General features: G+C 41.0%; 1 protein-coding gene and 1 pseudogene across 1 annotated transcript; both read left to right on the top strand.

The window, feature by feature from the left end:
- The first annotated feature begins 1,575 nt into the window (after positions 1-1,575).
- On the top strand, positions 1,576-46,880 carry Dipk2b (divergent protein kinase domain 2B). The gene is made up of 5 exons (XM_070040579.1): positions 1,576-1,870; positions 11,105-11,369; positions 40,722-40,895; positions 42,334-42,622; positions 44,120-46,880. Exons 1-5 carry the CDS (start codon positions 1,638-1,640, stop codon positions 44,461-44,463), a joined length of 1,305 nt encoding a protein of 434 aa, XP_069896680.1. The 5' UTR covers positions 1,576-1,637; the 3' UTR covers positions 44,464-46,880.
- Positions 46,881-67,876: 20,996 nt separating this feature from the next.
- On the top strand, positions 67,877-68,334 carry LOC138839639 (small ribosomal subunit protein uS13-like; annotated as a pseudogene).
- The last annotated feature ends 3,755 nt before the right edge of the window (positions 68,335-72,089 follow it).

Raw genomic sequence — 72,089 nt, forward strand, 5'->3', positions numbered from 1 at the left:
AAGATAGATGATACATGACAGAGATAGGTGATAGATAACACATAGACAATAGATGATAGATGATATATAATAGATAGGTGATTCGATGGCAGACAGAGATAAATGGTAGGTAATAAACAAATAGATAAATAGATTCACTATAATGCATAGATGATAGATAGTAAACAGGGAGACAAATGATAGATTGATAGATAGATAAATAGATAGATAGATAGATAGATAGATAGATAGATAGATAGATAGATAGATAGATAGATAGATATTCAATAATTTTAAAAACAACCCAATCCAGATATTTCTCCACCCATCTTCCTGGATGCTCTCATATTCTCAATCTGGCCAGCTGCTGGCAAATGACTCTCAACCTCTGTAGGAAGTCCGGCACTCTCACTGCCTTTCCTGATTTGGTCCTCACAAACTTTTCCCAAATCAGCACTCCCATCTAGTCCATGCTGTGAGCCTTAGTTGGTATTGAGAGGCCTGAAACTGGGGGACAGTTAAAGCCTCCCAAATCAAGCCTACAGCTGAGACCTGAAGAAGAGTGGTTAAAAAAAATAGAGCTTTTTCAAAAAATACATTGTTTATTGTGAAAATACTGTACAGAGGGTTACAGTTATATAAGCAAGGTAATGAGTACATTTCCTAGCAAGCACTGTTACCTCCTCTGTTTTTCCCCTACCCTCCCTTTCCTCCACACATCCTCAACTACGCTCCCGGCCCTCTACCCCTCCCTCCTCCCTCCCCGCCTAAATTGTAAAAATAGGGCTTTTAGGCTTGAGGTTTGAAAAGGACAGACACTGCAGGATATGGGCAGGGGCTCTTTCTGTTCCCCTCATCAAGTCATAGAGGCCACTAAAATTTTCCCCTTCTCTTTTTCTCAGAGCAAATGGACTAACATGGAGTTTTTGACTACCTAAGCTGCAGAAAAAAGCCTTGACCTTTCCAATCAGTGTTAAATGTGCCACTTAATGGCCAGCACACTAATCTCTAGTAATATTGAAGCACAAAAGTGGGGGAGGTATGGTTGGTTAAGTGACAGGGCAGATTATCCAGACTGGGGGGGAGGAGAGAAAGAGGAGAGAGAGAGAGAGAGAGAGAGAGAGAGAGAGAGAGAGAGAGAGAGAGAGAGAGAGAGAGAGAGAGAGAGAGAGAGTGTTCCAAAGGGGCAAATATTCACAAAATGAAAACAGAAGAGGGCAGAGGCCTTCAGGATTCTTTGAAACTCCCAGGTGGAACCTAGGTCAGACACACATCCTGCATAAACCTTTCCTGTGCAGCTGGGATATCCTGTGTTTGTTGAAAGAACCACTCTGGGAAGCTGTGGCCATTGTCCTTCCCGAAATCTGCCATTGAGCCCCTCCCCAAGCTGTGGCAGCCACCCCAGGCAAAGGAAGAGGGACTCTGGGAAGGTCTTTATCAGCATCCTCCATGGACTTCCTTACCTCCCGTCCAGCCTCATTAGCCCTAAGGTCCTCAGCATCCTCAGATAGAAACCTGGGAGGGTGGGATGGGCGCAGAGGCCTGAAACCAACTGCCTCTGACAGATTCCTCTCCTGCCAAACCCTGCCCCTTGTGTAGCCCTGAGTGAGCGGCTGGAGGCCGCAGCTGGAGGCCATAGCCACAGCACAGAGCCCAGGATGGACCCACAGCTGGGGCCTGAGGCGGCTGCTCTCCATCCAGGTTGGCAAGCTCTGCTGCTGTTGGTGGTGTCAGTCTTGAGCTGTTTTTCCTCGCCAGCATCTCCCCCTCCTTCTCTGGTATCCCGAGTCAGAACCAGCTACAATTTGGGAAGGACTTTCCTCTGTCTTGATAAATGCAATGCCTGCATCGGGACATCTATTTGCAAGAAGTTCTTTAAAGAAGAAATAAGGTCAGAATCTCCATCAAACAATGCTAAGGGGCAAACTTCTGTACCTTTCATGTGAAGATGTCCAGGAATTTGTTGAAAATGCAATGAAATGTAATTGCTTGGGTGGGAGAGAAAACAAAACCAGTTAATGGCAGTGATGGTTTGACTTTACAATGGGTAGTTGAACAAGGGCTGATTCCAACTTCTAGCCCTAAATGCTAAATTCAAAGTTCCATCTGAAATGAAAACTTGAAAGTTTTCTTTTTTTATGAATAGAGTAATCTGGGGCTGTTTTTCAAGTTTACTCTTCATGGTGAGGTGGGGGAGAGGTTAAAATTTCTAGAAATCCTACTGCTTGACAAACCTCTGTAGTCATCCTTGGTGCTAGTAATTTGTACCTCTTGCTTTAGCAAGAGGAAAGGATTTGCCCAAGGGCAAGTGGCAGGTCTGGGATACAAACTAGGACAGTTTGTGTGTGTGTGTGTGTGTGTGTGTGTGTGTGTGTGTGTGTGTGTGTGTGTGTGTGTGTGTGTGTGTGTGTGTGTGTGTGTGTGTGTGTGCCAGTCCTGGGGCTTGAACCCAGAGCCTGGACACTGTCCCTGAGCTCTTTTGCTCAAGGTTAATGTTTTACCACTTGAGCCACCGCTCTACCTCTGACCTTTTTTTTTTTTTTTTGGTAAATAATTGGAGATAAGAGTCTCAGTTTTTCTTGCAAACCTAGAACAGTTTTATCCAAACTCCAAAGTCTCAGAACAAGTTTTCTGCTGGGTGATGTTGATCAGAGGGAAATCAGAGGTTAGTAGATTGCAATACACATGGCTGTCACTCAAGGATGCCACCACACTCTGCAAAACCTTCTCAACATACAGTCACTGAGCTTTTACCAAAGCCAGACCAAGAATATGCTGTGATGATGCTCACTATAATTGTGGTCACTGACCTGTAGTGCATCAGAAGGAGGAAGCCATGTTGCAAATAAAGAGAAAAGGCTTGGTCTGATGCAGGTCAGGGCAAAGGACCTCCAGGATCCCCAGGGACGGGGCATTAATTCCAAATGGGTCAGGAAAGGATTTTTCTTCAGGGGAGGAATTCTGAACAAGACCGTAAAAGAGAAACAATTTCATGAGAGGGGTTAGAGATCAGGCAGAAGTGGCTTAAGCAAAGGTACAAAAGTATGGAAAGACATGATAAGAGGTTGGTATACAGAGCACTGGATAGCTATGGAGGTGTGACTGAGGACCTTGAAAGCCATGCCAAGGAATTGAGACACTAACCTGTGGGCCAAGGGTTTCTAGCTTTTTTGGTACCAAAGCCCCTTTTTCTTACAACCTGTCATTATTTGAAAATATCTTTCCTTACCTTTAAGTAGTTGTACAAAGGAGTTACCCTCTAACAAAGCAGTTTATGAATACAATTCATCTTGATTAATGTCATCTCTTTCAACATTCTCATCTGTCCCTCCCCTACCCACCCATTCCTCACTCTTCTTAATTTTGTAGGATAGACATTAAATTTTTATTGCATTCTACCCCCTCCTCTTCTTCTCTTCATATACAATCCTTTCTTCCACCCTTCCCTAACAACCTACCTCATGCTTGTAAAGTTCCGTGATCAAGCTAAAAGCATCAACAATGATTTTATAACCAATCTTTATTAACCAGGCATCTATGATTAACTAAACTAAATTAATTCAGCAGAAAAAAATAGAAAATATCAATTGAAAAATGCTAATTTTTTAGAGAATACGTTATGCAGGTGATAAGAATTTTTCTCCTCCTAAACCCTTTGTAAGGCACTTTTTACAGGGTGCTGGTGGCTCACATCTGTAATCTTAGCTACTCAAGAGGCTGAGATCTGAGGATCACAGTTCAAAGCCACCTAGACAAAAATAAATCCATGAGACTTTGATCTCCAATTAAGCACCAAAAAACAAGGGCTGGAAATAGAGTGTAGCTCAAGTGATAGACTGTTAGCGTATATATGTATATATATATATATATATATATATATATATATATATATATATGTATATATATATGCAGTTTTGAATGAGGAAAAGTAGGAAGGGTCCCCCACTGGAATAGCTCTATGGCACGCAAAGGGTGAAGCTGAGGTAGGGAAAATGAAGCCTGGGTTTCTGGAAGATCTTATAGAAAGCAGTGTGCAGGTGGGACAAGATTGTGGGACTAGTTCTCATTGTCTTAAAGAGGTCATTGAGGATGAAGTGGAGCAGGAAAGATATGAGTCCTTGTTGACTAATTTGATGTAAGAGGAAATAAAGGTGGAGATGTTGAATGTGAACTCCAAGTTTCCTATCTAGGAAATGAGAAGAGAACCAAGTAGGATGGTAACTCCCGCAGGAAGGAAAGCAATGGGAATATGGCTGTGTTTTAAGCTAGGAGGAGAGAGATAAATTTATTGAACTGAAAACGATGTCTGATTTTCCATCCTCCTTCACCAAGTAGCAGCTAAGGAGGGTTTTCTCTTCAGGCAGATTACTAAACAAATTCAGAAACTAGTTCTCTAAATAGATTTGTGTTCCATAGAATTCAGGATATTACTTCACCTCCCTTGTAATTTATTTCCCATGTGTGCCTGAAAGAAATGTGCAGATACATACAGGAAAACACTAGACAGGAAAACACTAGGCAGGAAGGCTCAGGGCTGCAGCTGTCCATGTTGAGTGTTCATCCCCAGCACAAAGAGGGAGACAGAAGCAGGGAGTAAATCTCACAGGACTTGATTGTCATCCTGCTTGATAGATTGTAAAATAATTCTTTTTTGTGTGCCAGTCCTGGGGCTTGAACTTGGGGCCTAAGCACTGTCCCTGAGCTTCTTTGCTCAAGGCTAACACTCTACTACTTTGAGTCATGGCTCCACTTCTGGTTTTCTGGTGGTTAATTGGAGATAAGAGCTTCACAGACTTTCCTGCCTGTGCTGGCTTTGAACTGCAATCTTCAGATATCAGTCTTGAGTAGCCAGGACTCACTGTGAAAACTCCTCCAAGTAGGATATTTGGGTCAAAAATGTAAAATAGTTTGGATGTATATCCATCTTCAGATGCATAATTCTACCAATAAAATTCACTTCTTGCATACGCACAAACTCATCTATTAGAAATTTGTAAAGAAATAGGAAGACCTGGTAAAATTATGCTAAGTGAAGTGAATCAGGCCAAGAGAGACAAAGGATGCATGTTTTCACTTATGTGTAGAAGCTGGGTTTAGCTTATAAACTTAAGTAAGTAAATACGTTGGGTAATATATAAGTATATACAAATGTATTAACTGAAATATAGTAGATTCAAAGGAGATCTTAAATAGTGTAATTCCTTAGAAAGGCAAAGTGAAAGCCCAACAAAATATACACCAGGAATTGGGTACTTGAAAGGGTGGAGTAGGATCAAGGGGAGAGGGGTATACAAACAATGAGAGGGAGAAGCAGTTACAAATTCAATACACATCCTACAAAATTAAGAAAAGTGGTGGGTAGGGGAGGGATGAGTGAGAATATTGAAAGGGGTGACAGTCAAATGCATTGTGTTCATAAACTGCTTGTTAAATGACAACTTTGTACAACTACTTACAGACAATAAAAAAGGAAATAAAAATAATCATATATTAAATTATATCTATTGAATTAATAAAATTAGTAAATTTTAAAGACATTAAATAAAATAATAGTATGTATGTATTTCCTATAGTAATTGTATTAATATTTCATGTTATCTTTATAATGTGTTAAATGTATTAATAGTAATAACTTAAACTGATATTTAATATTAATTTTTTTTAGTTTTCATTTCATTTCTTCTAAGTTTTGAGCATTTTTTTCAGGTTTATCAGCCATTTGTTCTTCTTCTTTGCTAAATTGTCTCACTGTGCTTCTTTGTCTCTTTTCTGCGGAGGAGGGCTACTGAAGATGGAATTCCAGAGCCTCATGCATTCTAAGCAGGCACTCTATCACTGAGCTATGCCCAGCCACCCTTTTGCTTTTCTTTCTAATGTTGTATGTATTCTTGTTCTTGCTGATCTCCTCTCTGAACTGCTTACACACTCTTAAGATCGATTCTCATTATACTTCAGGGAAAAAAAAAAAAAAGTCCATCCCAAAGTTTCCGTCGTTTGGCTACAATGTTCTAACTCAATCTGATTGAGCATTTCCACCCCGATCTCATTAAGGACTATACAATGCTGGAATGCAAACAGCAGAGGGCCTTTCTGGACTGGCAGGGTATGCTGAATATGCTGGTAGATGAGCGTGGCTTTGTCTTCTTTCCTTTACCTCTTCTTTGGTGAGAATGCTAGTAATATATCAGAGTCTTCTCCATCCCATACTCAGCCACTAAACACTGAAAATTGGAATGCTTTCTGTAACAATTCTCGCATGCATTCCCTGTTGACTTTTACATCCTGAATGAAAACATTAAAGGAAGCCAGAAAATTGAATATGCCTTATCGGAATACTCTTCCTATTGAAAATATACATATATATATAAAATCCTGAAAGGCCATATTGGGAGCATCTACCAGGATTTGATTGATTAGCATTTTTATAGGGGAGAGCACTTTGAGGCACCATTTTAGAAATATTTAAGAAGGACCAAAAGAATACAACTTATCTAGTAATTAGTCAATGGCATGATAGGACACCAAACTTGTAAGTACAACAAAAGGTAATGGAGCATAGAAGGAACATGGTAAACTATGCTAAGTGGTATGAGTCCTGAGGCTTTCAAAAGATACTGGGTGCTGTCAGCTTTCCATGCAAAGCTAAGGAATGAAGAAGAGAGGAGAGGCAGGAAATACATAGGAAGGCCTGTGTATCCACAAGGGAAAAGAACATTTCATTCAAAATCCAATTCTGTCTCCTTTCCCACAATAACCACCCCACTCTCCATGTTGAGAAAGTTAGGGAATTGACTGGGAGACTTCCTTCCTACTCTGAGAAATTGTGATCCTCCTTTGTTGTTGAATGCAGTGAGGAATTTAACCAGCCTTACTTCAGTCATACTAATTATCTCAATTCAAAAGGATGATCTAGAGAGGTACAACTGGCTGAGGGCTAGTGGCTCACTCCTATAATCCTAGCTCTTGAAAGGCTGAGATCTGAGAACCACTGTTTGAAACCAGCCCAGTCAGAAAAGTCTATTTATTTCCAATTAACCAGCAAAAAGCTGAAAGTGGAAGTGTGGTTCAAGTTGTGCCAGCCATGAAGATGAAGAGCTGAGTAAGAGCATGAGGCCCTAAATTCAAGCTCCTGCATCATTTTTTTAAAAAAAGAAAGAAGGAAGGAAGGAAGGAAGGAAGGAAGGAAGGAAGGAAGGAAGGAAGGAAGGAAAGAAAGAAAGAAAGAAAGAAAGAAAGAAAGAAAGAAAGAAAGAAAGAAAGAAAGAAAGAAAGAAAGAAAGAAAGAAAGAAAGAAAGGAAAGAAAGGAAGGAAGGAAGGAAGGAAGGAAGGAAGGAAGGAAGGAAGAAAGAAAGAAAGAAAGAAAACGGAAGAAAGAAAGAAAGAAAAGCTACCTCTGCTTTGTGGTTTTCAACATTTCAGTGAATTTTTAAAAAGCTCATTTTTCATCAACATTCTCCTATTCAATAATGTAGGTGACCAATGTTATAAAAGTATACATTTTCCATTTGATGAAATAATTGCATTACCATGTTCAATGTGGCAAACCTATTTGCCTCAGTTAGTCCTTATGGAATGCCTTGATCACTGAACCTGTGGGTCACCTACCAAATCGGTGTTATTACTTTGGAGCCTCCTGAGGAGATAGGGACTGAAGAAAGCTTGTCCCATGGAGCAGGAAGTCTACCTCTGCAAGCCAATTGAGCAAGCAGGAGCCTTGAAATTTGCATTCCTCCACCAATAATTGTGATTGCTTAGACATATCAAATTTGTTTTACCTTTAATATTCTCATCCTCTAAACAAGATGGGAATGGGGCAAAGAAAAAACGAACTCTCAGCTGGGAGAAAGCAAAAGAAGGGGTGACATTATCTGAAAACAAATGTACTCATTATATGACATAAAATGGTAACCCCTCTGTACATCATCTTTAACAATAAAAAAGCAAAAGTATAAAAAGTAAGCTTTCAGGACCTTGTCAACTCTTAATCTTAATAATATTATCAATCTATTCCCAAGTACTAATTCAGGAAATGGCTGATGGGTTAAAAAGCAATATCACAGTAATTTACCTTGAATGCTGCTTCTCCAATTCCCAGTTGTATTTCCTTGGGCAAAGAACGCATCCAATTTTATGACTCAATTGTATAACTAATAATAGTATTAAACTCACAGATCCATTGAAAAGCTTAAATAAAGATCAGGCATGATGACACATACCTATAATCCCAACTACTTGGGAGACTGAGGTTGGGATGATCAAAGACAGCCTCAGCAAGGAGCTAGCAAGACTATCTCAATCAAATAAGAGTAAACTGGTGACATGCTTGTAATCTCAGCTACACCAAAGGCATGAGTAAGAAGGTAAAGGTCAGTGGCTGGCTCTGAACAAAACCACAAAACACTACTTGAAAAATATTTTTTTTAATAGGGGCAGAAAAAAAAAAGAGAGTTAGAGGGCACAGCTCAAGTGGTTGAGTCCCTGCCTAGCAAGTGCAAAGCTTTGAATTAAAAAAAAAAAGGGACTAAAGAATTAAATCAATTAATACACATAAACTATTTAGCAAAGTGACTGGCACACATAAATGCTTCATAAATATGTGGTTCTGTTATTATTATTTTTTTTGTCAGTCATGGGGCTTGAACTCTGGGCCTGGGCGCTGTCCCCCAGCTTTTCAGCTCAAGGCAAGCGCTCTATCACTTGAGCCACAGCACTACTTCTAATTTTCTGGTGGTTTATTGGAGATAAGAGTCTCATGGACTTTCTGCTTTGAACTGTGATCCTCAGATCTCAGCCTCCTGAGTTGCTAGGATTACAGGCTTGAGCCACCGGTGCCCGGCTGTTATCATTATTTTAAAAAGCCACCTAGTTGTAAGACTTAGCCCCAGGACCTTTGTGAGGTTGAATCTGCATAAGCAAAAGCAGCCATGAGAAAAGGAGAGAGAGGCCTTCCTCTGGGCCTTGGCACTTTTCTGATCCTCCAAGAAGGAAGAATCACATCCCAGAGTTGTCCCAAATCTGAGTAAACTGGATGTCTTATAAGTTTACTGTATTTCATCATTTTTAATGTTTTGTGACAAAATTCTTGACTAGGAGTTTTACTGCCTACATCCATAACAATTTGCCTTGTTGCATTGTAGAAGTTGCTGTCTGGCAAACTGAAGCATACTTCCAAACGTGGGAGGACAATGTTCTAGTACATTCCTCAAGGACTCAGAGGTTTGGGCTCTCCAGCTCCCTGGACAAGTCTCTTGACCCTTTTGTCCTTGTAAGTTTTAGAATGGCTTACTTTATCATCAAAACAAGAGGAAAGGTTGGGATGGTAGCTCAATAGCACAGGCAAGGTCCTGCTGCTATCTCCAGTGTCATAAATTAAACAAATAAATAATCCATAGGAGAGAAATTGTGGTGTCTTTGGGTAAAGCTATACCATGTTAAGGGAGAAAGCAAAACAATAAGATTTGTGACTCCTCAAAAATCTTAATTCTTCCAAAACACACTCACTAAAATCTTTTATCATGGGGTTACCTAATAGTTCACAATAATAAGAATTTCAACATTCTCATTGAAATTAAATACATTATATATGTCAGCTTTATATATATATATATATATATTTATGTATGTATGTATGACTGTATATATTATATATATGTCGGTTGTAGAGCTTGAACTCAGAACCTGGGTCTTGTCCCTGAGCTCTTTTGCTCAAGGCTACCACTCTACCACTTTGAGCCACAGCTCCACTTCTGGGTTTTGAGTGGTTAACTGGAGATAAGAGTCTCATGGAGACTTTTCTGCCTGGGCTGGCTTTGAACCATGATCCTCAGATCTCAGCTTCCTGAGTAGCTAGGACTACAGGCATGAGCCACTGGCGCCCAGCTACATACTACATTATATAGCCTGATATAGCCTGATTTTCACTTGCAATATAACTCTTAATAATCATGAAGGTAAAACATTTTCTGAGTAAATTTTCATACATAAATCCAAAAAATATTGAACATTCATTCTTCCCTAATGAAAATGTCAGTATACAGCTGGAGAAATGTCTTTAGAATAAAGGGTAACCAGAAGGCTTTGGAAACTGGCAGATGATAATAGGTCTGTGCCCTGAGGAGAAATAAAACCTGGCCAGGCCCTTGTGGGTAATTTGCAGACCTCCTAAAGCTCAAAGATCTTCAAATCTGGTGACCATTTAGCAGCCATGATTGCCTGAGACTTCAGGTTCTGATTACTTAAATCTTTAAACTGAAAACCAAAGTGATAGGGCTTCTTAGGGGGTTGGCTTTCAAGTGTCTTTTGGAAAACTATGGTTCTAAGACCTAAGCAGTAGTAAGCTGATGATAGTTTGGGGCACCTAAAATATTTACCTGTAGCACAAGTTCGTAAGGGCGAAGTGACCTATGCCTGTAATCCTGGCTGCTTTGGAAGCTGAAGGCCATGATTTGAAGACAGCTAGAACAAGATAGTACATAATACTCTTATCTCCAATTAACTGCCCAAAATAAAACGCCAGAAGTTGAACTGTGGCCCAAAGTGGTAGACTGCCTGCCTTGAGCAAAAAAGCTAAAACCACACGAGACTTCAAACCCCAGTACCTGTAGACAAAAAAAGAGGGGGAGAACAACTCAGAAGGCCATAACTAGTCCTTCTCTACATGTTGAGTGAAGAGAGTAGTTTCTCTCTGACCCATACCTTTTCTGATATCACATATAAATGTACCTAAATCTGGGGAAAGAAAAATTACCTTTCCAGGCCAGCCACCGGTGGTTCACATCTGTAATCCTAGCTACTCAGAAAGCTGAGGATCATAGCTTAAAGCCAGCCTTAGGTAGGAAAGTTCTCAAGACTCTATATCCTATTAATCACTAAAATAGCTAGAAATGGAGTTGTGGCTCAAGTTGTAGAGTGCTAGCCTTGAACAAAAAAAGCTCAGGGCCAATGCCCAGACCCTGAGTTCAAGTCCCAGGACCAGCAAAAAAGAAAAATGGCCTTCCCATTAAAATGTTTCAAACACTTCAGTCTGAAAAAAAAAAAGTAGATCAAATAGGCTGCTGTCCCATCTCTCGGCTCAACTGACCTGCAGCTCACAAATCAATTATAAAAAGGCTATTCCTCCAACAGGTTTGACAACTCGCTGGCTTCTGACCTTGAACTGGCCTCTGACTACCTGCCTTCTTACTCTGCAAATTACTCAGATGATTCCAAAACCTGGCGGCCTGTGGAGATCTTCAGGCTAGTGAGCAAAGAGCAAAATGAGATCTCAGACAGGAGAATCTGTGCCTTTGCATCGGCCCCAAAGACCTGCAGCATTGAGCGCATCCTGCGGAAAACAGGAAGATTCCAGAAATGGCTGCAGGCCAAACGCCTCACACCAGACCTGGTACAGGTGAGTGTTTAGGCTTTGGGCAGAGGGGGTTAGGGAGAGGAGAAAAGAGAAAGGAAGGAGGGAGGGAGGGAGGAAAAGAAGAAGTCAGGGAGGGAGGAAGGGAAGAAGGGAAGAAGGGGAGGGAGAATGATAATGGATCCACCATCATCTCAGTCTAACAAAATGAAGTTGTAGTCCAAAATATCCGAAATATGGCTGTCATAAAAAGTGGCTGTGACAAGACCTAATCAAGAGTTACTTATAATGAGCTCCATCACATTTTCATCCACCATTCTTTTTGATGTGACCCTTGGTGATTATTTAAGGAATATTCAAACCCCACATCTTGTCTGAAGACCTGATAGGATGGCCCTTACAAGCCACTCCCTGACAAGGTTTAGCTCACCTGGCAGTCTTCACCAAACCCTAGGCCAGCTGAGCATCCTGCTGTAGAAGTTCCATATGCATTCTTTTTCACCATATAGAAATCAGCTTCTTTTCTGTCTCCCACTATAAAAAAAGAACCTGCCGGGCACTGGTGGCTCATGCTTATAATCCTAGCTACTCAGGAGGCTGAGATTTGGGGATCATGGTTCAAAGCCAGCCTGGGCAAGAAAGTCTGTGAGGTTCTTATTTCCAAGTAACCATCAGAAAACTGGAAATGGAGCTGAGGCTCAACCTGATAGAATGCTAGCCTTAAGCACAAAAGCTCAGGGACGGTGTCAGGCCCTGAGTTCAAGCCCCACAACCAACAAAAGAAGAAGAAGAAGAAGAAGAAGAAGAAGAAGAAGAAGAAGAAGAAGAAGAAGAAGAAGAAGAAGAAGAAGAAGAAGAAGAAGAAGAAGAAGAAGAAGAAGAAGAAGAAGAAGAAGAAGAAGAAGAAGAAGAAGAAAGAAGAAGAGGAAGAAGAGGAAGAAGAGGAAGAAGAGGAAGAAGAGGAAGAGGAAGAAGAGGAAGAAGAGGAAGAAGAGGAAGAAGAGGAAGAAGAGGAAGAAGAGGAAGAAGAGGAAGAAGAAGAAGAAGAAGAAGAAGAAGAAGAAGAAGAAGAAGAAGAAGAAGAAGAAGAAGAAAAGAAGGAGAAGAAGGAGAAGAAGGAGAAGGAGAAGGAGAAGGAGAAGGAGAAGGAGAAGGAGAAGGAGAAGGAGAAGGAGAAGGAGAAGGAGAAGGAGAAGGAGAAGAAGAAGAAGAAGAAGAAGAAGAAGAAGAAGAAGAAGAAGAAGAAGAAGAAGAAGAAGAAGAAGAAGAAGAAGAAGAAGAAGAAGAAAAAGAAGAACTACTAGACCTCAATCACTGCAGCAGACTAATAATACAGCACCCTGCCCCAGTTGAGGGTGCTGCACCCACTCTCATAAAGACCCTCCCAGTTTTTATGCTCTTTAACTTGCGATGTGTCTGCTTCATTTATTTAACTCATTCTAACTGAATACCTACTTTCACCAGGTACCAAGCTGCGCTTGGATTTTCTTGTGTCTCAAATGGCAGCAAAAGGTCCCTACTCTGTCTCCCTCACTTATCCTAATGAGTCTATAAATATGAAAATATTTTAGTGACAATCCATAACTATAGAAACACTTAGCAGCATTCTTATAAGTAAAGCCCCTTTATTTATTATACTAGATCTTTCTTTTGCCATGTTGCATTTGACATGCGCTGAAACAAGTTTAGCTTCTTTCTGCCTGAACAATATCCATTAACAACATTCTGACAACACAGCTTAAACCATAACCATTTTCACTTTACTTTGGTCTTTCTCTAGCCTATCTTCTCACTTTCACCAGATTTTTCCCCTTCCTTGTAAAAACCAGGAAAATATCAACAATCACTTATAAATTCTGGGAAAACTCCATCCATTTTTTCTTTTCTTTTCTTTCCTTTCGTTTTCTTTTCTTTCTTTTTTTTGGTGCCAGTCCTAAGGCTTGAACTCAGGGCCTAAGCGCTGTCCCGGAACTTTTTCTCTCAAAGCTAGTGTTCTACTATTTGAGCCACAACTCTACTTCCAGCTTTTTGGTGGTTAATTGGAGATAAGAGACTCATGGACTTTTTTTCCCAGGCTAGCTTTGACCTGTGATCCTCAGATCTCAGTAGAGAAAAGTACTAGAATTAGAGGCATCTGGCTTCCATTTCTCTTTCATCTACCAAGATGAAGGTTGTTACTAGTCCTTTCTGGCACCATCTCCTCCTTTTCCTGCCCTCTTCTCCTCCTAGAGATTTTTAGCCATTGGGACTTCACAGCCTGAGCAGGGTGATCTTAGGCCTCATCTGGGTAGCACTTTGAATGCTTGTTATTTTCTTCTTAGTAAAACTCATACACTGAACAGTTTCAAAAAACTCACCCCTCCATGTTAGAGAATTAAAAACAAGAGTTTAAAGAAAAACTTGTATTACTTATAGTATATCTATAACAGACAGAAGGTAGAAACAGCCTAAATGTCCATCAACTGATGAATGGATAAACAAAATGTGCTTTATCTATACCAGTAAATATTATTCAACCACAAAAAGGAAAGATGTACTAATTCATGCTATAACATGAACATTGGAAATATTCTCAGCAAAATAAGCCCGATCCAAAAGGCTGCACATAATTCTATTGATAGGAAATAGCCAAAATCCATGCAGACAAATGACAGACTAGTTGTTGCCAGGAGCATGGGGAAGGGAGAATTAGGAGCAACTGCTTAGCAGGTACAGAGATTCCTTTGGGGAGAATGAAAAGGGTAGTTGTACTAGCTGCACAATGAATGAAAATGGAGAGTTGTACTAGTTGCACAACCTTGTGAATGACTAAAACCCACTGAGATATACATTTTTAAATGGTTAAAGGGGTGACTTTTGTTATATGATCAATTTTTAAAAGGAAGAATAACATTAAAAAATAAATTTGCCTGGCAGTCATGGGAGTGCACAACTGTAATCCCTGATACTCAAGAGGTTGAAATAGGAAGATTGAGGTTCAAGGTCAGCCTGGGCAAAAGGTTAGTGAGACTCTTATCTCAAAAACAAGTCAATCTAGAAATCCAATGCAATACCTATCAGTATTCCAACCTCATTCTTCAATGAAATAGAAGCAGCAATCCAAAAATTCATATGGAATAATAAAAGATCCCGAGTAGCAAAAGCAAGCCTTAGAAGAAAGAACAGTGCTGGAGGAATATCAACACCAAATTTCAAACTCTACCACAAAGCCATAGTAATCAAAACAGCTTGGTACTGGCACAAGAACAGACCTCAGGACCAATGGAATAGAACTGAAGACGCAGAAATGAATCCACAGACCTATAGCCACCTAATCTTCAATAAGGGAGCTTAAAAAAGTAGAATGGAAGAAAGACAGCCTCTTCAGTAAACCGTGCTGGCAAAACTGGTTTAACACCTGTAGAAAACTAAAGCTAGATCCTTATGTATCATCCTGCACCAGAATCAACTCCAAATGGACCAAAGACCTCAGAGTCAAAGCAGACACCCTGAAAACATTATAGGACGGAATAGGAGAAACTCTAGGGCTCCTTGGCACAGGCTGAAATTTTCTTAATAGAGACCCAGAAACACAACAAATCAAAGAAAGGTTGGACAAATGGGATAGCATGAAACTGCAGAGCTTCTGCATGGCCAAAGACATATCAAGCAAGATCAATAGAAAGCCCACGGATTGGGAGATCTTCACTAGCCATACAGCCGACAAGGGTCTCATATCTAAAATATACTGGAACTCAAAAAATTAAATCCCCCAACAACAAATCCTCAGAGAAACAATTGCCCAATTAATAAGTGGGCTAAAGACTTAAAGAGAAACTTCTCTGAAGAGGAAATAAGAATGGCCAATAGACACATGAAGAAATGCTCAACTTCTCTGGCCATAAAGGAAATGCAAATCAAAACAACACTGAGATACCCTCTCACCCCAGTTAGAATGGCTATAATCAAGAACTCTAATAACAACAGATGCTGGAGGGGATATGGACAGAAAGGAACCCTAGTGCATTGTTGGTGGGAGTGTAAACTTGTTCAACCACTTTGGAAAGCATTATGGAGATTTTTCAGAAGACTCCACATAGAGCTCCCCTATGACCCAGCAGTCCCACTTTAGGGCATTTACCCAAACAATCATAAACAGGGGTACACTAAAGCTACCAGCAACTATGTTTTTTGCAGCATTATTCACCATAGCTAAGATATGGAACCAACCCAGATGCCCCTCAGTAGATGAATGGATCAAGAAAATACAAGAAAATGTGATATATATACATACATATATATGTATATATAATTGAATTCTATGCCTCCATCAGAAAGAATGACATTGCCCCTTGTTAGGACATGGAAAGACTTGGAACAAATTATATTAAGTAAGTAAGCCAGGCCCAAAGAAACATAGGTCCCATGGTTTCCCTTATCTGCAATAACTAGTATAAGTCTAGGACAAGCAGAAAAGGTCAAAAGCTATATACATATGACCATATAAGATGATGTTAAGAAATGGGAAAGAGGGAACAGCTGATGCTATGCAAAACAATGTGGAAGAAATAACTGTATCGCAAAGCTCATAGAACTCATAAATGTTATAGACTGTGATAGACAATTTGCTCCAGGAAAGTTAGAATGTGTTTGTTACTTTAACTGAGCATCACTATCCCACAGTACTGTGAAATTTGGGAAATTATGTAATCACTTAATCACAATAAAGAAATAATAAAGGTTGCTCCTTTGCTAGGTTGCTCCTAGCTACTCAGGAGGCTAAGATCTGAGAATCACGGTTTAAAGCCATGGAATGAAGGAAAGAAAGCCATGAGACTCTTCTCCAATTAACCACGAGAAAATTGGAAGTGGATCTGTGGCTCAAAGTGGTAGAGCCAAAAGAGTTCAGAGATACCACCCAGACCTTGAGTTCAAGCCCCACAACCAACAACAACAACAACAAAAGGCCAGACATGGTAACTGATTGCTACTCAGGAGGCAATTAGGAGGAACTACAGCTCAAGATCAGACTGAGCAAAAGTAAGAGACCCTATATGAAAAACAAGCTAAAGCAAAAAGGGGTGGGGGTGAGGCCCAAGTGGTATAACAAGCACAAAGCTCTAAATTTGAACCCCAATACTTTTCCCAAATAAACAAATAGATATGCAAACAAGCAAACAAAAAAAACCTAACCTGTTCAGTAACTCCATTCTCTTCGATCCTTGTGATGGGCAACTAATCTAAAAATTTGATCCATACAAAATACCAAACTGTTAATATGTAGTAGCATTTCACTGTTAGCCCTCCAAGAATTCCTTGAGCTCGGGAGTTCAAGATCAAGCTTGGGCGACACAGTGAGATCCTGCCTCATCAAAAACAAAAAATACCCCCAAAGTGCCTCTACTAAACATGTGCAAACCTTTTGCCTTATCATTATTCCCTGAACAACACAGTTTAACAACAATATGCATAGTGTTTAGGCTATTTTAAGTAATCTAGAGATGATCTAATGCATGTCAGTGGATGTATATAGGCCCTATGTAAATATTATGCCATTTTATATAAGGAATTTGAGCATCTTCAGATTCTGGCATCCCTGCATCTTGCCTTATTAAATCCAGATGTGGCCTCGGAATCTGTCCCACTAGTGTTCCAAAAAAGCACCCCTCTATCTTTGATCTCATTTGGAACAAGATGAAATCTCTGTGTGGTTATTCATCCCAGATTTGGCTACACAGCTCTGCCCTATTTTCTGACAATTTGCCAGACATAAGTTCTAGTTTCTGGTTTGGAGACCATGATCTTTTTATACTTAAATGGGGGTTCCAAACATCAAATGGGGAATAGTTACAGCATGGACAGGAGATATGTCTCATCCTTCAACTTGTATCAAATGGCTCAGCGCTCATTTAGCCTATATTCTCTTAATGCTGCTATATTCTCTTAATGCTTGACTTAAATGGTTTCCCTTGATTTTCCTCAAGGGCCACTTTCTAACAAGAACCTATGCCAGAACCCTCGTGTGTGTGTGTGTGTGTGTGTGTGTGTGTGTGTGTGTGTGTGTGTGTGTGTGTGTGTGTTGGTGTTTAAGGGAGGAAAAAAGAAGACACAAGGGACTAACAGACTTTGTTCATAGAAGTGCAAGGCAGTGGTGAGAAAAAAAAAATCAAAGAAAGTAAAAAAGGGATCTGATTGGCTCATGGGACCTTGGTTATTTATGAATAAAGTCAACTTGGATGAGAAGTTAGCTATGTCTAAGAGTCTCGGGTCCCTCTCCTGCATGGGCCAGTGTGGCCTGATCTTAAGCACACTATCTCTGGAGCCACAGACAGGATGCTGACAGCAAAGAGGCTCCCAAGGAAGGCCACAGGACCAAGTATCCAAAAGGAGATCAGTGTTCTTATATGTGTTGTCTCTGCATGTGTAATGTTTATGCTAATAAAACCAAGACTTTTCACATGCAAAAATGGCATTGTTCAGATGGGACAATCCCACAGGCTAAATTACTAGCCCACAGACAGAACCACAGCCAAGAATACTACTCAGAGCTTTTCATGAAGTGTTTGTTCGCAAACCCACAAAGAAGGCTTCCTCGGCTTTTGTGCCAAATGCCAAAGAAGCAAACGTCTAGGCAGCCCATGGCTAATGAGAGTAAAATACACTGTGCTGGCTTCCCATTCCCTCAAGAACCAGCCCATCCTCTGCTGCTGTTTTGTCCAACGGTTATTCCCTTTACCCTGAATGGACTAGATGGCCGCAGAACATTTTCTCCCACCAGATGGCAATAGAGAGTTCTCAAGCAGCTTTGTTTAAACAAGGATGGCTGGTAATTTTACTTCCTTGTCTCCATTATTTCCTTAAATAGATTGGGTCCAGGAAATTAACCAAAATGCACTTTAATCATTCAATCAAAACACAGGTTTACATGTAACTGCCACCAAGGGAAAGTAATTTTTGCTTATTTAACTCAGAAGTATTTAAGGGACTTCACAGGACCTGCATTAGGCACTGAGAGGGTTTTTGTTTATAGGTATCTAGAAGCTATTTCTGCACTCTGGGAAATGACACCCCAGTGGGGAGATAGATTATACTAGAATCAACTGATACAAAACAGACTGTTATGAAATGTTTCAATGTAGATGAAAATCTTATATTGGATGCATAGCTACTTCTCAAATTAGAATTTTTTTCCTTTTTTTTTCTTTGTCTTTGTTCTTTTTTTTTTTTTTTTTTTTTGGTGCCGATCCTGGGCCTTGAACTCAGGCACTGTCACTGAACTTTTGTGCTCAAGGCTGACACTTTACCACTTGAGCCACAGCTCCACTTCCAGTTTTCTGGTTGCTAATTGAAGATAAGAATCTCATAGTCAAGAAAAAAAAAAAAAAGAATTTCATAGTCCTTCCTGCCTGGGCTGGCTTTGAACCACGATCCTCAGATCTCAGCCTCTTCAATACCTAGGAGTACAGGTGTGAACCACAGGCACTCGGCTAGAAATCATTTTTAAACTTTTTTATTGTTAAGTAGTTGAACAAAGAGATTACAATTCCTTAAGTCAGGTTAACTACAATGCATGTTGATCAATGTCACCCCTTCCATCATTCTTCCCCATCATTCCTCCTCCCATCCCATTCAAATTTTTGCATAGTGTATATTGAGTAATAATGATTGCATTTTTTCACCCTTCCTCCTTCCATTCATGTGCTCCCTCTTTTTTCCTCCCCCACAAACATATTTCTGCTTTCTGGTATTCATTGTTATAAACTGTTAATTATTAGAAAGTTAAATAATATATTACTTATTAGAAAATTTTAATCTGTCATAGGCTACCAGATCAAGGACCTTCCAAAGAATGTTGCAGTGCTTTTTGTTGCTATTTTTTGTTTTGTTTTTTGTTTAGAAAGTGACATGACTACACTGATGTTGAAACAAAAAAGAGCTGTATCATTTTCATGATTATCTAACTCAGGAATAAAACATGAAATGACTTGGTCGGAAAGGAAATTCAAGCAACCCAAAGTCTTTTGCCAGTACACCTGTCTGCCCCCTCGTGTAAAGTCTTCCAGATCAGAGCCCCAACAAAAGTGATTAGAAAATCATAAGACTTGCCCTACGTATAACTCTCAGGAAGGAGATCTTGTACTGTGTGTTGCTCGTAGAGTTTCAAGAGATATTATGGGCTAGGTACATGTGTACCCACACTGCACTTTCTCTTTCCTATCACAGAATGATTAGAGGTAGGAACAACTAATATATTGAAGAATGGGATTTGTTTAGGGTTAGAGTTACTGAGACCTTGCATTGTGGCAAAGAGTTATTTGGAATGGAGACTTGACCTATTAGTTTCCAGGCCTCTGTTGTATTAAAGACTTCTATAAAAGAAATAAATAGATCACTCAGTCTGTCCATTAAATGAATCCTAAATTATTCTTGCTGTAGCTGTGAATGAAAGGAGATAGTAAAAGGCTTCCCCACTTTTGACATAAGTTGAAAAAGAAAAGGAAAGCAAGGTAAGACTAGGAGAAATGTTGCCAAAGGATAAGCCCCCACAAACCACTTCCAGATGAAGCTCAGGTGCGGAACAAAGGCGTATCTCCCCTCCTGCTCCCAACCATAATAGAAGTGAAACCTGAACAATCTTGAAGACAGACCATCCAAGGCAGGCTTTGTCTTTAAAAGGCTTTCTGCTTTCCTTGAGCTTAAATGTGAGTCAGTCAAGGCTGTTTTTACAGAGTTTAAGGCATCCTTTCCACTTACTATGTAATTCTTCCTTCGATATCTCACTTTCCCTATTCTGATGAATAGTAATCCTCCTGCCCATCTTGTCTCAGTTTTACTTGCTAGTTCCAGTTATCTGCAGTCAACAACAGTCCAGGAAATAGTACATCGAATGTTCCAGGAAGAAACAATTTGTGAATGTTTTTTAATTGTGAAAATACCATACAGAGGGGTTACAATTACATAAGCAAGGTAATAAGTACATTTCTTATCAAGCATTGTTGCCTCCTCCTTTGTTTCCCCTTAGATGGCTTCACATCTCTCCCTCCTCCGCCCTCCATCCCCCACCCTCCCCCTGCACCAAAGGTGTAAAGTATATTTTTTGACATAACATCTTGTACATCTCATTGTTACAATGGGTCCACCTGTATCCCTATTTAAACCATTTGTTTTTTCCCTTCCCCTCCACAAATTATATCAACATCAAATACAATGAAAACAGGAGTTATACCATGAGGGAGGGACATAAAAAGCAACAAAGAAATAATTTCATAAATATGTTAGAAACAATAGCAAGAAAGAAAAAAACATTTGAGTCCTTATCTTTGGGTTCATTTCACCTAACATCAACTTATCTGACCGTTTCTGCTTGTCTCAGACTTATACCAGTTATTGCAAATAAGAGAAACCATGTGACCTATGTTTCTTTGGGCCTGGCTTACTTCACTTAATATAATTTTTTCCAAGTCTTTCCATTTCCTAACAAATGGGGCAATGTCGTTCTTCCTGATGGAGGCATAGAATTCCATTGTGTATATATACCACATTTTCTTGATCCATTCATCTACTGAGGGGCATCTGGGTTGGTTCCATATCTTAGCTATGGTAAATAATGCTGCAATAAACATAGTCATGCTGGTAGCTTTAGTGTGGTCTTGTTTGTGATCATTTGGGTAAATGCCCAAAAGTGGGATTGCTGGGTCATAGGGAAGCTCTATGTGGAGTCTTTTGAGGAACCTCCATACTGCTCTCCAAAGTGGTTGAACAAGTTTACACTCCCATCAACAATGCAGTAAGGTTCCCTTCTGTCCACATCCCCTCCAACATCTGTTGTTATTAGAGTTCTTGATTATAGCCATTCTAACTGGAGTTTTGATTTGCATTTCTTTTATGGCCAGAGAGGTTGAGCATTTCTTCATATTGGCCATTCTTATTTCCTCTTCAGAGAAGTTTCTCTTTAACCCACTTAGTAATTGGGCAGTTGGTTCTCTGAGGATTTTTGTTGGGGGATTTAATTTTTTGAGTTCCAGGTATATTTTAGATATGAGACCCTTGTCCATTGTATGGCTAGTGAAGGTATTCTCCCAATCCATGGGCTTTCTATTGATCTTGCTACCTATGTCCTTTGCCATGCAGAACCTCTGAAATTTCATGCAATCCCATTTGTCCAACTTTTCTTTGATTTGTTGTGTTTCTGGGTCTCTATTAAGAAAATTTCGGGCTGTGCCAAACAGACCTAGGGTTTCTCCTATTCCATCCTGTAGTGTTTAAAGGGTGTCTGCTTTGACTCCGAGGTCTTTGATCCATTTGGAGTTGATTCTGGTGTAGGGTGATATTTAAGGCTCTAGCTTTAGTTTTCTACAAGTGATTAACAAATTTTTCCAGCACCATTTGCTGAAGAGGTTGTCTTTCTTACATTTTATTTTTTTAGCTCCCTTATTGAAGATTAGATGGCTATAGGTCTGTGGGGTCATTTCTGGGTTTTCAATTCTATTCCATTGGTCCTGAGGTCTGTTCTTGTGCCAGCACCAAGCTGTTTTGATTACTATGGCTTTATAGTAGAGTTTGAATTTTGGTATTGATATTCTTCCAGCACTGTTCTTTCTGTTAAGGATCGTTTTTGCTATTCAGGGTCTGTTAATTGTTCCATATGAATTTTTGGATTGCCTCTTCTATTTCATTGAAGAATGAGGTTGGAATATTGATAGGTATCACATTGAATTTGTAAATAGCCTTGGGAAGTATAGCCGTTTTCATGATGTTGATCCTTCCAATCCAGGAGCATGGGAGGTTTTCCACTTTCTAAGTTCGGTTTTGATTTCCTTTTTCAGGTTTTTAAAGTTTTCATCATAGAGGTCCTTCACTTCTTTGGTTAAGTGAATTCCTAGGTATTTTATTTTTTGTGGGGCTGTTACCAATTGAGTTGCTTTCCTGATTTCAGCCATGCTTTTCTTATTGTTGGCATACAGAAAAGCCATTGATTTTTGAGGGTTAATTTTATACCCTGCTACTTTGCCAAAGTTTTGAATCAGCTTGATTAGTTTGGGAGTGGAGTCTGTGGGATTCTTTAAGTACAAGATCATGTTATCTGCAAAGAGGGAGAGTTTTACTTTATCTTTCCCTATTTCGATCCCTTTTATGTTTGCATCTTGTCTTATTGATGTAGCTAGGCATTCTAATACTAAATGGAAGAGAAATGGAGAGAATGGACATCCTTGTCTCATTCCTAAGTTAAATGGAAATGGCTTTACTTTTTCACCATTAAGTATAATTCTGGCTGTAAGTTTGTCATATGCAGCCTTTACTGTATTGAGGAATGTTCCCTGGATTCCTAGTTTTTCCAGAGCCTTCATCATAAAGGGTTGTTAGATCTTGTCAAATACTTTTTCTGCATCTATTGAGATAACCATGTGGTTCTTATCTTCGCTCTTGTTGATGTGATGAATTATATTAATTGATTTGCATATATTGAACCAGCTTTGCATCCCTGAAATGAATCCTGTTTGATCATGGTGTATGATTTTTTGGATGAATTGTTGACGTCGATTGGCCAAAATTTTGTTGAGAAGTTTTGTATCAATGTTCATCATAGAAATGAGTCGCTGCCTGGTTTTGGGATGAGGGTTATGATGGCTTCATAGAAAGAGTTTGGTAGTGAACTTTCTCTTTCAGTTTCATTGAAGAGTTGGAGGAGTATTGGTGTGAACTCTGCTTTTGGGGCCTTGTAAAATTCTGCTGTAAATCCATCTGGTCCTGGGCTTTTCTTAGATGGGAGGTCTGGTATTGCTGTTTCTATTTCAGTGTTTGATATGATCCTGTTTAACTCATCTTGGTTTAATTTTGGCATGTCGATATTTGCTAGGAAAAGGTCCATTTCTGCCAGTTTCTCAAACTTATTAGCATAAAGGTTTGAGAAGTATTCCCTTATAATGTTCTGAATCTTGGTTGTTTCTGTGGTGATGTTTCCATTCTCATCTCCAAGTTTGTTTATTTGGGTGTGTTCTCTTATTTTTCTGATAAGATTTGCTAAGGGTCTGTCGATTTTGTTAATTTTTTCAAAGAACCGACTCTTTCTTTTGTTGATTCTTTCTATAGATTTTGGATTCTAATTCATTTAATTCTGATTTAATTTTTTATTTTTTCCATCTATTGGATTGGGGTTTATCTTGCTGCTCTTTTTCAAGGAGGTTCAGATGACCCATTAAATTGTTGGTTTCAGATCTCTACAATTTGTTGATATAAGAACTCAGAGCTATAAACTTTCCTCTGAGTACTGCCTTTGCTGTGTCCTTGAGGAGCTGGTAATTTGTGTGTTCATTTTTGTTGAATATCATGAACATTTGAATTTCCTTTCTAATCCCTGCCGTGACCCACTCATGATTCAACAGTGTGTTGTTCAGCCTCCATGTGTTACAGGACTTTCTTTGGTGGCTTTTGGTGTTGAGTTCTAATTTTATTCCCTTGTGGTTAGAGAAAATGCAAGGTATAACTTTAATGTTTCTGAATTTGGACAAGTTTGCTTTGTGACCTAAAATGTGGTCTATTTTGGAAAATCTTCCGTGTGCTGCTGAGAAGAATGTGTATTCTGATACTGCTGGGCGAAGTATTCAGTAGATGTCTGTTAAATCTAGTTGATCTATGCAGTTGTTTAGATATGCTGTTTCTCTATTGAGATTTTGCCAAGTTGATCTATCTAGTGGGGATAGTGGTGTGTTAAAGTCCCAACAATTAATGTCTTTGCATCTATGTGAGATTTGAGGCAAAGTAGTGTTTCTTGGATAAATGTGGGTGCTCCGTTGTTTGGTGAATAGATATTTAGAATTGTAATATCCTCCTGAAGAAGAGATCCCTTAATTAGTATGTAGCGACCTTCTTTATCTCTTCTCACTAACTTTAATTTGAAGTCTATTTTATCTGATATTAGGATTGCAACTCCCGCCTGTTTATGGGGGCCATTTGCTTGCAGATTTTGTTCCAGCCTTTCACTTTCAAAATGTGTTTGTTTTTATGGGCAAGGTGTGACTCTTGAAGGTATCAGATAGAAGGATCTTGCTTTTTCATCCAACTAGACAGTCTATATCACTTAATTGGAGAGTTAAGTTCATTAATGTTGAGAGTTATGACTGAGAGGTATTTGGGAGTCCCTGCCATGTTATCCACCTTCTTGGGGGCTGTGGCAACTGGGTTCTTCCTATGGTTCTTGGATTCTCAGTTTGGATGTGGTTTCTTGGCCTTTATTGTGGTCTTGTTGGTTTTCTATGTGTAGGACATCTTTAAATATCTTTTGTAGGGCTGGTTCGGTGGAGATACATTGTTTCAGTTTTTCTTTGCTATGGAAGGTTTTTATTTGACCCTCCATTATAAAGGAGAGTTTATCTGGGTACAGTATTCTTGGTTGATAGTTGTTTGTCTTTAGGGCTTGGCATACATCATTCCAGGCTCTTGTGTCTGTTGAGAAGTCTGAGATTATTCTAATAGATTTCTCTTTATAGATGATTGATCTTTTCTCCTTGACAGCTTTAAGGATCCTGTCCTTGGTCTGAATTGATCCTGTGTGGATTATAATGTGACAGTGGGATGTCCTGTTCTTGTCTGGTCTATTTGGGGTTCTAAAATCTTCTTGTATCTGAATAGGCCTATCTTTTTGCGTGTTTGGAAAGTTCTCTGCTAGTATCTTGTTAAATAAATTTCCTAGACCATTAACCTATTTTCTCCCCATAGTGCTTTTCAACAAGTCTTAGCTTTCTTTGTTTTCTGTGCATTGTGAAAGTATACCTTTTCTTTTCCTTCTTCCTTCCTTCCTTCCTTCCTTCCTTCCTTCCTTCCTTCCTTCTTTCCTTCCTTCCTTCCTTCCTATCTACCTTTGTTTTAATTTTACTCTGTTTTTTCAGACAATGTCCCTGTATAGCCTAGGCAGATCTCCTCCTCCTCCTCCTCCTCCTCCTCCTCCTCCTCCTCCTCCTCCTCCTCCTCCTCCTCCTCCTCCTCCTCCTCCTCCTCCTCCTCCTCCTCCTCCTCTTCCTCTTCCTCCTCCTCTTTCTCCTCCTTTTCATTTTTGTACTGGCACCAAGGCTTGAACTCAGGGCCTCAGGCTCTCATTTGGCTTTCTTGCTTGACTTTCTTGCTCACAGATGGCACCTCTACTTGTCAAAACTCTGGCCTGCCTTTTAAAAGTGGTTACCTTGGAAAGAGTCTCAGGCTTTTCTGCCTAGGCTAAGTTCAAGCTGCGATCTTCGGTATCTCAGCCTCCTGAGTAGCTATGATTATAGGTGTGAACCACCAGGACCTTGCTGTGGCCTCCAACTCCTGATTCTGTTGTCTTGACCTTCCAAGTATTAGGATTTCAAGTATACACCACTATGCCTGGTCAAAGATAGATCCTTTTAACGATTTTTGAACAAAATATACATAATACACAATCACATAAATCTTAATTGGACAGCAGGATAATATTTCATGCATGTATTCAATAATGGCTAAACTCATAACAAGATATTGGACATCTCATCCCTTAGGTTCTTTCATAACGCCTACTAAAAAAAAGATCCCCTTCCAGGGTGGCCAGCTATCCCAGTTTGCTTGAGGGTTATCTTGGGTAAATTAGCAGTGAAAGTACCACATCCCAAAATAACCTCTGGATCCCAGACCAACCAAATCAGGTCACCTAATCCTCTCCTGAAAGTAGCCACTATTCTGGACAAAATCATTATGGAAGCCCGGTGCCTGTAATCCTAGCTACTCAGGAGGCTGAGATCTGAGGATCATGGTTCGAAGCCAGCCCCAGCAAAAAAGTCCCCATGAGACTCTTATCTTCACTTAGCCACTGAAAAACCTGAATTGGCACTCTGGCTCAAGTAGTAGAGTGCTAACCTTGAGCACAAAGAGGCTTAGGGACAGCTCCCAGGCCCTGAGTTCAAGCCCCATAACTGACAAAAAAAATCGCTATGGATTAGTTTTGCCCGAATTCATTTAAGTGGAATAATATAATATTACTATATTGTAATACAATATCATCAATCCAAGCTACTTATCCATGTTATTTCATAAATCGTTAGTTTTCTCTTTCATTGAAGTATAAAAATCCCCTGCATGATAAGATCAAAATGTATGCTTTCTACTGTTGATGAATAATTGGGTTGCTTTTAGATCAAAGTGTTGAGTAAAATTGCTGCCAGCATTTCTTTACATGTCTATCTCTGAATATAAGCACACAGAAGCAAAATTTCTGGGTCATAATGTTACCTGTAAATAGCTTTAGTAGCTATAGTGTAGAGCGCCAGTCAGTTTTCTGAAGTAGTTGAACTTCTTTCTTCCTATGTGCCATGGAAGAGAGCTTTCCATTGTTTCCTATCAGCACCTAAAATTGTGGGTTTTTACCTTTAGTTATTTTACTGGGTGTCTAGAAGCATCTTATTATGCAGCTTCATTTGCATTTTTCTGATAATTAATGAACTAATGTCATCTATTTACTGGCTTCTTTGATAAAGTACTGACTTGTATGTCTGTTTTCTTATTGGCTTGTCTGTCTTTATTACCAATTTGTACATTATATTTATCGGCTGAATACTTGTCCTTTGGCAGATATTTGTATTATAGATAGCTTCTCTCAGGCCCCACTGCGGACCTCTTGCTCTCTATGCACATCTTGTGTCTGTGTGCAAAAAAAAAAAAATCTTTCAGTCATGTCATCCTTCTATAGCACACCCTCAGTTTCACCCCATTTATTGGGAGGTAGAAAGACACCATTTCTAGACTGCTTCAAAAAGCCTAGAGCCCCATATTCTTGCGTCTCACCCTTTCTTTCTCCAACACATCCTCAACTGGCAACCTGCTAGTCTCTTGCAATGAAATGTTTCCTTTTCTAGCTCAAGAACATTCTTTTCTTCTGTTTTTGTTGTTGTTGTTATTGTTTTCTGGTCCTGGAGCTTGAATTCAGATTTCTTCCTTTCTTTCTTTATTCTTTCTTTTTTCTTTCTTTCTTTCTTTCCTTCCTTCCTTCCTTCCTTCCTTCCTTCCTTCCTTCCTTCCTTCCCTCCTTCCTTCCTTTCTTTCTTTCTTTCTTTCTTTCTTTCTTTCTTTCTTTCTTTCTTTCTTTCTTTCTTTCTTTCTCTTTCTTTCTTTCTTTCTTTTTTCTTTCTTTCTTTCTTTCTTTGGTGTATGTGTATGTGCTAGTTCTGAGGCTTGAACTCAGGGCCAGGGTGCTGTCACTGAGCTTTTTTACTCAAAGCTGACATTCTACCACTTTGAGCCACAGCTCTACTTCCAGCTTTTTTGGTGGTTAATTGGAAATGAGTCTTACAGACTTTCCTGTTCATTCTAGCTTTGAACATTGATCCTTAGATCTCAGCCTCCTGATTAGCTAGGGTTACAGACATGAGATACTGGTGCCTGACCACTACAGTCTTCAAAACTGTATGCGAATTTGTGTGTGTGTGTGTGTGTGTGTGTGTGTGTGTGCACATGTGTATGTGTGTATGTGTTCCAGTACTGAAGCTTGAACTCAAAGCCCTGAGCTCACCCCTGTTTTCAATGTATTTGATTCTGGTGCCCTGCATCTTGTATATACATTTTTCTAATTGGGGGAGGAGAAGGGAAATAACAAAATGCTGAAATAAAGGTACAGGTTGACCCATTGTAACAATGAGATGTACAAAACACTATTTTGAAAAAAAACTTTACAATCTTCGGGGGGGGGAGTTGGGGAGGTTGGGAGGGAAGGGATGGGAGGGGGGAAACAAAGGAGGAGGTAACAATGCTTAATAAGAAATGCACTCATAGCCAGGCACCGGTGGCTCACGCCTGTAATCCTAGCTACTTAGGAGGCTGAGATCTGAGGATCGCGGTTCAAAGCCATCCCAGGCAGGAAAGTTCGTGAGACTCTTATCTACAATACCTCCCTCCCCCCCCCCCCCCGCTAGAAAACCGGAAGTGGTGCTGTGGCTCAAATGGTAGAGCGCTCGCCTTGAGCTGAAGAGCTGAGGGACAGCGCCCAAGCCCAGAGTTCAAGCCCCATGACCGACAAAAAAAAAATAAAAAAGAAATGTACTCATTACCATACTCATGTAACTGTAACCCCTCTATACAGTCTTTTTTACAATAAAAAAATATGTATATAAACATGTAATAAAAAAATATGTATATAAACATGTAATTCAAGCATTGATGTAAAATAATTTAAATACAAAATTCAAGTCAAAGCAATAAATTCGAGTTGTTTACAGGAAAAAAAAAAGCCTTGAGCTCTCATTTGGCTTTTGGTTCAGGGCTGGTGCTCTACCACTAGAGTCACAACTCCACTCTCAGCTTTTTTTTCAGTTAATTGGAGAAAAGAGTCTCACAGACTCTCCTGCCTGGACTGTTCAGCCTCCAGAGTATAGGTGTGAGCTACCAACACCTAGCCTCAATGGGAAATTCCCACCCCCCTTTATAGATGTGAAACTGAGGACTTGCCATAGGTCACTCAACTAGTATATTTTAGACCTGGGATTTGAACACAGGCCTGTCTCCTGACTCCAGAAACTATAACCTTAAATACTATGTTTTGTTTCTTTCCTACTTTTCTATAGCATAACCAGTAAGTCAAGGGTATGAATTTTTTTTGTATATTTGAATGCATTTGAGCCAATCAAATTTAACTCCAACCAGAAATTGAGTGCCCATAACATCTTTTGTTTTTTTCTTTTTGGTGGTACTGCTAATTGAGCTCAAGGTCTTACAGTTGATAAGCAAGTGTTCTATCACTTGAGCCATGCCCCCTATCCTTTTTTCCCCTCCTTTATTTCAGAGAAGTTCTCACACTTTTCCCTAGTAGTTAGGATTATAGGTATATACCACCATGCCCAGCGGTCCATGGAATCTCATAAACAAACATTTCTCTCTATGATTTTACACATTATCTATAGAATAAACTCTGAATTAATTACAAGATATAGTGTTCAAAAGCTTCACAGTTTAGTTTTAACCTATTTTTCCAAACTTCTCTGATAAACCCATGTCTGTATCCTAAAGGCCAAACATGGTCTCTAACTTCTCCCTGTCTTTGCTCAATTCTGATCCTTCAACTTGAAATAAGTGACATTAGAGCTCCACTTTCCAAAGTCCTACTCATTGATTGAGACTTTCCATGAAGTCTGCCTGGATTCCACTACTGATTTTTCCTCTGTATTCCCAAAGCACCTAGGTATAACTCTCACAGCATTCGTCCTGTTCTTTCTCTTGGTAAGTGTGGTATGGCTGTATATTCTGGCTCATAAGAGTACCAGTTCCTTGAAGATAAAGCCCTCTATTATTTATCTTTGTAATCTCTACTTTATATAAGGCATTTTACATATGTTTGGATAAACATTTGGTAAACCAATAATTTGCAACAACCTCAGAGGGAAAATGAGCAAGATTTCTATTCATGTGCATGGTTGGAGTAGGAGATTTGGGTTGGAGAAAGAGTTTCCAAAAGCTGGGCACTGGTGGCTCATGCCTGTAATCCTAGCTACCCAGGAGGCTGAGACTGGAGGATTGCAGTTCAAAGCCAGCCTGGGCAGGAAAGTTGGTGAGACTCTTATCTCCAATAAACTAATCAGAAAAAACTGGAAGTGGTGCTGTCGCTCAAGTGGTAGAGTGCTAGCTCTGAGCACAGAGAGGCTCAGGGACAGTGCCCAGGTCCTGCATTCAAGCGAAAGAAAGAAAAGAAAGAAAGAAAGAAAGAAAGAAAGAAAGAAAGAAAGAAAGAAAGAAAGAAAGAAAGAAAGAAAGAAAGAAAGAAAGAAAGAAAGAGAGAGAGAGAGAGGGAGGAAGGAAGGAAAGAAGGGAGGGAGGGAGGGAGGGAGGGAGAGGGGGAAGGAGGGAGGGAAAGAAGGAAGAAAAGGAAGGAAGGAAGGAAGGAAGGAAGGAAGGAAGGAAGGAAGGAAGGAAGGAAGGAAGGAAGGAAGGAAGGAAGGGGTTTCCAATTTCTTTTTTATTTTCCCTGCAATGCAGTTCCAAAAGGCCATTGATCCTAGAGACAGGCCTGGGTTTAAACTGCTAGTACTTTCTTCGTCTTCTTCTTCATCTTCTTCTTCGTCTTCTTCGTCTTCTTCTTCGTCTTCTTCGTCTTCTTCTTCTTTCTCCTTCTTCTTCTTCTTCTTCTTCTTCTTCTTCTTCTTCTTCTTCTTCTTCTTCTTCTTCTTCTTCTTCTTCTTCTTCTTCTTCTCCTCCTCCTCCTCCTCCTCCTCCTCCTCCTCCTCCTCCTCCTCCTCCTCCTCCTCCTCCTCCTCCTCCTCCTCCTCCTCCTCCTCCTTCTTCTTCTTCTTCCTTTCTCAGTAATGAGGTTGAACTCTGGGCCTGGGCTCTGTCCCTGAGTTCTTCAGCTCAAGGTAAGCACTCTACCACTTTGAGCCACAGAGCCACTTCCAGTTTTCTGGTGGTTAATTGGAGATAAGAGTCTCATGGGGACTTTTCTGCCTGGGCTAGCTTCAAACTGTGATCCTCAGATCTCAGCCTCCTGAGTAGCTAGGATTACAGGCGTGAGCCACCTGCTCCTGGCTTAGTACTTCCTTCTTAGGAGAAAAACTCAGCTTTGCAGCTTCTCTCTCCAGTGCCTCTGTGGCTCTTTCTCACATCCAGGAAGCTACCTGCTTTCCTCTCTCTCCTGACCCTTCTACCACAAACAAAGATATGTGGTACCCTGTGAAGCCACCTTAGGTTCACGGCAGTGGAAGCAGTGGGGGCAGTGAATAGGGTGAGAACAAGGGTTAAGAAGTGCACTAGGAAGAAGATACAGTGATAGAGCACTTACCTCGCATTTGTGAGGCTCTGATTCCATTCCCAGCACCAAATGGAAAATTGACAATTCTGCTCCTAGGATTTTACCTGACTGATACAGATGACATATTCTCACCAGAAAGGGCCCAGGGGGTGGGGACAGAAGAGAAGAAACCTAACAGCTCCTTCCCTAGGTCAAGATAAAAGTTTTCTTGACTATCAGAATTCTCTCTGGACTTTTGGGACCACAGTACCTTTGCACAGTAGAAGTTACTGAGCTCCTCTGGATTTTCCTACAAACTTGGGTGCTTAGCTGCATCAGTGACTTGTCAGAAGTGCTTAGCTTCTTATCTTCTGATTTCTAAAACAAGAATGAAGGAAAGAGAAAACCCAGCAATCCATAGAAAGAAATTGCCCAAGGGAGAATTATGACCAGCTTTAGCATACCTGAATCAAAATGACAGACCATGAAATAATGTAGTTTACTCTGCATCAGCTGCCCTGTCTGCCCAAACTATCAGCTGAATGGCCTGCCACAATGATTAGAACTCATCTGCCAGGGTGAAAATCTTAGAGCAGCCTACAAACGCTCCAGCAGCAAAGCCCCAAGGGCCCTGGGATGGAGGAAGATAAAGGTTCAAGTTGGAAGTGGGAGAAGAAATGAAAGTCTCTGAGAAAAAGAGAAAGCCAGCTACTGCTTGCACCAATAACATCATCCAAGATGTCAGCTCCCCATAGAAGTGTGGATCATGGTGGCTCCCAAGCTAGCCTCTGGGTGCCAAGTGTTTGCCAGAAAAAGATGCAAGGCCTATTGCTAGTGTCTCACACATTTAATCCTAGCTACTTGGGACACTAAGTTCTGAGCATCCTGTTCAAGGTCAGCCCAGGCAGGAAAGTCTGTAAGACTCCAACTAACCAGCAAAAAGCAAGAAGTGGGGGCATGGCTCAAATGGTAGAGCACCAGCTTTAAATTTAAAAAGCCAGCCAAAAGCATGAGTCTTTGATTTCAAGCCCCAGTACTACATTAAAGAAAGAAAGACACAGGAAAGTTAGAACAAGTAAGCCGGACCAGGGTTAATGATACATAGACATCATGTATGACATTGTGAGATATTCAGCAAAGATGGCCACCTACTTAACCCTGACAAGGTGTGCTTCCAAAAGCAACCATTCACTTGCATCATAATCAGGGTTCAGTACTTGTAAGGATCAGAGACCAATTAAAGTCTAAAAGGTGGTTCAATGTCCTGGAGGCAAATCTATCCAGGTCTACTGGGAACCAGGAAGATGCAAGGCACCTCTTCAGTCCACCTCTGTCTCCAGGGCCACATTGTTTCTCATCTCTGTTCCTTTCTGGCTGTCTGTTTCATGAGCAGTGAGAAGATTGGTTCTCTCTGTATTAGTTATGTTCCCTGATTGTCCAACATTGCCTGAGCACAACATCAGCTGTCTGACTCAGCCCCGCAGGAATCTGGGGTTGAGAAAGACATTGCAAGCAGGTGTACTGCAGTTGATCAATGCATCAATCATTCTGGCAATAAGGAGTTGCTTCTTCAGTACCTTGGAGGTGCCTACTCTCTACTAGAACTGGTCTTGGTTACAGAAGTGTGATTATGCAAAGTTTCTTTCTACAAGGCACCAAACAGCTGAGGAGAGATCCTGTGAGCACACAGCATAAAGCCTGCATATATGGATTGCAGGAGAAAAAAGAAAAGGGGTACTAGAGACGTTAAGATATCTGCATGGAGGAGATGGGGTCTGAACTGGGAAAGAAAAGGAGGGAGGAAAAATGCCAATGACCCACCTTCCGCTAAGTGGGACAAAGACTGGAAGTGAGAATGCAGTGTGATTGTGGGAAGCAGTATCTTGACTCACCATTATAGTATTGGAGAACAATGGGTAAACATTGTAATAGCTGAGGTTGAGAGAGCAAAGCTAAAGTTCATTCTACAGGACGTTCATTGTCAGACTTGAGCATGCATCAGAGTCCTCAGGAACACACACACACACACACACACACACACACACACACACACACACACACACACACACACACACACACACACACACACACACACACACACACACACACATCAGACCTCAGGTCTGGGGCAGGATCTGGGTCTTTGCTTTCCTAAAAAAAAATGGCTTGAAAACAACTGATCTTTCCATAAATGGCCTATGAATGGTATACAGGGTAGACAAGCAAGGATCCACATAGGGGTCTAGAAAAGCTCCAAAGCAAAGGGATTCTGGAGAAAGCAAAGAAGGAAGGGCACATGTCAAAGATATGTCATCTACCAGAGGCCAGACTATATCCAGAGTTCCTAAAGAAAGGAGGGTGTATGAAATCCAGTTTCTGAACTTGAAGCATGGACTACTGGTCAGTACTGGAGAAAGCAGACCCACAAGGAGGCTGAGCCTACTTCCTACAATACTAGGAAGTAATAGGGCCTGATCAAGGACTTAGTCAGATATAGGTTTGGATCCTACTACTATCTACAAAACCCTGAATATGTCACTCAGCTCTCTGGCACACAGAATCCTCATTGTGGGCTATCACAATGCCTTGCCTCCAGTAAGTGTGAGAATGAACATGGAAACACATATCAGGAACTCATGCAATAATGTTCACTATTGTTTTGGTTATCATCAAGTCGAAGCTCAATCTCCACACAGTTGACCCTCTCCCCGCTCTCCTGAGCAGATACCGTGATTGTTATAGCAACCATCTTTTCAGGTTGCTTGAGGCAGTCCTAGTATATTGCCTGATGGGCTGGTTTTAAAAACATCTACTTCACTCTTTAAAATAACCTGGTTCAGAAGGTAAGTCATCAGGACCCCTCCGTTATATATGAAGATACTGTGGCAGTTGCTAAGTGACAGAGCTGGGCTCCAAACCAGGTGGCTTGACTGTCCAGGACATGCTTGTAACTACATTATCACACTATCTCCTGAATGGGGAAAATATGAATGCCTATATTTTTCTTTAGAAATCTGGGCTGAAGCACTGGCCACACATCCATGCAGAGACCTTTTCCCCAGGCCAGTGGAATACAAGATAGATTGAACAAGGGCTGGGAAGGTGGCTCAGTTGGTAGAGCGCTTGCCTTGCATGTATGAGGCCCTGGGTTCGATTCCTCAGCACCACATAAGAAAAAAGAAAAAAGCCGGAAGTGGTCCTGTGGCTCAAGTGGTAGAGCACTAGCCTTGAGCTGAAGAGCTGAGGGACAGTGCCCAGGCCCAGAGTTCAGGCCCCACGACCGGACCCAAAAAAAAAAAAAAAAAAAAAAAAAAAAGATAGCTTGAACAAAACTTGGCAATCAGCTTGCAAAGATGAGTCGCAGAGATGTGCCAGAAAATTCTGGTAGAGTCAGGAAAGTACAAAGCATGTGAAACACTGTCTTTCGGGGGTGACTCTTCAATACTCTTCCCAGGCAACTGAAACAAAACTTCTCTCAACTTCTCTGCTCATGATATAACATTCCATTTATCCCTCCAGAGCACCCAGAACCTAAAGAGAAGTTCTGCCCAAGCAAAGGATTTCACTGGAAGTGAGAAAGTGAAAAGACTTTTTTTTTTTGGTGCTGGTACTAGGTCTTGGACTTGGACTCTCTAAGCTTATTCATTCAAGTCTGGCAAACTACCACTTGAATCAAATGTCCATGTCTAGCATTTTGTTGGTTAATTGGAGATAAGAATTGCACAGACTTTCCTGCCCAGGTTGGCTTCGAACTATAGTCTTCAGCTATCAGTCTCCTGAGTAGTTAGGATTACAGATATCAGTCCCAAGCACTGAGTTTCATAGAATCGGAATTGAACAGCCTAAGCAAAAGAGCATAGAGCAACGTGGAAGGTACCTGACCTAAACTTTCTGTATCTTGTAGATTTCAAAGCAAAAGCAAAACGGTTGAGCAACTGTCTATATTATATCTTCCCTTCCTCTAGTACCTGTAGCAGTGAGCTAAGAGTGAATGCTGCCTGTTAAGTCATGTGACTAAGAGTTACAATGAATATTTTGGATCGTTAAGCTTTTTAAACTATTTCTCCAAAACCATCACCATAGTGGCAGACAATCGTAAAGTGAAATTTAATACATCAAAACACTCTGCATTTATGTCTGGATTTCAAAAGAAAAATATAATCAAAAAGAACTTTGGGGAAGGGAAGAAAATTCCTCTACTGGCGTAGCAAAAGAACTGTAAATCCAGGCACCAGTGGCACATGCCTGTAATCCTAGCCACTTAGGAGGCTGAGATTTAAGAATAGCTGTCCAAAGCCAGCCTGGGCAAAAATGTCAGTGAGACTCCATCTACAAAATAAACAGTAAAATGTCCAGCTGGAGATGGAACTAAAATGGTAGAACACCAGCTATAAGCAAGGAAGACAAAGAGAGCCCAAGGCCCTGAATTCAATAACCAATACCAGCACAAAAGAAAAAGAAAGGAGAGGAGAGGAGAGGAATAAAGAACGAACTGTGAGATGTTTTTCTGAGTAATAAGTAAAATGGAACATCTCATGATGTTTATTTGTTTGTTTGTTTGTTTGTTTGTTTTGCCAGTCGTAGGGCTTGAACTCAGGGCCTGGAACCTGTCACTGAGCTTCTTTTGCTCAAGGCTGGCATTCTACCACTTGAGCCACAGTGTTACTTCTGGCTTTTTCTGTGTATGTGGTACTGAGGAATCAAACCCAGGGCTTCATGTATGTTAGGCAGCACTCTTCCACTAAGCCACATTCCCAGAACATCTCATGATTTTGAATACAATGCAGCTTGAAGAAATCTTCAGAACATTTTGCATCTATTATCCATAACCATCAAGACAGCTATTGAATTGTCATTGTTGTAATTATGGCATACTGATTAACTATTATATATGATTAACCTTAGTGCTATTTTGCAAGCATATTTAACAACTATTACATCATGTAAAAAGTGTTCAGAGCTGGGTGCCAATGGCGCATGCCTGTAATCCTAACTACTCAAGAGACTGAGATCTGAGGATCCCAATTTGAAGCCAGCCTAGACAAAAAAGTCCGTAAGACTCTCATCTCCAACTAACCAGCAAAAAATCAGAAGTGGAGCTGTGGCTGTAGTGATAGAGCAACAACTTTGAGTGAAAAAGCTCAGGGACAGTGTCCAGACCCTGAGTTCAAGCCCCAGGGCTAGCACAAAGAAAAAAGTGTTCAGGTATGTTAACCAGAAAGTATGTATATTAGAAACTACTAGAACTTGGGTGCTAAGAGAGCTTGAGAACCGGTAAGTTTATTCATTCAAAGTAAAACTTTATGTACCTAAGAAAGCTCTCCCTCTGCTTTTCATACCTAACTGTTAAGGGCAATGTTCCTCATGAAAAATGCTAATTTCTCACGTTAGAGAGAAAAAACATACTTCTGTTCTTAGATTCTCTGAGAACAGTTATATTTCCATCAGAACAAATGTTCAAATATGTCCAGTAATGATCAATCTTTGTCTTTCTAGTAATAGCTGCTTCTGACAACCAAGTCATTCAAGTGGGTCAATTAGGATTTGGAAATGAGCTTGACCATAATGTGACTCTCTAGAGGCCTGAGATGTTCAATGCTTCATACAAATATCACCCTCTTTGTGATTAATGTGAAGTCAGAAAAATGCCCCATCATTAACCTTATAAAGGCCAACATTGAGTTTCATCAGATCTAATACTTCTGATCCTAACCCACTGCCCTTCCCTTGTATTGCAAAATAAACCTATAATATTTTATCTATAAAAATAATCACATTTCTGTACATCAGTGGGCTGCTTGGCTTCCCTGGGTATAAGGAGCAAATAATCAGAGAACACAGTTTCTGGAAAATGAATTTGTGATCATGTTTTCTGTCTCAAACTTCTTTTCTGTTGCTACCATGAACATCACAGACCAATGTGTAATAAATATTTATTAAGCACAAGGTTCTAGAAGTCTGAGACCTAGGCACTCACATCTGGTGAGGGACTCTATGTTATTCCATGGTGAAAGCATCATGTGGTGAGGCAGAGTAAGTGTGCTAGCTTACATGTCTCTTGAGCTCTTCTCTTTTTTTTTGTTAATCATGGGACTTGAACTCTGGTTCTGGGTGCTGTCCCTGAGCTCTTCAGCCCAAGGCACTCTACCACTTGAGCACAGTGCCACTTCTGGTTTTCTGGCGGTTAATTGGAGATAAGAGTCTCAGGGAATTTTCTGGCAGGGCTGGCTTTGAACCATGATCCTTAGAGCTCAGATTCCTGAATAGCTAGGATTACAAGTGTGAGCCACTGCACCAGGGACTTGAGCTCTTCTTAAAAGCTACTAATACCTTCATGTTGATCCCACCCTCTTGACCTCTTCTAATCCTGTCTCCCAAATGTTTCCCACTCCAAGTACCATTAACATATGATTTGGATTAAGTTTCCAACTATGAAGTGTTGAAGAACACATACAAACCACAGCACCATGCCTGGTCCAGACCTTAGCATAGAATCTTCCAGGAACTGAGCTCATCTTTAGCACCTGTGATGCTGGTGCTAGAGCTTCTCCTTTTTTTGACCTTCAAGCACTTTGGCTCCTCTCCTCTCTACTTCCTCCTCTATCTCTACCCTACCAACTCTTTCCCAGATAGATCAAAAAAATCTAAATCCAAAAAGAGAGTCCAAATAATTGGATTCACTTTGCACAACAACCAATTAGTTAGAGCTTTTACACCAGTCACCCTGTATCAGAGATCCATGCTGATGACAATGATGGGAAAAATTAAACATGCCATTTACTGAGTACAGAGCATGTGCTCTCACCAAGCCAGGCCTTCTTCCTGCATGATGCATGTAAACTGAGTCTTGCTTCAAGGCACAAAGAAGTGACCGTACAGTCAGCAAGAGAGCATTCCAACAATTTCTCCAGTCCTTCCACCATACTAAATTGGACTATTTCACAGCATTACTTCTGACATCTTTTTTTGTTGAAATGACCAAAAGGGTAATTTTACTACCTTTCCCTGCCCTGATCCAACTTAGGAGGTCTCAGATGTTCTTGTCTTTCCTCGGCCCTGGGACAGTTGATGCCTATCCAGCAGCAATCTATCACTCCTGTTTCTTTATGAAGCTGTCTGGAAGAGAGTTTACCTTCCGAAATGCTCAACTAGTTCTTTGACATCATTTGAGTAGTCTGCAACACCATCAGTCCTCCAATCAGCTACCACTTCCTCTCTGCAACTCCATCTCTCCTTGAATCATCTATGAAATTCTCTCTGCAATTCTGTCTCTCCTCCAATCAGCTATGATTTCCTCCTGACAAAATCATTCCTTGATTTTTTTTAATTTTTAAATTTAATTTAGAGATAGGATCTCATTACACTGCCCTGGATCCCTACTAATTGGGTCTGTAGTTTTGTGCCTACTCATTAGTTAATCCGTGCTTCTAAATTAACCTTTCTATAATAAGCATATTCCCTTTTAAAGGATAACTTTTTTTGGGGGGGGGGTCTAGTCATGGGGCCTGAACTCTGGGCCTGGGCTCTGTCCTTCAGCTCTTCAGCTCAAGGCTAGCACTCTACCACTTGAGCCACAGCGCCACTTCTGGCCTTTTTCTTTTTGCTTATGTGGTGCTGAGGAATCGAACCCAGGGCCTCAGTCATGCAAGGCAAGCACTCTACCACTGAGCCAACTTCCCAGCCCAAGGATAACTTTTATCAGTCAAAACCTCTCAAGAAGCCAGGCTCTGGTGGCTCACACTTGTAATCATAACTAGTCTGGAGGTTGAGATCTGAGGATCATGGCTTAAAGCCACCCTGAGCAGGAAAAGCCAGTGAGACTCTTATCTTCAGTTTAACAACAAAAAGTGGGAAACTGGATGTGGCTCAAGTGGTAGAGTGCCAGCTTGAGTGAAAAAGCTAAAGGACAGTGCCCTAGGCCCTGAGTTCAAGCTCTGGTATACACACACACACACACACACACACACACACACACACACACACACACACACACACACACACACACACACTTCAGTGCAAGATAACAGCTATCTGAAGAGTGATAGGGAAGCCATCACCAAATGTCCATACTATACCATCAAAAATGCACAACCATCTGTATTATGTCAAAATAAAGGAAGATGTCTGCCCAGGGACATCTTCCAGAGCTCCTAATGTAGGACAGCTAAATCACATCTAATTCCTTATCACCATGCTCACTGCCTATGTTCCTCAAACTTGCCTGGTAAAAAGAATGACTGGGACACCGCTCAAAAACACAGAATTCTGGGCCCCTACTGGACCTCCATATCCAAAGTTTTTAAGTTGCAGCCTAAGGATGTATATATATATATATATATATATATATATATATATGTATATATATATATATATACATATATATATACATATATACATATATATATATTACAGTATATATATATATATATATATATACTATATTTCATTGTGTATATGTGTATAAAAGAGAGGGGGGAGGGGCTTGAATTCAAGGCCAAGGCACTATCCCTGAGCTTATTCACTCTAGGCTGGTGCTCTATCACTTCAGCTACAGCTCCACTACTGGAATTTTTTGGTGCTTAATTAAAGATAAGAGTCTTACAAACTTTCCTGCCTGGGCTGCCTTCAAACTGAGATCCTCAGATCTCAGCCTCCTGAGTAGCTAAGATTACAGATGTGAGCCACCAGTGCCCAGCTGGGATTTATATTTTTATAGTACTCTGAAGGTTTTGACCATCAGTCAAGTTTGGAACACATTGCTCATTGTACAATTTTTCTTCTCTCTCGGTCTCTCTCTGTCTCTGTCTGTCTATCTGTCTGTCTGTCTGTCTGTCTGTCTGTCTGTCTGTCTGTCTGTCTGTCTCTCTCTCTCTCTCTCTCTCTCTCTCTCCCTCTCTCTCTCTCTCTCTCTTTCTTTCTCTCTCTCTATCTCACTCTCTCTCTGTCTTTCTTTCTTCTCATTAAATCTCTGCCTACTGGAGTATGGATATGAAAAAAGTTTGGGCACCCATAAGCAGCATGGTCTTTGCCAAGCCTCTTCCCCTTCATAGGCCTTGTTCTTGTCTGGAAAATAGAATAGACCTGGAAAATAGAATAGATCATCTGATAATTTGGTCCACTGTTTGCATTTGCTGGAGTAGGGTGCGTGATTAATGTTATGCCTTCTACAAATTTTTTAAGGCTTTTTTCAGTCCATCATTTTTAATTTCCAGGGCATTCACTAGGGAAAGAAAGAACTAAAGTGCTGATAGAGAATGCCTGGGGAAAAAGCCACAAGCATAAACTCTGACACTGAAAACTTCCAGAATGTTAACTTCTTTTGCCCAACTGTGGCAGACCAACCATGTTCTCATGCTTTTCAGGCCTCAATGTCTGCCAATGGGTCACCTTTGAGTAACACACACCTGTAATGAATAGGCAGCTCCAAAGCCTGGACTCATCCTCATACTGTGGTCCCCTATATGTGACATCTTCTACTTTTGCCCCCCTCCCCCAATTTCTACACCTCACCTAGGCTTTTTATTCCCCACCCGGAAGTTTCCCCTCCCTTCCTCCTGCCTACCACCCTCCCCCATCTCCTAGGGGTATCTCTCTTCTACTACCCACCTCCAACCATGACTTCTTCTCCAGCAGAACCTGTCTGTGCCCTCCACAAGAACGTAACATCCTTTCCCCCTCCGGGGATCTCTCTCACATGGCTGCAGGGCCTTCCCAGTCCTTTCCTGCGCTGCCCTTCACAAAGACTCCTGGACCGGGTGGTTCGGCGCTATGCTGAGGTAGCAGATGCTGGCAGCATTTTCATGGACCACTTCACCGACCGTGATAAGCTACGCCTTCTCTACACGCTGGCTGTCAATGCGCATCCCATCTTCCTACAGGTATTTGGTGACTCTCACAAGTCCTCCGTGTTGGGGGCTACCTCCCCCTGGGCTGAGCTCTCTCCCCCTTTACTGCTTGCATGCCTGATAGTCACAAACCCCATGCTAGTACCTTTGTAGGTGTTCAGGAACTGTGTGATGGCTTTTGCCATGTGAAAGGGCTTTAAGTGCTGTTAAGTAAAGAGATTTGGAGTAGGAGGGGACAGCAGATGCCCACCCTGACTGAGGCAGCCCCAAAGGGCTTTGTGAAGGACAGCAATATTTTTTTCCTTGTATGATTTCTTTTTTGTAAAATATTTTAATAGGCTAGGCATGTGGCTTAGTGGTAGAGTGCTTGCCTAGCATGCAGGAAACCCTGGTTTCAATTCCTCAGTACCACATACATAGAAAAGGCTGGAGGTGGCACTGGGGTTCAATAGGTAGAGCACTAACCTTACAGTGCCCAGGCCCTGAGTTCAAGCCCCAGGACTGGCAAAAAAAATTGTTATTATAAAGGTGATGTACAGAGGGGTTACAGTTACATGTCAAGCAATGAGTACAATTCTTTTTAGCCAATATCACCCCTTCCCAGTATTTCTTTCCTGTCCCCTCTCACAAGTTGTAGAGTTCATTTTCAACATAGTGTCTAGTGAATATTACTGCTATATTTGTTCATTCTTTGTAAGGAAGACAACTTTGATCTATATTTCAAGAAAATCAGTAGGATTGATTGAGTGGATGATTAGTTGATTGAGTTCTGGTCCTGGGCCTTGAATTCCAGACCTGGACACTGTCCCTTAGCTTTTTTTTTCTTCAAGGCTGGTATTCTACAACTTAAGCCACATCTCTACTTCCAGCTATTTGGTGGCTAATGGCAGATAAGAGTCTCCTGCCTAGACTGGCTCAGATTTCAGCTTCCTTAGTAACTGATATTATAGGCATGAGCCACCAGCACCTGACTTGAACTGTTGTTTTTTTAAAAAAAACATTTTCCTTTCAATAGCTCTTAAGTGGAGCCTATATTATTTTCCCCCAGAATCCTTAAGCAGTGATATGTGTGAAATCTCAAAGACCAGTCATCATTTTGCAATGATACAACTCTCCAGCACATTCTCTGGAATCCTGAGTACTGCTGAAATCATGGCAGACCCATCAGCATTCTCATACCTCATTTGGAAACACTGTTGCAATACACTCCACTGCACAGAAATGAGAGCAGCATCCTGCCCAAATCTTTCCATGTGCAATAGAATTTTTTTTAATGGGGGAAGGGCAAGAGTATTGCCAGATTCAAGAGGCATAAAAAAGATGGAAAGACACTTTGCTGATGGGTTTGGAAATCAGGTGCCGTTGTAAGGTTGATGATTTTTTTTTTCTGGGAGTTCTCAGTGAGAAGTAGAAAGCTGTCTCTGAGATTTTTCTCTGTCTTTCTCTAATGTCTGTTCCTCTGGCTTGACAGATCTTCCCCGGGGCGGAGGGATGGCCACTGCCCAAGTATCTGGGTTCCTGTGGCAGATTCTTTGTCAGCACCAGTACCAGACCCCTACAGGAATTCTACGGTGCACCCCCAGATGAGGCAGCTGACCTCGCCTACCAGCTCCTTGGTGTTCTGGAGTCTCTGAGAAGCAATGACTTGAATTATTTCTTCTACTTTACCCATGTTGATGCAGCCATGTTTGGCATCTTCAGCAATGGGCATCTGTTCATCCGGGATGCTAGTGCACTGGGCGTCATCGACAAGCAGGAAGGTACTCAGCATGGGCCTGGCTAAGCAGCTGTCAGTAGGGAGAAGTCAGGGTGACAGGAACTAAGAAGGGATGACCCAAAGTCACACTGTTGGACCTTTCCAATCTCTGTGTGCCACTGTGAGAACAATTTGAGATGTGAAAAATGTCCCTCACCTACATTTCAATGTCTGCTCCAGACCCCATTTCCAAAGGGGAAGTAGATTTGATTTGGTCCACAATGGCAATGTCCACAGTGGCACAGTCCGAAGTGTACCCTAATTGAATCTGTGAGGCTCCAACTCTCTCTCTCTCTCTCTCTCTCTCTCTCTCTCTCTCTCTCTCTCTCTCTCTCTCTCTCTCTCTCTCTCTCTCTCACACACACACACACACACACACACACACACACACACACACACACACACACACACACACACACACACACACACACACACCCTCTGGGCCTATCTCCCTCTCAGAGTCTTTTTCATCAGATGCTTTTAGCTCTTCTCTGAAACTTAAATATCTGCCTGATTCACTGGTACATTTTGTAATTCATGTTGGCACATTCACTTTTTATAAAGCTTTCAAATGTAAAAGCATGGAACCAAACGAGGTGTATGAGTGAATCATGCTTCTCACTATGTGCAAAAGCTCGCTGGCTCTGGACTCCTCTAAACATTTCAGTTTCTCATGGTGAACACATTTTCTGAGCCCTATAACAGGACAGAAGGTTTTCCTCCATCCTTCCTTTACTCCCTTCCTTCTTTCCTTCCCTCTTATCTTCCTTCCTTCTTCCTTCCTTCCTTCCTTTCTTTGTTTCTTATTTCTCTCAATGTCTATTATTTATCTATCACTTATCTATCACCTATCATCTATCTGTCTGTCTGTCTGTCTGTCTATCTATCTATCTATCTATCTATCTATCTATCTATCTATCTATCTATCTATCTATCTATCTATCTGACACTACCAGCTTTTAAACTCAACCTCAGTCTTTGTAGGAAGGAATTGTACCACTTGAGACAAATCTCTAATCCTTTGTTTCCCATTTCTGATTTTGTTTATATAAAGAAATCTACAAGAATAAAAGAAGGAAACCATTCTTCATTTTCTGATTAGCTTTTATTAAGAAGATACAAATTGGAATAAATAAGGCTGGTTCCAGAACATTCCAGATATGTAAATCAGCTCCATTTCCACTTGCTGAGTGCATAATCTGACTTTGAATACTCTGACTTTGGATTTTAACTGGTAAATGAAAGCACTTAGAACAGTTTCCTTGGTTGTCAAATTCAGTAATAATAGGATTAGTACAATCTGGATATGACCTCCATAATTCTAAGCTCAACCTCTGGTAGAGTTAAGAGGGTTTAACGTGTTCTCAGAAGGGTCCATCGTGTTCTTGAGCCCTAAATCTAGGCTTGGAGACTAAACCACTTGACCTAACAATTCTCATCGGTGGTGCCCTCCTCTGAAAACAGGTTGCAAAGTGTGTAATGTTGCCATTTCTTTTTCCAGGCAGCCAAGCAGCCCCCAGGGCAGGAGAGAATCAAGACATTTTTAGCTGCCTGGTTTCTGGTTGCCAGGCCCAGCTACTGCCCTCTTGCGACAACATCCCTGACAAGCAGAGTGTGGTGCTTGTATGCCAGCAATTGTTGCCTCAACTTCTCCAGGGGAAATTTCCCTCTCCGGTACAAGTGGAGATAGACTCTGCTCTTGCCCAGTGTGGACAGGGCATCCGCCCAGACTCAGAAGTCTTTGGAGCTGCCAGTCGACTGAAGGACATCTTGAGACCACTTAGAACCTGTGACCCTAGATTTGCCTACCGCTACCCAGACTGCAAGTATAATGACAGGTTCTGAGGGGGTGGAGCCTCACTGACCTGAGGGGAAAATATGATTGGTGCTCTGTTTCCCCAGTTGAGTGGTCTGCCAGGCAGAATGAAGCGGCTCCATTTGAAACACTAAAGAACTGATGAACACTAACTAGGGAAAGAAGTTGTGTGACACTGAGCACTGAGCAATCACACTCCGCCCCCCCACACACACACACACACATACTTGCAACTGGCAAGACATCATGGCAGAGCCCAGGGGCTGGCATCAGAAGATCCTGAAGTGGCTACACACTGTCTGTCTTTGAGCCTTAATTTCCTCTGTTTTCTACTGGACTCTCATGAGGCTGACAGAATAGAGAGATGTGAAGGGCCTAGGACACATGCTCACAACCTGCAGCTTAGCTGGTTACAAAGTATTTTTGAAAAGCATGCACAGGAATGGTGAATGAGAAAAGCATGCAAATCAGGAGGGTGATATGGAGGAATACAGGGTGAAGATGAGGATCTGGAGGACTAAACAGATTTACATTTCCCACAAGGAGGCCTACTTTCTGCTCCTGCTCACCCTGCCACATTCTCCCACCATCATGGGGTGAGGGGATTGAAGCCCCAGCGGATATGCCCACCAAGGCCTATTCTAGAGCCATGCTTCTGGGTAGGACTCTAGAACCATCTTGCAACATAGGAAGGAGAAGGTGGTAAGAGGAGACAGTGGCCAATGTGTTAGTCCAGGTCACATAAGAGGCAGGTATTAGGTGGGTGCTGGTGCCTCACACCTGTAATCCCAGCTGCTCAGGAAGCTGAGATCTGAGGATCACAGTTCAAAGCCAGCCCAGGCAGAAAAGTCCATGAGACTCATCTCCAATAAACTACTCGGAAAAAGCTAGAAGTGATGCTGTGGCTCAAGTGGTAGAGCACTAGCCTTGAATGCAAAGAGGCTGAGGAACAGTGCCTACAGCAAAAAATAAATAAAAAAGAGGCAGGTGTCAAGAAAGAATGACACAAGTGAAAATTTTCTTAGGGGAAACACCCATGGGAAAGAAAAACACAGAACAAATGAATCCTGAGAGGAGCAAGATCAATAGTCAGTGTGTCTTTGAGGCAAAGTCAGCCACCAAAGGAGCCCTGTCTTCCACGAATGGAACCGTCTTAGTATCCCTTAGTTCCCTCTCTAGCCACAGCAGAAACCATAGCCTGCTCTCTCCACATCACATGCTCAATATATGATTCTAAGGAGTCCCAAGAATTTTCCTTCATATTTAGGGTGCTAAGTCATTATTTTTAATAAGTTTTTTTATTGTGAAAATACTATACAGAGGGATTACAGTTACATGAGCAAGGTAATGAATAAATTTCTTATCAAGCATTATTGCCTCCTCCTTTGTTTTTCCCCACCATCGCTTCCCTCCCACTTCCATAACTACACTCCCACACACACACACCTAAATTGTAAAGTTGGTTTTTCAACATAGTGCCTTGTATATCCCATTGCTGCAATGGGTCAACCTGTATCACTATTCAGACATTTTGTTTTTTCCCTTCCCCTCCCCAAACTATAGCAACATCAAATACAGTGAAAACAGGGGTGAAAGAGGGACATACAAAGCAACAAAAAAAATCACATGGTACCTTATAAATATATTACAAACAATAGCAAGGAAGAAAAAAAACTTGTAACCTTACTTCATTGTTGGTGGGAATGTAAACTTGTTCAACCACTTTGGAAAGCAGTATGGAGATTCCTCAAAAGACTTCACATAGAGCTCCCCTATGACCCAGCAATCCCACTTTTGGGCATTTACCCAAATGTTTACAAACAAGACCAGCACAACTATGTTTATTGCAGCATTATTTACCATAGCTAAGATATGGAACCAACCCAGATGCCTCTCAGTAGATGAATGGATCAAGAAAATGTGGTATACACTAAAGCTACCAGCACAACAATGTTTATTGCAGCATTATTTACCATAGCTAAGATATGGAACCAACCCAGATGCCCCTCAGTAGATGAATGGATCAAGAAAATGTGGTATATATACACAATGGAATTCTATGCCTCCATCAGAAAGAATGACATTGCCCCATTTGTTAGGAAATGGAAAAACTTGGAAAAAATTATATTAAGTGAAGTAAGCCAGGCCCAAAGAAACATAGGTCCCATGGTTTCCCTTATTGCAATATCTAGTATATGTATGAGTCAAGCGGAAAAGGTCAGATAATGTGATGTTAGGAAAATGAACCCTTAGATATGTATTTTAATGTTTTTTTCTTTCATGCATGTGTTTCTAACGCATTTATAAGATTATTTCTTTGTTGCTTTGTATGTCCCTCCCCCACAGTATAACCCCTGCTTTCACTATATTTGATGTCAGTATAACTTGTGGAGGAGATGGGGAAAAACAAGTCGTTTAAGGATACAGGTGGACCTGTTACAACAATGAGAAGTACAAGTTGTCATATGGAAAACGAACTTTACAACTTGGGGGGGGGAGGATTGAGTGGGGGGGGGAGGTAGGATGCGAAGGGATGGGAAGGGTAAACAAAGGAGGAGGCTACAACGCTTGATAAGAAATGTACTCACTATCTTGCCCATGTAATTGTAACCCCTCTGTACAGTATTTTCACAATAAAAAAAAAGAAAAATTAAAAAAAAAGAAAAAAAACTTGTGTCCCTATCTTGGGGTTCATTTTGCTTAACTTCATCTTATCTGATCATATATACATAGCTTTTGACCTTTTCTGCTTGTCTCAGACATATACTAGTTATTGCAAATAAGGGAAACTATGGGACCTATGTTTCTTTGCGCCTGGCTTACTTCACTTAATACAATTTGTTCCATCTGTCCATTTCTTAACAAATGGGGCAATGTCATTCTTTCTGATGGAGGCATAGAATTCCATTTTCTTGATCCATTCATCTACTGAGGGGCATGTGGGGTGGTTCCATATCTTAGCTATGGTAAATAATGCTGCAATAAACATAGTTGTGCTGGTAGCTTTAGTATGGTCTTGTTTGTGCTCATGTGACTAACTGCCCGAAAGTAAGATTTCTGGGTCATAGGGAAGCTCTATGTGGAGTCTTTTGAGGAACCTCCATACTACTTTCCAAAGTGGTTGAACAAGTTTACACTCCCACCAACAATGCCGTAGGGCTCCTTTCTGTCCACATCCCCCCAGCATCTGTTGTTATTAGAGTTCTTGATTATAGACATTCTAAGTGGGTGAGATGGAATCTCAATGTTGTTTTGATTCGCATTTCTTTTATGGCCAGAGGGGTTGAGCATTTCTTCATGTGTCTATTGGCCATCCTTCTTTCCTCTTCAAAGAAGTTTCTCTTTAAGTCTTTAGCCCACTTATTTTTCAGGCAGTTGTTTCTTTGAGGGTTTGTTGTTGGGGGATTTACTTTTTTGAGTTCCAGGTATATTTTAGATATAAGACCCTTGTCCGTTGTATGGCTAGTGTAGATCTTCTCCCAATCCGTGGGCTTTCTATTGATCTTGCTAGCTATGTACTTTGCCATGCAGAAGCTCTGCAATTTCATGCAATCCCATTTGTTCAACCTTTCTTTGATTTGTTGTGTTTCTGGGTCTCTATTAAGAAAATTTCAGCCTGTGCCAAGGAGACCTAGGGTTTCTCCAATTTCTTCCTGTAATGTGTCTGTTTTAACTCCAAGGTCTTTGATCCAGTTGGAGTTGATTCTGGTGCAGGGTGATATATAAGGATGTAGCTTTAGTTTTCTACAGGTGATTAACAAATTTTGCCAGCACCATTTACTGAAGAGGTTGTCTTTCTTACATTCTATTTTTTTAGCTCCCTGCTCAAAGATTAGGTGGCTATAGGTCTGTGGGTTCATTTCTGGGTTTTCAATTCTATTCCGTTGGTCCTCAGGTCTCTTCTTGTGCCAGTACCAGGTTGTTTTGATTACTATAGCTTTGTAGTAGAGTTTGAAATTTGGTATTGATAGTCCTCCAGCACTGTTCTGTTCTTTCTGTTAAGTATCATTTTTGCTACTCGGGGTCTTTTATTGTTCCATATGAATTTTTGTATTGCCTCTTCTATTTCCTTGAAGAATGAGGTTGGAATATTGATAAGTATCATATTGAATTTGTAGATAGCCTTGGGAAGTACTGCCATTTTCACGATGTTGAACCTTCCAATCCAGGAGCATGGGAGGTTTTTCCACTTTCTAAGTTCTGCTTTGATTTCCTTTTTCAGGTTTTTAAAGTTTTCATCATAGAGGTCCTTCACTTCTTTGGTTAATTCCTAGGTACTTTATTTTTTGTGGGGCTATTACGAATGGAGTTGCTTTCTTGATTTCAGCCACGCTTTTCTCATTGTTGGCATACAGAAAAGCCATTGATTTTTGAGGGCTAATTTTATACCCTGCTACTTTGCCAAAGTTTTGAATCATCTTGAGTAATTTAGGAGTGGAGTCCGTGGAATTCCTTAAATACAAGATCATGTTATCTGCAAAGAGGGAGAGTTTTATGTCATCTTTCCCTATTTGGATCCCTTTTATGTTTGCATCTTGTCTTATTGCTGTAGCTAGGCATTCTAATACTACATTGAAGAGAAGTGGAGAGAGTGGACATCCTTGTCTCGTTCCTGAGTTGAGAGGAAATGGCTTTAGTTTTTCACCATTGAGTATAATGCTAGCTGTAGGTTTGTCATATACAGCCTTTATTGTATTGAGGAATGGTCCATGGATTCCTAATTTTTCCAGACTCTTCATCATAAAGGGGTGTTAGCTCTTGTCAAATGCTTTTTCTGCATTGAGATAACCATGTGGTTCTTATCCTTGCTCTCTAAATCATTATTTAAATAAAATCAAGCTGGGTGCCTGGCTCATGCCTCTAATCCTAGCTACTCAGGAGACAGACATCTGGAGGATCATGGTTTGAAGCTAGCCTGGGCAGAAAAGTCTGTAAGATTCTATCTTCAAAATCACCAGTCTAAACCTAGTCTAGAATCATGACTCAAGTCGTAGAACACCAGCCATGGCCAAGAAACCCAAGTGAACACAAGGCCCTGAGGTTGAAATTCTGATACCATCACAAACATTTTTTTTTTGATCAGTCATGGGGCTTGAACTCTGGGCCTGGACACTGTCCCTCAGCTCTTCAGCTCAAAGATAGCACCCTACCACTTGAGCCACAGTGCCACTTCCAGTTTTTTCTGCTTTTGTGGTGCTGAGGAATCGAGCCCAGGGCCTCATGCATGTGAGGCAAGCACTCTACCACTGAGCCAACTTCCCAGCCCAACACAGACATTTTTTTAACTGCTTAAGGTCAACTAATAGAACATACTTTACTCAAAAATTAATTTGCGGCCAGGTGCTGGTGGGTCATGCCTCTAATCCTAGCTACTCAGGAGGCTAAGATCTGAGGATTGCAGTTCAAAGCCAGCCTGAGCAGGAAAGTTCGTGAGACTCTAATCTCCAATAAACCACCAGAAAACCGGGAGTGGTTTGTGGCTCAAGTGGTAGAGCGCTGACCTTGAGCTGAAGAGCTCAGGGACAGCACTGAGGCCCAGAGTTCAAGCCCCACAACCGACAAAAAAAAGTTTGTGTTATACATTTTAAATGAAACATTTAGCCACACTGAATGTGGGTTTGCAGGTATGCTATTTCCTTGGTCCTTTGAACAGTAGTGAGAGACTTTTCTACACTTTTGCCCAGCCTCCCTGCCAGCCCTCTACTACCAGAGACTTTTCAGTCTACCTCCTCTCTTCCACCTTTGAATCAACATCTTGAAGGTCTGAATGCCTGGTATAATAGGCCTCACATGCAGATGGGGAAACTGAGGCTAGAGGAGGAAGAGTGATTTGTTGGAATAGTTCCAGAACTCTTGCTATCAGTCCATACCTTCTTGCCTTCCTCATCAGCATCCAACTCAAACCCTGTGCTATCCAATTGTAGACCTTTCACTCACATTTACTCAAAAGGTCCTATTATATGATGTACCAGGTGGTGTTTGGTGTCTGCTTTTTGTCATTTCTAATTATTTCCCCATGGCAACCATGACAGAGAGGATAATTGGCCAAGCTGATGGACAAACAAGCTTTGGCTGCCTGAAAACCTTTAGAACAACTACCTTCTGGCTGGTCCTTGAAAGTAAAATCTGACCACTCTTCTCCGCTGAACAATCATGGTCCCTCTTCCCTGCAGGGTTTTATTTATTTATTTTAGTGCCAGGCCTGGGGCTTGAACTCAGGACCTATGCATTGTCTCTGAGCTTTTGTGCTCAAGGCTAGTGTGCTTTGCCAGTTGAACCATGGCTCCAGTTCCTACTCTTCAGTAGTTTATGACAGATTAATGGGATTATTGGATTACCTTGGATTATAGGCACGTGCCATCCCTCCCTGTGTTTTAACTACAGTGTGCTGCTTCCTTTTCCCCCCCCCCCCCACCCCCACCCCAAGTCAGCCTCCTGAGCAGAACCCAGGACAAGGTCCTTTGTCTCCAGACCCTCCTGAGTTGCACAGAGAATTAAGATTGTCACAGAGATTCTTTCATTCATGGGTCAGGTCTAGTTTATCTGTCTGGCGCCAGGAAAATCTCTCTCTCTATAGATAGATAGATAGATAGATAGATAGATAGATAGATAGATAGATAGATAGATAGATAGATAGATAGAGATAGAGATAGAGATAGAGATAGAGATAGAGATATAGATCCAGTCCTGAGGCTTGAATTCATGGCCTGGGTGTTGTCCTTGGGCTCCTTTTGCTTAAGGCTAACACTAATGCTTGAGCCACAGTGCCACTTCTGGCTTTTCTTGTTATTAATTGGAAATAAGAGTCTCACAGACTTTCTTGCCCAGACTGGTTTTGAACCATGATCCTCAGATCTCAGCCTGCTGAGTAGCCAGGATTACAATCATGAACCACCAGCACTTGGCCAGGAATACTTTTTTTCTCTTGCAAAATTCTTGCACAAGCTAAGTATTTTTGAGATAGGTCCCTGGGAATCCATGATGCCCACCTGTGAAGACCTCCAGACCTCTCCTCTAGACCAATCACCTGAAACTCTGGGAAGTGTTCCTTAAACACCATTTTACCCCAGAAGCTACTGAGTCTAGCCTCAGACTCCTGCTGCATCAAGACAAAGAGAGCTTAAGCAGTACTGATGTGATGGAATCCTAGTAGACAGCAAAGTACAAAAACACCCAAGCACCAACAGAAGGAGGTTGAGAGGTTTGTTTTTGTTTTTGTTTTTTATACATCAGAATCAAACTCTTTTTATTTGTGCAGCTGTGTTCAGATCTGCAGTGAATGCTAAGAGCTAATGCAGGCAGAGCAGATAGATAATAGGTAGGGCCTACATATGCTTTGGAATGACCTAGAAATAGCTAATACCCATCTAGTAGATTCTCGCAGTTTTGGAAAGTCTTGGAAGTCCCTTTGCTCATACACATTCAGGATAGAGCAAATGTATTATTCTTGTCAACATGGCTGAAAATCACAGGCCCCACTCAGGTACTGCCTTCAACGTACATCCTTCTCACCCCCTGTCCTCTTCTAACTGGCTCTTCCCTTGAGGTCACATCCTTTCTAGGATATATTCATAATTAGTGACTGGATTTGGCAAAGTGTGACAGACCAACTGATTTGGCCCACTGAACTGTTAGTCTTGATAAGCTATTCTCATTTTAGAACTCTCTACCAAGCTAATCTATATAGCTAGTGTGGGCCTATATCACAGTCTAATTTCCATCTTCCCAACCTACTTCCTCCACATTTTTTCACAGGGGTTGAAACACCTGTAGTGGGCTGAATATCCACACCCAGAAAGATATGTACATATCCTCGCCTAGAACTGGTGACAATAAGGGCCTCACATTCTTGCTTAGCTTTTTTGCTCAAGGCTGGTACTCTCTCACTTGAGCTACAGCTCTACTTCCAAGGGTTTTTTTAAAAAAACATATATATATATATATATATATTCTTTTATTATTATTGTAAAGGTGATGCATAGAGGGGTTACAGTTACATAAGTCAGGTAATGAGTACATTTCTTTTTGTTCAGTGTCACCCCTTCCCTCACTCTCTCCAAGTTTTTCCCTCCCATCCCTATCCACAAGGTATATAGTTCATTTTCAACATATTGCCTAGTAAGTATCACTGCTGCCTTTGTTCCCCTTTATCCCAAAGAAACATAGTTTGCATGGTTTCCCTCATTTGTGGTAACTAGAATGTGACTATAAATCTACAAGGAATCACACTGGATGGTAATAGACACTTGCAGGTTTTTGTTGCTTCATTGGACCTGTTTGCCCAAGCTGGCTTCAGACAGTGATCCTCAGATCTCAGCCTCCTGAGTAGCTAGGATTACAGATATGAGTCACTCACTAGTACCCAGCCAGTTGATATATTCTTACAAAAGAAAGGCAGAAGGAGTTTTGAGATTTAAAAAAAATAGCAGGAGGTTGAGATTGGGGTAGATAGTCACAAACCAAAAACCTCCAGCAGCCACCAGAAGCTGAAAGGAGTAAGAAATAGATTTTCCTTCAGCGCTTCCAGAGGCAGTATGGTCCTAATGACATCTCAGTTTCAGCTCAGAGAACTTGACTTCGTAATTCTGGTCTCCAGAATTGTGAGTAGTGGGGATGTGGGGAATATTGTTTTGGGCAGCCTAATGTCTAATAATGTGCCATAGCACCTACAAGAAATGAATACACACTTGAAAGTCCATCTCAATATTGGCTTCCTGAGGACCCATTTTACAGCAATCAACTTCAGTCTAATGGGACGGATTCAAGAGGAAGATCTGATATCAGAGAGTGTGTGAACACACTACACAGAAGCTTCCATTGTCCATTGACAAAACTCTATGCCTCACTGAAGGTGTTGTCCCAGTCCTCCCTTGACCCAGAGATTTGCCTGACAGGCTAGCCCTGGGAGATCACTGTTTGAACCTCTTCTCTGAGATTTTTGAGCCACAAATCTGTGCTCCATTTAGTTCAGTGTCCTACCTTCCCATCCCATTAGGAATGGTAGAGATATGGGGACACTTGGTGTTCCCCATAGCAACACAGGGATGGACACCAAGTGGATGCTGGGAAAATGTTTTTGCTAAACAGAATGATTGCATTTTTCTGCCCTTTGCGGGTGTACCTACACCATACTGGCCACACATTAGACAGAGTCACATCCTCTCAACAGCCAGGAGGTGGGTGAGTCAACACTCAAGAGATTTCAGCCAGAACAAAGCCATCATTGTGTATTCTCACTTTCCTGAAATTTGATTGGAGGCATTCTTTTTCTGAGTTATATCAGCTACTGCCCTTTAGTCTATAGAACTGGCTACAGGATTCACAGGACCTGGAGTAAAATGAAAATGTAAGGTCAATCCTCTATTCAAACAATGACTACAAATCACAAGGTGAGACAGCAAGAACAGGAAGTTAAACCCAGGCCCTCTACAACTTCATAGGTTGCAGGCACACCAAGCTGGCTATGTGGACATGCAGGTACAAGTTCTCCTTACAGTTGGCATTGAGTATACATGGCTATTTGACCCATACCCAAAGAGAACCAGTGAGTGAAATATGAAATATCTAACCACTGCCATAGCACAGGCTGATGAGAACAGACTGCACCAGCAGCAGCTGTCAGGAGAGTGAAACCACAGCCCAGTGGGCAACACCTTCTTTTCAGAAGATAGTCCTTTCAATTCATTTCTTGGAGTGACCATTTTACAGCACCAGTTTTCCTAGTACTTTTCTATACCATCTGACTTCTGTCAGTGATTCTGTAAGTGATCCCATGAGCCTGAAGGTTTCCTTTAGTGTTAAAATAAATACTCTGTTGGATTTGTCCATTCTTTTCTTTTCTCTTTTTGGCAGTATTAGTATTTGAACTCAGGACTCTGTGGTTGTTAAGAAGGCATCTTACCATTTAAGCTATGTCTTTAGTCCTTCTTGCCCTGTTTAATTTTGAGATAGGGTCTTACTTTTTTTCCTGGGCTGGACTGGATCATGACAGGCACGTGCAATCTCACCTAGTTATCAGTTGAAAGGGGTCTCACAAACTTTTCTGTATGGGCTGGCTTTGAACTGTGATCATCTCAGCCTCCTAAGTAGCTAAGATTCCAGATGTACTAGGATTACAGGCATGAGTCAGCCACTGGTACGTGCTGGGTTTGTGTTCATTCTGGGAACTGTCTAGAGCTCTGAAATCAGACAGACTTGGTACCAAATTATGACTCTTCTGGGTACTGTACAACCTTTGGTGAATTAACTTCTCTGAGCCCCAGTTTCCATGTTTATAAAATGGGGAGGAAAGATGTATCCTGCAGGAATATTGTCCTGTTTAAACATTGTGATGTCTCTCGAGAGCTGCATTCTATATTTGAAGTCTAAGGTAGGGAAAAAGAGAAACAGCTTCCTCCCACAGATGAGCACAGCAGTGTTTAAGACAGGACCATGATCCCTAATCCAGGTCTCAACTCTAACACAGAGGAGCCACCACAATGTCTTGGGCTGCTAGACCATCTAACTTAGGTGTGGTTTTTCTTGCCTCCCTCATTGAGATCTTGAGTCAATTGTGAATGGCAATTGAGTAGCCACTGAACACATTGTCCCAGCCTGACCCTCCACCAGACTCAACACCAAATGTCCCCCCACTGTGGGTACTGATGACTCACACCTGTAATCCTCACTACTCAGGAGGCTGAAATCTGAGGATGATGGTTCAAAGCCAGCCCAGGCAGAAAAGAGTCCATGAGACTCTTATCTCCAACAAACTACCCAAAAGCCAGAAGTGGTGATGTGGTTCAAGTGGTAGAACGCTAGCCTTGAGCAAAAAGAAGTTCAGAGACAGTGCCCAGGCCCTGAGTTCAAGCCCCGAGTTCAAGCCCCAGGACCAGCACAAAAAAATGTCCCTCACACAGGGGGTGTTAGGAGCCTGAAGTCTATCTGTGCTCAATATGTGGAGGGGAATGAGGAATACATCTTGGCTTACTGAGACCCCCAATCTCATTAATGGTTCCTAACATTGAGGAGGGAAGTGTTTTGGATTTCTTGTTGTTTTGTTTGTTTGTTTTGGTGCTGGTCCTGGGGCTTGAACTCAGGGCTAGGGCACTGTCCCTGAGCTTTTCTGCTGAAGGTTGGTGCTCTTCCACTTGAGCTATACCTCAACTTCTGGCATTTTGACTGTTAACTGGAGGTAAGAGTCTCACAGACTTTCCTCCTGAAGCTGGCTTCATACCATGATCCTCACATCTCAGCCTTCTGAGTAGCACAGGATAAAAGCACCGACCTGTTTCCTTACTGACACCCAGGCTTTGTTGTGGATTTCCACCCCTGTCCCCCAACTTTGGGCCCTGTTGCCTACATATATTGGCACATGCTCACAAGGATATCCTCTTTATGTAAGAAGACCAATACATAGTCAGGGGGTCCTTACATTTGCAGAAAGAATGACCTTCTAAGAAGGCAACTTGTAGGAATGGACCAACAAAGCTAACCTGTGCAAGTGGCTCACCCATTAGAACCCTTTGAAGAGGACTATAAGGAGAAACCCTGTTGTCCTTCTTTAGTGGCTAAAGAATAACCTCAAGCCTGGACTATGACCCTAGAGCCAGTGTGGCATCTGAAAGCAGACATATTAGTCTTTCCATCCTATTCCAGCCCCTCTCACAAAAGTCAGTGTATCCAAGTCATTCTTTGCAGCAATAATATTTATTACAATTGAGTACTGAATAAACAAATCATTTGCAATGGATATGCATAGTCATTCATTGCAATTACAAAATACTGGAAATAACCTAACGGCCAGGATATAGAAGAAAGGTTGAATAAACTATAGACCAACCACATGAACAGAGTGCCACACAGCTGCACAAATAAATGAAGAAACACTCTAGGAAGTGATAAGACAGTTCTGAGGATATAGGGCAAAGAAAGAAGCAAAGCACAAAAAGGATATTTATAAGAATTTATTATTCATGTGGGACACCAAGAGATGCAAGAAACCATTTGTGTGTGCTCATTTCTAATGCTCTGAATTAGATGCTGTAAGGAAATGGAAGTAATTCTATGATTGCATCTCTCAATAAGGCTTAACTATAGGCCAGAAGGAATGAAATGTAGCTAAGGCTACAATCAGTAAATCAGCAGCAGCAGTTGCTCATATTTTCCTATTACCCATAGTAGGGTTGGGGGAAGTGTTTGGTCATTTTGTCTGAACAATGTCCGTGTTGTTTTTTGTGTTCAGACATGAGGACAGAGTGGCCTTGTTTTGTCTCAATCCATCATGATCACAGAGTGGCCTTGTTTGATGTTAGCATTTTGAAAAATTGTTTATGTCCGAGGAGAACAAGAAAGCAGAGCTGTGTGGGCCAGGCCATCAGTGAATAACACAGAGGGTATGGCCTGATAATGCCACCCATTCCAGCTGTCATGGACGCTTTTTCTCCTTGGGACAAATAGTGAAGTCAAATATCAGTGGTAATTTCTTAGTACTTTGGTTAAGTAAGGCATTCACATGAGGGCAAGTTAGAAAAAAAAATGTATAGAGGAATTCTGTGTACTATTGTAGAGCTTTCTTTTTCAAAAAGAATCCCCAAGTCAAAAAGATTTTTTTTTTAGGGGGTCCGGTCTTGGGGCCTGTACTCTGGGCCTGGGCGCTGTCCCTCAGCTCTTCAACTCAAGGCTAGCACTCTACCACTTGAGCCACAGCGCCACTTCCGGCTTTTTTCTTTTTTCTTATGTGGTGCTGAGGAATCGAACCCAGGGCCTCATGCATGCAAGGCAAGCACTCTACTACTGAGCCACCTTCCCAGCCCCCAAAAAGATATTTTTTTGTCTGTCATGAGGCTTGAACTCAGGGCCTGGGCATTGTTCCTGAGCTTTGTTGCTTAAGGCAAACACTCTACTCCTTTGAGCCATAGTTCTGCTTCCAGTTTTCTGAGGGTTAATTGGAGATAAAGGTCTCATGGACTTTCCTGCCTGGGCTGGCTTTGAACTGAAATCCTCAGATCTCAGCCTTCTCAGTAGATAGGATTACAGGCTTGCGCTACCAGTGCTCAGCTCCAAATCAAAAAGTTTTAAAATACACACACACACAGAGAGAATGGAAATTAGTTCAGCAAATAGGTGGGTTTGAACACAGGGGGGAGGGGGATGTTCAAAATAAAGCACATAGTTCAAAATACCCTATCTGATCATGAGAAACACATTGGAATGGATTTGGATTTAAAGGAGGATTCTGGTCTCCTACATGAGGCATCAACTAGGGTAAGTAGAGTATCCCTGCACTGTTTCCATTGGTACTGCTCTTTCTCTCCCTCATGTGTTGAATTTATTCAGGTTCATGTCCCCTTATTGAGACCCAGGCTGACCTTTCTGTGCTAGGAGACAGTAGAGTCCTAGGGTTTTTTCCACATTCACCTCTGATTCAGCCCATTCTGTACACAAACCACAATGCCCCTTGTGGAGATAGGCATGGGGCACCAGTTGAAATCCACTCACCCTCTCCCCATCTCTTTACCCTGCCATCCCCACCTGTCATCAAATCCATCTTTCAGCTACGTGCCCATACCTGGAGCTTCTCTCTGGAAAAAAAAAAATCACTTATTAAGGGGAATTGTACCAAAAGTGTGTTTATATTTGCCTAGTCAAAATAACAACTATTTTAAACTTTTATTTTTTTAATGATCCTATGTAAGGCAAGCAAAACATTTTTCAGAAAAAGACGAAGAGGCAAGTCATGGACATTTGGTGGAATATAACCCTATTGCCAAGCAATTGGGCAAAGTTCATTAAGAATCTCCAAAAGGATGACACTCTACCCAGTAAACTCCACTTCTAGGATGCTGTCCAAAGGAAGTCATCAAGAATGCAGAGAGATTTATGTGCAGACTGCCTGTGAAAAATCATAGATAGAACATTTCTAACCCCTACTGAATGAGAGTAAGTGGAATTTTTTTTGGGGGGGGTCCGGTCGTGGGGCCTGAACTCTGGGCCTGGGTGCTGTCCCTCAGCTCTTCAGCTCAAGGCTAGCGCTCTACCACTTGAGCCACAGCGCCACTTCCAGCTTTTTTTTTTCATTTTGCTTATGTGGTGCTTAGGAATCGAACCCAGGGCCTCGAGCATACAAGGCAAGCGCTCTACCACTGAGCCACCTTCCCAGCCCAGTAAGTGGAATTTTTAATAGGCATAAACTACAAGACAAGAGAAAATGAGATAGGAGAAAAATAGAAACATTATTTTAAAAGCTGGGAAGCCAATAACTTAGGACCAACAGAACTGAATCTTAAACTGGCTACAAAGAATGTTGAGAACCAAACCAAGTTATGCCATGAAGTCACTTAAAAGGGAACTGTGGAACTGAAGGCACTTGATCCCTCAAGAAGTGGGGTTCAAGAGGTAACTGAACATGGATGAGACTTAACTGACTATTGTCAAAAGCAAGTGGGTGCCAGGTGCTAGTGATTCACGCCTGTAATGCTAGCTAGTTTAGAGGCCAAGATCTGAGGGCAGTTTGAAGCCAGCCAGGGCAGAAAAGTCCATGAGACAATTACCTCCAGTAAACTTCTCAGAAAAAGTCAGAAGTGGTACTATGGCTCGATGTGATAGAGTGCTAGCCGTGAGCAAAAGAAGATTAGGGACAGTGCCCAGGCCCAGGGTTTAAGCCCCCAGACTGGCAAAAGATTAAAATAAACAAAATAAAAACAATTGAGTGTCTGGTTCGTCTATTCTTTACAGCCCTCCAAGACCAACAAAACATTGGAGACCTCTTCCCTGGAGAAAGGCAATCATAGGACCTTTGGGCCAGCATACAAAGATTAGGGTAGCAGGTCACAATTAAGGCCTGTGTATACACGAATTGTGAACTTCTTACACTTTCTTTCACTGGTAGCTTAAGGGAATGGATGAGTGAAAAGACCAAAATACTACAAATACCTCAACCGTGAAGGTCACATTGGGCAAACCCTACTGGCTGTGCAGTGCACTGAGTCATCATTATAGTTCCCCACTCCTTTTGTTTTCTGTCACCCCCAAATAACATTGGGGGGGTGATATGTTATTTTTATTTCAGGCTTTCTGAAAAGCTAAATGTACACATAATTCCAGTATATTCTGTATTTGTGTCCCTGCTCGTTTGCTTTTTAAAATCACGTTTGCTTTATCGTGTTCTCCCATCTCTAGCTATTCTTTTCTTTCCTTCCTTCCCTCTCCCCTCCCTCCCTCCATGTATTTCTCTGCCTTCATGTGTTCCCACCCCTTTTGCATCCTCCTCTTTTTTTGAGCCATTTTAGAGAAGTCACAGATGTACCCCTAAATACTTAAGCATTATACTAGAAGCATTATACTAGAACATATGGTTATGTAGCCATATTATGATGATCAAAACCAGGAGATTCACATTGGTACAACACTATGATTAACTACAGCCTTATTCAACTTTTGTCAATTTCCCCAAAACTATCCTTCAAAGAAATTCGTGGTTTTCTTTTCCTTGTCCCAGAACATATTCCAGGACCACACATGACATTTAGCTGTTGAATTACTCTGGTCTCCTTTAATTTGGAGTCATTTCCGTGTGTGTGTGTGTGTGTGTGTGTGTGTGTGTGTGTGTGTGTGTGTGTGTGTGTGTGTGATTACTTTGATATCTTCAAAGAAGAAAGTTGGTTGTTTTATAGAATATCCATCAACTGGGTTTGTCTGTGTTTTCTTCCTGATTCAATAAGAATGTCTCAAAACTCCTCATTGAGGTCTGTTTTCCCATTATTGGTGACAATCACTTAGTTAGGGTGACTATAAACCTACACTGCAAAGTTAATATATAACTAAAGGGGAAATACTTTGAGACTATGTCCATATTCCTTCTCCATTTAACTTTCAGCTACTCATTATAGCATCCATTGATGATTCTTGCCTAAATCAGCTGACTTTATAGTGGTTACTAACAGGTGATTACCTATTACTCATACATTTTTGACTCTCAACCTATTATATATGAAATAATTTCTCCTTTTCCCTTGCCATTTTATTAATACATTCACACAAGTAGACTAGTGGATTCTTATTTTATTCAATGGGTTATAATTTATCTCTCATTTATTTTGATGCTCCAAAATTTCTTAGGTTTGCCCAGTGAGAAAACTGTCAAGAGAAATAAAGTAAAAAGTCCTATTAATGCTAGAGAATTAAAGTAAATTACAAACTATCACAAAATCCAAATCAGGAGATCCAAACTATCAAAAATAAGAATTCCAAAAAGAACATACATATACATTTTCACACACACACACACACACACACACACACACACACACACACACACACAGATGTGTAAATAAACAAAACTTCACACAGTGACATAAGCACATACATGATTTTTTCCTGTCCTAGGACCCAATCCAAGTTAAGGACCCACAGACATTCAAACATATACACTCAGACCCAGACAAAAGCATACAAATACACATAGGAACACATAAGAAGATGTCAACAAGAAAATTCAGTTTCCCAGAACTGACAACCGTTAGTGTTTCCATTAGAAGGACTTTTAGAATACCTATTGCAATTGCAATTTATGAAAGTTCACAGCTTGGTAGACTAAGGAAAGACTCCATCATTTTCCAGACATGGGTAGAGAGGGGACTCAGAAACATTAGAATCTCAAAGATAAGCCTTCAAAATTCTGAAAGGAAATTATTGCCAAGCCTGAATTTATGACCCAAATAATTGGGCAATTCTATAGCTTTTCAAATTATCCAAGGTAATTTCAGATGCCTGAGGTATCAAAAAAATTGTTTTCAAGCACCTTGGTCTTAGGAGGTGATAGGGGATTGTGTTCTACCACAGGACACATAAAACATGATAAAGGAGATGTTGGTTGTGGTAAATGAGAGATCTAAAATAACACATGGGCAAAAAAGGTATCCTAGGAGGCTGGTAGAGTGGTTCTAGTAGGCAGCAAGCATGGGCCCACCCAGTCTCCAGAGGTCAGGACAAAAGGCTTCAGAAGACAGTTGCTCAAGGAGAAGAAACACAAACCTGATGTGTCTGAATGGTTTCAGAGATTCAGATTATTGGGAAAGAATTTAGGTTTGAATTAAAGATACATAAAAAATTACCAGGCACCAGTGGCTCATGCCTGTAAACCTAGCTACTCAGGAAACTGAGATCTGAGGATCTCAGTTGAAGCTAGCCTGGGCAGGAAACTCAGTGAGACACTTATTTCCAAATAAACACCAAAAAGCCAGGAATGGAGCTGTGGCTTAAGTGGTAGAGCACTAGTCTTGAGCAAAAGAAGCTCAGAGACAAGCACACAGACCCTGAATTCAAGCCCCAGGATCACACATACCACACACACACACACACACACACACACACACACACACACACACACACACACACACACACACACACACACACACACACACACACACACACACACACACATGGTGCATAGAAAACTAAGGCATCAATATAGCTAATCTCTGAGATAACAAAATGGTATGCCAGAAAAAAAAATGTGGGCATTGTATACTTCGTGGCTCAGCCTTTGAGTGGCCTTTGCATGGCCATGGTAATCCCCAGAGTGATGTAACCAAAATAATGATATATCTCTATTGAGAATACAGGAAAGGTTTACCTGGGACCACTAGGCCAGAGAGAAGATACATAAAGTGAACTGAATTTTCATCTTCCATAATGGGGATTCAGTGGATAATGCCTCCAACAAAGCAAAGTAAGACATTTCAGTTCAAATCCGTTATGTCAGCAAAAGGACTCACTGAAAGTTGTCGATGTCTATGTGGTAAGGCAAACAGAAGGCAAACGATGGATGGGAAGAAATGAAGGTGGCTGATTTTTCTAACAAACCCTACAGAGCTTGACTCTCTAGCTTATGTGTAATATATCTTTGTTCTTTAAAAAAAATGCAACACTAAAACTTTTAAAGAAATAGATTTCTATGCATTGAAATGATATTCGCACCATTACTTTAAACAACAGTTTGTTTTTATTTTTTTATTGTGAAAATACTGTACATAGGTGTTACAATTACATGGACAAGATAATGAGTACATTTCTTATCAAGCATTGTAGCCTCCTCCTTTGTTTCCCCTTCCCATGTCTTCCCATTGTCCCCCCTTCCGCCCCCCCCCACCCAACAGAGATTGTTTTAAATAAGCACAAGAGTAAAGAAATGGCTAAGAGATTTGGGTTGTATCTACACAACTATATATGCAAATTAATTTAAATACTATTTAGAGAGAAGCTAAAACCCACCAGAAAACATGTAGGACCCAATGTTAGGTGAAACTAACAGGCCATAAAATGTTCTACATTGTTTCAACTTGCATTGTCTTTTGTTTCTAGTGTTTGGCTTCTTTTCCTTTAAATAAAGTGTTTTTTAAAATAGAAATCAGACTGGAAGCAAAGATAACAAAATATTAACAATGGTTAGATTAAGATAATTGGTTTCAAATTCTTTCCAAATGTTTTTTTTTTCCACATTGAATAAGCATTAATGGGAACCATTTGTGTGTGTGTGTGTGTGTGTGTGTGTGTGTGTGTGTGTGTGTGTGTGTGTGTGTGTGTGTGTGTGTGTGTGTGTGTGTGTGTGTGTGTGTGTGTGTGTGTGTGTGTGTGTGTGTGTGTGTGTGTGTGTGTGTGTGTGTGTGTATCCTAGGGCTTGACCTCAGGGTCTGGCCACTATCCTTGAGCTTTGTTGCTCAAAGTTAATGTTCTACCACTTGAGCCACAGCTCCACTTCCAGCTTTTTTTGTGGTTAAGAGTGTCACAAACTTTCCTTCTCAAGCTGTGTTTGAATTCGATCCTCAGATCTCAGACCTGTGCCTAGCTGCAACTTAACTATTTCTAATCATATTAGTGTGTTTGTTACTGGAAGATTGAACAAAAGCATAACTAAGAAGAAAATTAAAGTCATTTGCTCTTATTATGAAAACAAAGCAGACTACTTGTTTAAATTGTGAGATTGTCTCCCTCTCCATACTCAATGCTCTGAGAGCTGCCATAGTGTGACCAGTTAAGATTGACCAAGGCTCTTAAGCTTTCATCTTGAGTTTCAGAAAGATCTTATCTGAAGTACCCAAATCATTATCTTTTAAGCTGGTGAAACTTGACAGAAAAGTTTTGCATGGTAGATACAGTTTTGAAAATTCGGAACTGGTTTTGATGTTTAGTTTCAAGTTCCATCTCAGGAACTAAAAATACCAACACAAAGTTTCTAAAGAATTTCAGATACTGGAGGACTAAACAGTGAAAAAAGTTGGCCAAAAAAAATTACAAATTTCATGTTCAGCATTCATTCTGTCTTATTTGCTTCAGTTCTAAATCTGCAGCCTGCTTTCCTTGGGTTTCTGTTTCATATCTTGTGTAAGGAATCACAGCTTATTTCGCTTTTGTGTACTCATAAGAAAAAAGGAAAGGAACAAGATTTATCCATAAGTAATTTTTGTCTAGAATGCACACATTTGGTTATTCTTATACTAAGAATAATTATCAGTCAGATACCAATGGCTCTCATTTGTAATTCCAGCTACTCAGGAGGCTGAGATCTGAGAATTGAGGTTCAAAGCCAACCTAGGCAGGAAAGTCCATGAGACTCCTAACTCCAATTAACCAACAAAAACCAGAAGTGGATATGTGGCTGAAGTGGTGGTACACCAATCTTGAGCAACAAAGCTTAAAAAAAGAACAAGTGCCAGCCTTAGTACCAGCACCAAAAAAAAAAAAAAAAAAAAGGTGTAATTATCCACCCAAAATATCTCAAACAGCTTTTCCTGGATATATATATAGAAACATGCATAGTGCGTGGAATGAGAGTAAATAGGAAGGAGAGAGGGGAGAGAGAGAGAGAGAGAGAGAGAGAGAGAGAGAGAGAGAGAGAGAGAGAGAGAGAGAGAGAGAGAAGAGAGAGAGAGAGAGAGAGAGAGAGAGAGAGATCCAACTTACCATCACACTCGAGAGAGAAATCTAACTTACCATCACACTCTTAGGACCAACAGGAGGAAATTAAACAGAAGCAGGAACAAGTCCAGTCTGAGAGAAAGAGAACAAATGACCTATGCTTTTGAACATGCAGCTCAGTAGAAAAAAAACCAACCAAGTAAACAACAGAGTTAAATGGGACCTAAGGATGAGGAGGGATGGAGGGAAGGAAAGAGGAGAAAGAGCAGAAGTTCCACTCTCAATCATTTTTTTGCTCTTCTATGGGTTAGAAAGTCAGGAGAGCTAAGTTTTCTAAGCATTAGAGGGTGCTGCTCTTAACACAGAACTCATCTGTGGCTTTGGGACACACTCTGGTCCTTCATTAAAGACTCCTCAGTTCCAACTACTATTTCTTTGCTTTTTTTTTTTTTTGAAGTTGCCATTTTTCTTTCCTTTTGGAGCCAGTTTGTGGGATTAATTCCCACTGCGCTGTGCTCTGGAAACTTGTTTCAGCTGTTTTTGTGATGCTCCTGAAACAGCTGCCAAGGGTTAAGAGACTGTAATGGGTTTGGCAAAAACTCATGTCAAATTTTATAGAATTATCTGTCTTCCCAGAAAGTCTGTAATAAACATTTCTGGAGGATGAGGAGCCTGTGGACCATTAGAGCCAATCCCTGCCACCAAGATCAAGTTGAGCCTCCTTTCCCCCAACCTTGGGCCAACTCCATAGCCGGCACAAACAGGAAGCAGCCAGGCAGGGCTGGCCCCATTCACAGGGGTGCCATACAACAGCTGCCTGGCTCCCCTCTCTGAAGACAGGCCTGCATGACAGACACTGCTAGGCTCATTTTGTGCTTTACTGGTTCTTTGATGGCTTTATTTCCTGTTTCTCAAGCCTTTCATTCCCTTTTCTCTTAATTTCAATAAAACTATCATGCTATTCATAATAGTCAAGCAATGGAAACATCCCAGATGCCCTACAATAATGGATGAGTGGACTCCAAAAAATGTGGTACCTATACACCATGGAAGTTTACACAGCCATTACAAAGATTATGTGCTTTGCAGGGAAACGGATGGACCTAGAACAAAGCATTTTAAGTGAGTCAAGCCAAGCTCAGAGAGACAAAGAGCGAGTGCATGTTTCCTCTCATTTGCAGAAGTTAGATCTGAAATACACTGGGATATGATAAATTATACAGGATTGTGGACACTCATACACAGTGAAACCCAAAGAGGATGCTCTTAGGGGAGAAACACAAAGGCATAATGCCTGTGTACCTCTTTATATTTTTATAAAATTATATATATATATATATATATATATATATATATATATATCAAAAAGAACTCCAAGATGTGCAAACAAGAGGTCTCTTTTTTGTTGTTTCTGTTTTCTTTTCTTTCTGCAGAGTTTATTCAAGTGTCTCTTTGGGAGGGGAGGCCATAGAACTTTAGGGGAAAAGGGTAAAAAAGTAACCAGGTGCCGGATGCTTATATCTGTAATCCTGGCCACTCAGGTGGCTGAGATCTGAGGATCGTGGTTCAAAGTCAGCCTGGGCAGTAAAGTCTGTGAAACTCCTACCTCCAATTAACCAGCAGGAAACTGGAAGTAGTACTGTGGCTCAAAATGGCAGAGTAAAAAGAGCAAAAGAGCAAAAGAGCTCAGAGACAATGCCCAGGCCCTGAATTCAAGCCCCACGACACACACACACACACACACACACACACAAAGGTGAAAAAGTGCATCAGTGGAGCTCACTGGACACTGTTGAAAGTGGAAACAGGAGGGAAGGACTGGGGGAGAATAAGGGAAGAGGTGATACTGTATGAAAAAAATGTACTCATTACCTGACTTATCTAACTGTAATTAATTCCTGTGTATATCACCTTTATAATAACAATAACATTTTTAAAGAACTTACCTAAAAGGCACAAACTTTGAATGTACAGATGAATTTTTCATATATTCATACACACATGCAAACACAATTAAAATCTATTAAAATCTAGAGTATTTCCTCATGACAATTGCTCAGTCCATGCCATGCCCACTCCCAAATGCAACAGAGATAATCATAACTCTTCATTGTCTCGCCACAATTACTTTTGCCTGTTTAGTTGTTGTTTGGTTTGGCTTGGCTTGGTTTGGTGTTTTTGAGATAGGTTTTTCACTATGCAGCTCAGGCTGGCTTTAAACTCACAATCCTAACATCTTGTTGATATTACAGACGTGCGCTACCAAGCCCAGCTGCTCGTTTTCTCTGTTCTTGGATTTCAGATAAATATCATTGTGCAACATGTGCTTTGGGAGACCTAGATTCTTTTACATAACATGGTTTTGAGGGTTATTGATGTTGTGCGATTCTGTATTTTATTCCATTTCCCATTTGATTGTTAACTAGAATTCTGTGATATGAAGAGATCATATACATGGTTTATTTATCCATTCATTCACTGAAGGACATTTGGGTTGTTAGAGATACTATAATAAAGCCATAATTGATGAAAAGTAACTTAACCCAAAGCACTCACCTGCCCCCTGACAGCCATATCTTAGAATTATCATTGCTGCCCACCCCGCTGAATCATCTCCCCTCCCCTTCCCCTTGAACAAATGTACCAGCAAGTCTTGGAAGAGAACCTGAGACCAAGGCCATATCTGATGCTGATGCTCCTAATGAACACAGATGCTGTTGAAACCTTGAAACTCCTCAGTGAAAATAACCTTGCTCACCCACCCTGCCTCCTTCTCACCCCACTTCCATCTGCCCCTCCCCCAGCTTCACTTTTTCTGCCTAATATTTAAAGAGGGCCTAGTTTTAAGGTGGGGAGGGATGGGGAGGGGTGGGGAGGAGCTCCATTTCCCCTTCAGTCATGCTGAACAAGACTTGGTTGCCCTTCCCAGGCTTCACTCCTGAATAAAGTTTGTTGGTCTGGGCTCTTTCCTTATCCTGATAACCTCATGACTCAGTTTCCTTTCAATAATATATATTCATGTACAGGTCATTGTGTGACATAGGCACATCCTTACTTTACTGAACAATCCATATCTCTTGGACTGGGGCAGTTAAGTCTGGGTCCAAGGTCTTCGTCAAGAACACCAGGACAGCTGGGCGTTGGTGGCTCAAGCCTTTAATCCTAGCTACTCTGGAGGCTGAGGTCTGAGGATTGCAGTTCAAAGCCAGCTTGGGCAGGAAAGTCAGAATGAGACTGTTATCTCCAATTAACTACTCAAAAACTGGAAGTGATCTATGGCTCAAGTGGTAGAGTGCTAGCCTTGAGCACAAACATGATCAAGGACAGTGTTCATGTCCTGAGTTCAAGCCCTACAACTGACCAAAAATAAAACGAAAAAAGAAAACACCAGGACATGGTTGCTATGACAATGATATTTCTGTATCATCCCATAATTCATATTCCTAAGCTCTTACTGGAGTAACCTGACTCTGCTTAGTATATGTCATCTTCTAAAATCACAAATTTTGCTTCCACAGGAGGGAGGCCTACACACCCCATTGGTGCTGCCGCCATGTCTTTAGTGATTCCTGAGAAGTTCCAGCACATTTTGCGAGTACTCAACACCAACATCGATGGGCGGTGGAAAATATCCTTTGCCATCACTGCCATTAAGGGTGTGGGGCGAAGATCCGCTCATGTAGTGTTGAGGAAGGCGGACGCTGACGTCACCAAGAGGGCTGGAGAACTCACAGAGGATGAGGGGGAACGTGTGATTACCGTTATGCAGAATCCAAGTCAGTACAAGATCCCAGACTGGTTCTTAAACACACAGAAGGATGGAAAGGATGGAAAATGCAGCCAGGTTCTGGCCCATGGTCTGGATAATAAGCTCCGTGAAGACCTGGAGCAGCTCAAAAAGATTCGAGCCCACAGAGGGCTGCGCCACTTCTGGAGCCTGCGAGTCAGAGGCCAACACACCAAGACGCCATGGTCGCACTGTGGGTGTGTCCAAGAAGAAATGAGTGTAGGCCTTTTCTGTTAATAAATAGTTTATAGACAAAAAATCCACAATTTTTTTCTAAGATTTTCTCTGAAAATTGAGATTACAATAACAATACCATTCATAACTAAATATTGAATGAGAAAATAATTTTCATTCTTTGTACTGTAATATGGCTAGTTTCATCTTACAGAATCTCATCGTGTGTGTGTGTGTGTGTGTGTGTGTGTGTGTGTGTGTGTGTGTGTGTGTGTGTGTGTGTGTTGGTCCTGGGTTTGGACTCAGCGTTGGGGTGTTGTCCCTGAGCTCTTTTCACTTAAGAACTAATGCTCTACCATTTAAGTCACAGATTCACTCCCAGCTTTTTTGATGCTTAAATATAGATTATAGTCTCATGGACTTTTCTTCCCAGTCTGGCTTTGAACTGAGATCCACAGCTCTCAGCCTTCTGAGTAGTTAGGATTACAGGTGTTAGCCACCAGCACCTGGCCACAATCTTATCCATTTTAAGATGAGGGTGCATGGTTTTACATTGTTGCAATTGTAGTAAGAAGTTTTTTTTTTCTACTTTTTCCACTAGTGAAAGCATTCTTCATATATTGCATTTGGACTTTGGGAGATTATTTGATATTAAGGAATATATGACATGGTGGATATGATTTAATTTAATTGGGTTCCTGTTACTATTTAATTTGCATTTATTTTTCCTTATTAAATTCACAAGTAAATTTTTTTGAAAGTATCTTTGCTTTTAATGAATTGTTTTGTCAGAATATTTTAATCAGAATGAAACATGGTTTACAGTTTGGCTTAAGCAGTATTTATAAAGATGTGAAATTGTTTAGGAGACACAAATGTAATAATTTCTCCCCTCATTGCCTTTCCTCATGCTACATTTAACATTTGGATTGACTGTATGTCCCTGAAAACATTTGAGCTTTTGACTCCAGGATTAATGGGTCAAAGTTACACCAAAATTTTTTCCAATAAATATTATGATGTAATCTTCAAAAAAAAAAAAAAAAAAAGAACACGAAGGCATTGGAGAGGTAGCCTTATCTCCAGAGGCCCAGCTTATAGACAGATCATCAGAGAAGCTACCAATCAAATAGAATATCAAGTGAGCTGTTCGGTGTTTTTAGTGGTCCATAAGTAGCTGGGTATGTGGCAATAAATTTCAATAGCAATAGGAGCTGTGCTCGTTTTATTTTATTTTAATGTTTTGTCGGTTGTGGAGCTTGAATTCAGGGCCTGGGGGCTATCCTTGAGTTCTTTTGCTCAAGGCTAGTGCTCTACCACTTTGAGCCACATCTCCACCTCCAGTTTTCTGGTGGTTAATTGAAGATAAAGAGTCTCTCACTGACTTTCCTACCTAGGCTTGCTTTGAACCACGATGCTTAGATTTTAGCCTCCTGAATAGCTAGACTTAAAGGCGTCAGCCACCAGCACCTGGCCTTGTTTTTATTTTTACTTAAAATTTTGGGTTTGAATGAGTTTCTTCAGAGTCTGCTTTGACATATTTAGTGTGAATGAATTATGCATCATCTGAGGAATTTGAAAAGATCTTGCTGGTTCATCTCTTAGCTGCCTTATAACACTCAGGAGGAACCATGAGTGATGGATATGGGTTAGGACCACTGATCACTCCCCATACCATGGAGACAAAGGAGAGTGATTCAGTCTTATCTATCAATTCTGTGGTGCTAAAGATAGTACCTTGCGGTCGTAATGGTGCTTGGCTGTTTGCCTTCACTTGCAGTCCTTAAGAATAATATCACCTCATATTCCATAATATATTTACTTCCTTGTTGTTTGCCTAAATTGACTTCTCACATAAGCTGTTGGAAGTTAAACCATTCTTTTTGTTGTGAGCACGTTGAGACTTCATTTCAGCTATCATAACAAAATACCATAGCCTAAGTGTCTTATCGAATAGAAATTTATTTTCTCACATGGAAGCTGGAAATTCAAGATTGGAATACCATCATGGTTGGGCTCTCATGAGGAACTTTTTGAAGGCTTGTCATCACATGTAGAAGAAAGGAAGCATTCTCTTTTCAAGTATCTCTTCATATATGAATACTAATTTCATTCATAGGGGGGAATGTACCCTCATTTGTGATTACATCCAAACCTAATTATTTTCCAAAGGCCCCATCTACAAATATCATCACGTTATGGGTTAGGTTTCCAGTGTATGAGTTTTGAGGTATCCAAATAGGAAAAGATGAAGTAAACCTCTCCCTCTTTGCAGATGACATGATCTTGTATTTAAAGAATCCCATGTACTCCACTCCCAAATTATTCAAGCTGATTCAAAACTTTGGCAAAGTAGCAGGGTATAAAATTAACCCTCAGGGCTGGGAAGGTGGCTCAGGAGTCCCTGAGTTAGATTCCCCAGCACCACATAAGCAAAATGAAAAAAAGCCAGAAGTGGCGCTGTGGCTCAAGTGGTAGAACGCTAGCCTTGAACTGAAACGCTGAGGGACAGCGCCCAGGCCCAGAGTTCAGGTCCCACGACCGGACCAAAAATAAAAATTAAAATTAAAAATTAAATTAAATTAAATTAACCCTCAAAACTCAATGGCTTTTCTGTATGCCAACAATGAGAAAAGCATGGCTGAAATCAGGAAAGCAACTCCATTTGTAATAGCCCCACAAAAAATAAAGTACCTAGGAATTAACATAACCAAAGAAGTGAAGGACCTCTATGATGAAAATTGTAAAAACCTGAAAAAGGAAATCAAAGCAGAACTTAGAAAGCGGAAAAACCTTCCATGCTCCTGGATTGGAAGGATCAACATCGTGAAAATGGCAATACTTCCCAAGGCTATCTATAAATTCAATGTGATACCTATCAATATTCCAACCTCATTCTTCAAGGAAATAGAAGAGGCAATCCAAAATTTCATATGGAACAATAAAAGACCCTGGATAGCAAAAACGATACGTAACAGAAAGAACAGTGCTGGGGAATATCAATACCAAATTTCAAACTCTACTACAAAGTAGTGGTAATCAAAACAGCTTGGTACTGGCACAAAAACAGACCTCAGGACCAATGGAATAGAACTGAAAGCCCAGAACTGAACCCACAGACCTATAGCCACCTAATCTTCGATAAGGAAGCTAAAAAATTAGAATGGAAGAAAGATAGCCTCTTCAGTAAATGGTGCCGGCAAAATTGCTTAATCACCTGTAGAAAACTGAAGCTAGGGGGCTGGGAAGGTAGCTCAGTGGCAGAGTGGTAGAGTGGTTGCCTTCCATGACTGAGGTTTGATTCCTCAGCACCACATAAGCAAAAAAGAAAAAAGCCAGAAGTGGCGCTGTGGCTCAAGTGGTAGAGCGCTACCTTGAGCTGAAGAACTGAGGAACAGCGCCCAGGCCCAGAGTTCAGGCCCCACGACCGGACCCCCCCCCAAAAAAAAAGAAAACTAAAGCTAGATCCTTATATATCACCCTGCACCAGAATCAATTCCAAATATACCAAAGACCTCCAAGTCAAATCAGACATTCTGAAAACATTACAGGATGGAATAGGAGAAACTCTAGGTCTACTTGGAACAGGCCAAAATTTTCTTTTCTTTTTAATTTATTTTATTTATTTATTTATTTATTTATTTTTGTTGGTCATGGGGCTTGAACTCTGGGCCTGGGCGCTGTCCCTCAACTCTTCAGCTCAAGGCAAGCGCTCTACCACTTGAGCTACAGCACCACTTCTGGTTTTCTGGTGGTTTATTGGAGATAGGAGTCTCATGGTCTTTCCTGCCCAGGCTG

The sequence above is a fragment of the Dipodomys merriami genome, unplaced genomic scaffold, assembly GCF_024711535.1.
Source record: "Dipodomys merriami isolate MVZ:Mamm:240054 unplaced genomic scaffold, mDipMer1.0.p SCAF_3, whole genome shotgun sequence".
Classification (NCBI taxonomy): Eukaryota; Metazoa; Chordata; class Mammalia; order Rodentia; family Heteromyidae; genus Dipodomys; species Dipodomys merriami.

Coding starts and splice junctions, on each gene's coding strand:
- Dipk2b (XM_070040579.1), top strand. CDS start 1,638: ATGGACCCACAGCTGGGGCCTGAGGCGGCTGCTCTCCATCCAGGTTGG. Junction 1,871..11,104: donor TTCTTTAAAGAAGAAATAAG/GTCAGAATCTCC, acceptor TTCCTCCAACAG/GTTTGACAACTCGCTGGCTT. Junction 42,623..44,119: donor CGTCATCGACAAGCAGGAAG/GTACTCAGCATG, acceptor TTCTTTTTCCAG/GCAGCCAAGCAGCCCCCAGG.